Source organism: Hirundo rustica, chromosome 13 (assembly GCF_015227805.2).
Source record: "Hirundo rustica isolate bHirRus1 chromosome 13, bHirRus1.pri.v3, whole genome shotgun sequence".
Taxonomy (NCBI): domain Eukaryota; kingdom Metazoa; phylum Chordata; class Aves; order Passeriformes; family Hirundinidae; genus Hirundo; species Hirundo rustica.
The window spans coordinates 15,650,742-15,721,566 of NC_053462.1; the positions used below are offsets into that span (position 1 = coordinate 15,650,742).

General features: G+C 44.6%; 1 protein-coding gene and 1 long non-coding RNA gene across 10 annotated transcripts; one reads left to right on the top strand and one right to left on the bottom strand.

Moving 5' to 3' along the window:
• Window positions 1–4,853: 4,853 nt before the first annotated feature.
• On the bottom strand, window positions 4,854–41,444 carry LOC120758987 (uncharacterized). 6 transcript variants are annotated; one of them, XR_005703090.2, is made up of 9 exons: window positions 38,723–40,906; window positions 38,490–38,606; window positions 30,358–30,405; window positions 21,591–21,773; window positions 18,556–18,834; window positions 14,451–14,515; window positions 14,263–14,338; window positions 8,991–9,033; window positions 4,854–8,203 (listed from the first exon to the last, which is right to left on the bottom strand). It is a non-coding gene; the product is annotated as an uncharacterized LOC120758987 (long non-coding RNA). The 6 variants fall into 6 exon arrangements; XR_009208311.1 differs by adding an exon at window positions 41,359–41,444 and having other exon boundaries at window positions 14,263–18,834; window positions 38,723–40,771; XR_009208312.1 differs by having other exon boundaries at window positions 14,263–17,335.
• On the top strand, window positions 36,962–52,772 carry NR2F2 (nuclear receptor subfamily 2 group F member 2). 4 transcript variants are annotated; one of them, XM_040077814.2, is made up of 4 exons: window positions 36,962–36,970; window positions 37,780–37,841; window positions 45,662–46,189; window positions 49,459–52,772. In XM_040077814.2, the coding sequence occupies exons 2-4, from the start codon at window positions 37,799–37,801 to the stop codon at window positions 49,731–49,733; spliced, it is 846 nt and encodes a 281-aa protein (XP_039933748.1). In that variant the 5' UTR covers window positions 36,962–36,970; window positions 37,780–37,798; the 3' UTR covers window positions 49,734–52,772. The 4 variants fall into 4 exon arrangements, with proteins under 4 accessions (XP_039933748.1, XP_039933747.1, XP_039933745.1 ...); XM_040077813.2 differs by lacking the exon at window positions 36,962–36,970 and adding an exon at window positions 37,333–37,348; XM_040077811.2 differs by lacking the exons at window positions 36,962–36,970; window positions 37,780–37,841 and adding an exon at window positions 42,391–42,841.
• The last annotated feature ends 18,053 nt before the right edge of the window (window positions 52,773–70,825 follow it).

Consider the following 70,825-nt stretch of genomic DNA (forward strand, 5'->3'; position numbering starts at 1 on the left):
GTACTTGAGAAATCCTACCTCCTTGAAAGTTTTTTCAGGCAATCAGAAGCTCCTTTTCCTCACTCTTGTAAAGTTATTAATGCTGTCCTGGATGGGTCAGGGAGTGGCTCTGACCTCAGTCTTCCTCAAAGGCGTTACAGCTCCGCGGTGTCACGGTTGCCTTCATTCCCACGTGACGCACATGGCCGAAGCTCTTTCACCTGAATCCAAGGTGGATATGGTCATGCTCATTCTCAATATCGTGTGTTGGATGTTGGCTTTCCCGAGGCTCAATTTGAGCTGTCAGTCTGAGACAATGAGTGATGTTGCGCAACAGTGTTATAACATGGGGATGGTGTTCGTGCAGTTGAGCTCCAGATAAATATCTGGGAAGAAAACTGCCATGTGATGATAGCTCTGGGCATATCTGCCTGGTGAGGAAAGGTGCTCCTGCATTAGCCTTTCACTTTGGCCCAGGAGTGCACTTCTGAAGAGAACCCTCCAAATAACCCTGCTTATCCTGTCCCACCAGGCCAGACAGCCTCAGAGCACGCAAACGGAATTCTTCTGTGTGGAATTAAGGCAGGTGATGTGGTCTGGGAGCTGCAGCAGCTAACGGGAATTCAGTCCACAGGAACATGCTAGGGCCAGTCTGAGTAGCCATGCAGAGACCTGGGGCCAGTCTCTGCTCCTCAGAGCACGATGCAGACAGACCTTTCTTTGCCTATTTGCCAGGTGGAGCAGAGTTCCTATCCAAGGAGTTATGACAAACTTGGATAGTATGGCAGGGAGGATGTGTGAAATGGCCTGAAAATCCTGCCTGAGGAAATGTACTGCTTTATGTACAACCCCATCAGTTTGCCTGCAATAGAAATGTCTCAATTTAGTTTAAATTCTGTGTGAGAGGGGTTCTGTAGGGGGATATAACAGAGCTTTGAAACATTTCACTGAGAAGCACTACCAGTGCAAACCTTCAAAGGGTAACTCTGTACATGGCTACAAAACCATATTCTGTTTAAACTTGTTCATCATTGTCTTCTTGCATGACAGCCCTGGCATTTAAAATATGTTAGGGGTGACACAATACTTTCACCTGGTGCAGACATATATCACTGGAAGGATGTTCTCATAAACAAAGTGCTGCAGGCTATGATCTTATCATTCTCCTCTTCCTTCTTCTCAGCTCAGTTCAATGACAAACACGTATTTCTCTTCTTTGCTCCAGTTTCTGCTTTACAGGAGCCTGGTGTTGGAGCAACAGGTGATGTTGCAAATCAGGAATGACAAGCGTTGGTGGTGGCCTGGTGGGGGGAAGCATCGGAGGGGGCAGAAAACAAATGCAACAGATTTTATCCAGGTTCAGCTGGTGCAGTTTCATGGCACGAGCAGGAGAGCACTCGCGTGCGTGCCTGCACTCGCGTGAGTTTTTTGAGAAAGACAAAGCAAATTAGGGTGTTCATGTGTAATTAGCTGACTATTAGTGTGGTTCAGCCAAGGCAATAGGCAGACAGTTAACCTGAAGATAGCTCGCAGATAAAAGGGCTGGGGAGGGTGTTCTGGGGAAAGCTGGAGATAATAGTTCAGAAGATAAAATCCTGACAAATTGAGCAAGCATCTCAGAAGTTCTTTCCCCACACCATTAGCACAGTGAAGCTACACAGGCCTTCCCTCTCTGCCCTACAAAGCTTAACCCTTCACCCTATCTGGGACTCTTTGTCCTTGGATAGCTCACTTCTAAGTTATTTAGCAATTATTATTTTCTGTTTAAATGCATTAGTTTGAAATAAAACTGTGAAATTTCCTGCTCCTACTTCCTGCCCTCCTTCTTGTGCTGGCATATGAAACAGAGATTATCACCCCTGTAGAGGCTGGAATAGCTCCAGCTCTTTATCTGAGAGTGTGGGTGACCAGGTCTAGTAAAATCATTATCATTAAGCATCACACCTGGTGAGAAACCAAAAGTGTGTCCGAGTTCAAGTCTTTGCAATTTCTGTGAAAATGTGGGTGTTTTAGTAAATCCCTGCGCTAAATGAAAATGTCATTATAATTTTCACTCACTTTATAACTGACAGGGAAGTGCTTTTTTCTGTCCTCTGGGAGTTTTCAAGATTACATTTTTTTTCAGCTAATTCTGTGGCTAACCAATAAGCTGTTAAAATGTGAAAAATCTAACTGAGTCATTTGCTTCAGTAGTTTCAAAATATTTCAGTTTTTTACTTCCACATATAAATTAAAAATTAAAATATATTTCAAGGCAAATACATGTTCATTTAGAACAATATGTATTGGGACACTTGCAATGATTTTGAAAAGTCTTTCATATTTTTTTTCAGCGGATAAGCTTCATGAAGGCTGCATTATTCAATCCAAACCTTTTTGTTTGGCATTTTTCAAGACAAAGTTCTCATGGTAAAACCTAGACATCATCCACTTTTATCATTAATTCAGTATATCAGGATGTTCTTGTTTGGGATGACTTTTGGGAAAGAATAATTGAGAACTTCATGCTGAGTTGATCCAGCAGTGAAATTCTCAAATACTGCTGTAGTTATCTGTACTTCTGAGTATCCATTCATGGAAAACTCACATTTCTCAAAGGTCTGTATGCCTATGACCCCTTCCATTCCTCTCAAACAGGTTTGATTAAAAGTGCTTCTGTTGAAGTGAAAGTTTATCACAACTTGTGCACTATTTCTTTGTCAGTGTGTAAACTCTGTAGCAAGACTGTTACAACCTTTTCCTGTGAGGAAAATGCACTCAGGGTATTTCAGATGAGATGTTCTTTTCTGTCATGCCAGGCACAGAATTCAACAAACAGACAGGAAAACCTTCACCATTGGGGTGGGTAAAGCCACACTCACTGAAGAGTGCTATTTTTTGAGGCAATAAATCACCTCTCAGGGTTCAGGCAGCAACTTTTGTTTCATAGTGATTCTTTAACCCCCAAATGAAAATTCCCACTGCTGCTTTTGAGGTTTGCTTGTCCAAGCTTTTTGTAAGCATTTGCCACAAGCAATATTTGGAGTAAATTCTCTACAGAGGAAATGTGGAATCAAGAGTGGGCAAGAGTGTGTTGGTGTTTCTGTTCACCTTGAAGGAGGGACCCTTCTGCTGCAGATCTCAAGTGATGCTCGAGGGGAAGAACAGCACGTACAAGGAGGAGAGCCAAGAGCCTGCCACTAGAGAGGAGCCCTGTGGACAGTGTCAAGGTAAGGGCCCTCACCAGCCACTCAGCAAATGCTTTCTTCGTGACTTTTGCTGCCCCACATACCTTCTTCCCATGTCCTGTCGTTCTCCTCAACCCATTTTGCACAGTGACAGGAAAGTCTGAGGTTTTACACAGGTTTCTGGAGAGAGGAGCAATCTTTCAAACAACTGCTTACCTTGCCTAAAAACAGCAGCCAGGTTACACAAGAGGTTCTGCAAGCCCCTCACCACATCCTCTGAGGAGCAGCTGAGGGAACTGGAGAAAAGAAGGCTCAGGGTGGACCTGTGACTCTCTACAACTCCCTGACAAGAGGTTGTAGCCAGGTATGGGCCAGTCTCTTCCCCCAGGTAACAACAACAGGACAAGAGGAAGAAGACTCAAGTTGCACCAGGGGAGGTTTATGCTGGATATTAGAGAAAATTTCATCACTGAGGGGGTGGTCAAGCATTGGAACAGGCTGTCCAGAGAAGAAGTGCAGTCACTATACCTGCAGGTGTTAAAAAAATGTGTGGGTATGGTGCTTAGAAACACAGTTTAGTGGTGGATCTGCCGGTGTTGGGTCAATGGTCAAACTGATGATCTTAGAGGTCTTTTCCAGCCTGAATGGTTCCATGATTCTATGGCCCCTGTGGCAGAAATTTCCAGCAGAAATACAGAAAAATGCCAGAAGTCAAACTAATTCTTCTCATGAAGTATTTTCCCTGTTGTTTTCACTCAGTGCATTAGAGACTGGCAATGGAAGTTCCATAAAGCAAGAATCTTTAATGGTATTCTAAGCTGATTGTATTTTTGCTATTTTTTTAGTAGAAAGTCCTGCAATTTAATTAACTAATTGTGCTGCATGACAAAATTATAATATTCACTTTAAACCTCTTTTTCTCCTTGTATTAACATAATATATAATTATTCCCCTCCTAAGAAGGTTGTCCATAACATTTGCCATAGTATAAACCTCAGCCACCTCCTTCCAAAGAGTTCTAAATTTATCTAGTTTATCCTGGCATGGAAGCAGATACATGCAATTACTGACAAGACAACCACTATCAAACCCAACTGTTGTTACTGAGACTGAAATGCTTCAAAAAATTAATTATTTAAAATAATTCAAACGGTGCAAATATCCAAAGATCAGGCAGATCTATAAAACTTGCCTGCAGCAAAATCATGCAATTAGAATCATGCTCATAAGTGTTGCAGTCTTAAAACATTAATGGAAGGAATTATTAAAATTGTATTTGATTTGCATTATTACAACACTGAATGCACTATGGAAAACTGAGTCCATGAGTGAGGTGCTGCACAAACCAGAGTCTTATTATCTGAGTTGGAACTTTAAAATAGACCATGCTTTACAGTTCTGCTTGAATTTTCTTTAGTTTTATTGCTCTTCTAAATTGATGACTCCTGTTTTCATATTAGAAATAGAAAATGAGGAGGAGGATAAGAAAATAGTTGTAGATAAAGACCCAGAAAAGCAATTTGAGAAAAAAACAATCCTTTCCAAAGTAAGTAATTTTTATCAGAAATGGGATGTGTTGTTGTGATCACAACTGCTGTCAAAAGCCCCAAGAGTTGCAGGGTTTCTGTAGACAAACCAGGAAAAAGTTGTCCCAAATATGGAAGCAATTATAAAGAAATTCATGACTCATAGTAAGAATTCCTGGTTTTATTTCAATTACAAATAGACTGTAATTTGTGGATCTCTATCTGACATCTTTTTATTGGGCACTTACCCTCCCTGACATATTTATAAAATTACCTGTTTCATTAGTGGGATATCACCAGCAAATCTGAGGCACAAATATCACCTTTAATCCAGTAGGAAACAGAGTTTATTAAAGTCAACGGAATAATTTCAATAATTTTCAACAGAATTAAGGATAAACCTGTGAGGGTTAAAAAAGATATATATATATAACCATTATTACGAAGTGTACGAAGGAATACAGGGAATTTTCCTTGCAACTGAGATATTTTTAGGTTTTTTATTCTTTAGAATCCCTGTACAGGCACGTCCCTCATGCACAGTTGTCAAAAATAGTGTTTAGGCATTTAGACGCAAGTTGATTTAATCCATTTAAACAGACAGAAGTGTGCTCTAAATTTTTAAGGGCAGTGAAAATGTGTAAAAATGGTGTCTTCATATTCAAAAGCTCCATTTCATTTAGAAGATCTGTGCCAATAAATTAAATAAATGAGAGTATTTCTATTAAAAATAGAAGTATTGTCTTGTATAAAAAATACTCTTTCTTCTGAACTTACAATATGTTTCAAAATTCAGTGTTCAGATCCTTAGCAGGTGTAAATCATCACAGAAATTATGCTGTTACACTTTACATGATATTACCAAATTGTCTTGCTGGTAATTAAGAATATCCTCTATGGAATAAGGACCAATGACAGGAGAAAGTATAAGTTGATATTGTCTCAGCACTCATAAGTGGTAGACAGAAATATTCATGTGCATAATCTTACACCTTCCCTACATGATACCCAGTGGGCTAAAGTAATAGTGTACAGAATTATCTTGGAAAAGGCAATTCTCAACAGAAACTAAAAAATCTTATGAGTTGTCTGTGTTTCTCATAATTATACATGGCAAAAAATGAAGATAAAACTAAAAGGCATGCTCTTGGAAAATGTTTCTTTAAAAACGTTTCTTTAAACTTTCAGCATATTATACTCAAATGTTTTCCAAGCCCAAATTTTCTATATTTCATTCCAAGAAAATCAGTACCCCTGTCTCCATTTCTTTTCATGGGTCTATCATGTCCATAATGTACAACCCAGGGAAACCAATGTCATTCCTATTACTCAGGAAGGCAGTGATGCTGTTCTGATCAAAGATAAAATTTCTGAATTTCTGGTGTAAATTTCAGGGGAAAGGCCACCTCTGAATTCAACAGAGGCTTCCATGAAGAGCCAAACAGCCACTGTCTTCTACAGCACAGCTCCTCCAACTTACTAACAGTCTTTTCCAGAATCAAACTTTTCTTTAAAATTCTCTCCTTCCTCAAAATTAAAAGTGAATCTCTTCTGATTCTCATGAAAATTATTTTTACAGCTTCTTTAAGGGGATGTCCATCGTGAGCAGCAGAGGCTCAGGGCTGGAATCTCAGGTGCTCATGAAACCTGCTCTGACCTATGTGTTCAGCTCATCGTTCTCCCCAGTATGCTTTGGGCTTTAGAAATCATTTTGCTTTAATTCTGTCTAAGTTACTGTGAGGATACTGATGCCTAAGTCTTAGCTTTCATATATTTCAGATTCTGTGCTGCCTAGGGATGTAGTTTTGAGCCTCGTGTTAAGTGTTAGTAAACTCTCTTCACAGAGTAGGGAGACAAAACAAATCCTTTTCCTGCTGAAGACCAAGGACAACGGTTACAAGTTTTCAGGACCAAAAGCATAAACAATGGTGGGCTGAAAAGAGAAAACAAGAAGGATGGAGCTGTAACTGAAGCTGTAACTGGACAATTAACAATATGCAAAAGGACCAAAGCTTATAAAAGTGTGAGATCTCGTGACTGGGCATCCATTTTGCAACCATTTTGGTGTAGCCCTGGCCAGGCTCTTGTCCTGCCTAAGGTGTACCCTTAAAGGTCTTTCAATAAATATCTACATTATTCTCTTAGCTCTGTCCGGTCCGTGCTCCAGGCCAGCCTTCCCAGTGCATCAATACAAGGTCCAAATTCCATGTAACATGATGTGACATCCATGCAACATCAGCATACAGCCAGTGACCAAGTCCCTATTTTCTCATTTTGGATAAAAAGGTCAATATTGGTTCCACTATCCCCCCAAAAATTTGGAAATAGTCAACTGAGAGAGGAAAAATACAGTTCATAGTGGTGAATGATGCTTGGATGCATATGTTTAAAATGTCCTATTAGTGCAGAGTAACCAGAATCATGATGTCATAAACACATGACATTAAAAGGCCAAATATATTAAGACCAAAAATATTCTGTATAGGTTACTTGTGGACATCCTTATGGCAGATACTGAGGGATAGTCTAGATTCTAGCAGGAATCAAGAAAGAATTAGGCAAATTTGTACATGTAGGATGCGTCTTTGATCTCACATAAAATGTAGAAAGCATAAAATATTGTGTATTAGAGGTCCCCTGAGCAAGAACTATTATCTAGGCATCATCTGCAAACACATTACCATCGGAAGACTTATTCCAAGGTATGAAAAAAATCCACTAAAAGCAGGAAATAGAAATGTTTGAAAGCTCCTCTGGAAGCCCTCAGAACCAAACCAGGATGCCACTGTGTAAGGCAGGCTCCAGCAGCACGGCCCCTCCAGGAGCTCTGATCAGGCACTTTCCTGATCTTCGTGTCTGCACACTCCAAGTAGGGACATGCTGAATATTAGCATCTTTCTGAAGCTGCTTAATGTGTGAGGGCCTTTTTTTTAACTCTTGGAATCCTGTCTCTCATGGAATGCAAAGTGTAATTTTTCTCCTTATTAACATAGAGCTTCCAAGTAATATGTCACCTGTGGTAATCCAGGAAGAATTTTGTACAGAGGGGAAATTTTGTGTCCTGACTACTAAATAACAGGCACAAGCAGTTCCTTCTGTATGGCCCCCAGTGATCACATCCCATTTTGTGCACATTGGAGCTTTTCAAACCCCCAGAGTTTTGTGTTTAGCAAAGCAGATGTGCAAGGGGAGATCCAGGTGACCTCCCCTCTGAGAACCAGGCCTTTGACACACATTACTTTCCTGCTGACAGCATGAGAAGTGTGGATCAGTTGGCATTTCACACCTGCAACTAATGCAGAAGTTGTAACAATATGAGTGAGCATTAGGGAGAGAAGGGATCCTTTGGACATAAACCAGCTATATTTAACAGGAAAGGCGCAAATCCACATTATGACTCAGGATATGTATTAGCTTCAGCCCTTCTTTAACCTAGAAAGAAAGAATTATATCCAGGGGAACTTACCTCAAAGAGTTTCTCTTTTCTCAGGCAGAAGTGATGATTAGGCTAAAACTGGCCATTTGTTTTATCTGTAGGTAGGGAATAGGCAATTTAGTCCTTGCAGCTTCAGCTGTCTTGGCTCAGGATCCTGATCTACAATAAATACCTCTTCCAATCAATAGAGCACTGAACTTGGAGTAGAGCCCAGGACCTTTCCCGGCAACTTTGGCCTGGACTGAGCTGACCTGGTAAATCTGGAGGGTTTGGGGAGAGTTCTCATTGCAGATCCTGAGTTCTCCAAGCCCTCTCTGCCTTGGGAAGTCTCCAGTTAGGGACAGGAATTACAACAGCTTCCCACGTGCTATTTTCTTGCTGGTGACAGATGCTCTGCAGCGCTCCTTGGGCTTTTTGGACTTTCCTAATGCTGCAGCACACATCCTACAACACTCATCACTGCTCAGGGCTCTCTTCACTGAAGCAGGTCTATCAGATGCTGAGAATTTGGGGTTGGGTGTATTTGCTCCCCCACTTAGGAGTAGCAAATCTTGTTGGGTGGATGGAAAGGTACCACCACCCTTTGTACCAGCATGGTCTGGCCCTGGGAGCTTGTCTCCTCTGGGTGAGTTCTGGGGGTTTCTTTGCCAATTTCTAAGTGTGGCTGCTCTGATCCCTCCCCACAGCCTGATGCCTTCTGCCCTTCTTCCTGCCTGAGAAATGTCACAGCTGTAAGCCAGAAGTTTCAGCTCCTCCTGCCAGAGCAGGAAGGGGCCACAGCAGCACAACTCTCCACAAAAAGTCAGGGTGCAACTGCCACCAAAACGTGCCCCCAGGGCAGTTACGTGACATTCAGCCTGAGAAAGGAAACCGGTTTGTTACCTCTTGCTTAACGGTGTCACCTCAAGGCAGAGCTGAGGAGCACCTATGGGCACAAGAGATAAGATTGCATTAGTAGCACCATATCCATCTTGTTCTGAAGATCACAGAAAAGCTTGGGTTGAAGAAGACTTGAAGGATCAACTCGTTCCAAGATATTCTGTTCTCCAGCCTCAAAATGCGATACAACATGAAAAATGTGGTGAGAGTGTCACTTACAGAAATGTTCATTTATAGATTCTCCTACCAAAGAAGGCAAAGCATCTCTCCCGTCTATCTCCTGATTTCTCTTAGTCGATACAACAGCTCCAAAGTAGATGAGAGCTGTCATCATCCACAACCCCTTGACCTGGGGACTGTATGAAAATATAGAAAAGGAGTTCTTAATCCAGAACAACATAAACTACAGATGAAGTATGTGTGAATACTTTTGTGTAAGGTGATTATACATATGTACTCTGCAAAATACATTTTAGATGTAGTTGAGAATAGTAGTGCATGCAATTTAAAGTTACCAGGAATATTAAAACAGGTGGGAAGGGCACAGAAGAGACAAGGAAACTGTAGATAGAGGCAGGAAAAAAGGAAAGTTGATAGATGTGGAGAGAGCTAAGAGGATGACAGCTGTGACAGGCAGGATCAGGTCGGACAAATCCAAATGGTTCATAAGATGGAAAAATGCCTCTCTGGCACTGTACCTTTAATTTGTTTTTCCACGGTGACGTTACAGCTCTTCTTCTACTGCTACTGCAAATGCAGCACTGAAGTTCTCATGATTAGTTTTTCCCCCCTGTGTAAGATGTCCTTTATGCTGTGATGAGATCATTTGTATATTAGTTCATTTTAATCTTTTCAGAAGGAATCCAGGAACTGCAGTGAGGTCATGACTGCAGTAATGTCTAAAATGATGGTTTTATAGAGGAGGGGAGAAGTATTCCTCTCATTTAGCAGGACTGTAACAGAATTTGTGGCTCTCAAGTATGTTGGATAAGTTAAGGTTTGGGGCTTTTTTCTGTTGCATGTGTTCGCAAAAGACAGCCTGCTTCGTACTCTTGGTTTTTTTCCCTAAGTATTGCATAAATCTCATAAACGTTGCAGACAAAGCACCCTGTTAGAGCTCCACCTGAACAATCCCCTAGCATCATCCCAACCATGGCACCTCCCAGTCTTACAGCGAAGAGCAGGGGGGAAAAACCAGACTCCTCTGATGGCCTGAGTGTCCTCGCATTAGAGCTCTGTACCATTGAGAAGGCAGATGCCTCACAGAGGACATCCTTGTTCCCATCTCTTTCAAGGAGAAAAATCCTTGGGGCATCCCCCAGGGCCATGGCATCACTCTTTAATATGACCTATTCGTGCCTCACAAATCAGTGGAGCAATGTCAGGCATGAATTTGGACTGTGACATTTCAGGCAATGACCCAAAAATAAAAGTACCAAAATTTCACTGTTACTCTGATTTTCACCTTCAGTCTTTTCCACTCTCTGTGGAAGTGATAAGACTTAATGATATAATTCTGAAAGGTCTCTCAATGGCCTTAGTACTGGAAAGAGCCGTGTAGACAGATGGAATCACATGCCTTGCTTTGCCATGGCCGATGTATTATATTTTAATGTGTTCTAAGGAACTTTAAAATCACTCCCCAGTGTGCATTGGTCAGAGGGGTTCTTCTGGGTGTGCCACCTTCCTTCATCCTTGAGATCATTCCTTCTGGATCTGTTGGATCAACAACAGGGGGGTGATAACAAATACTTGAACCCAGTGTGCTTTCCCCCTCTTTGCTAGGTGGATTTGTGCATACTAAGTTACAACTGCTCCTCTTTGAGCAACTTGAGGGCATTAGCGATGTGCTCAAAACCAGTTCCCCTTTCATATCTAGAGACCAAACATCTTGGATGATGCATGGGACACAGAAGACGCCACAGGCTTAGTTTTGCTCCAGGGATTTAAGAGATTTAGTTACCCAGAGAGGAGTGGAAGATTAATGGTGCTCGTTGATGGTGACAGGGACCTGTGTGCTCCAAATCCCATCACAAGCAGAGAAGAACCCACCTCTACACACTACTAATATGCATAACTATGAAAAGTCTTTTAAATAAAAAAGACTAATTAATAATGCTTAACGGTCTAGGTGTCTAAGTATGAATTGTCAGGGATTTCTGCAGACTTAGGGAGGTGGGGAAATGGGTTAACATCGCATTGTTTCAAATTACAGGGTTTTAGATTGTTTCAAACGAGAAGCAGAGAGGTTTCCACACCAGATTTGAGACGTTTGTTCTCTTTTATTTGTACTAAAATTTCGGCTTCAGCTCACATTGTCATTCTACCCAGGCTGCTTCCCAGACCAGCTAATTTGTCTACCTGTGTTCCATTTTAGGCCTTGGTTTTAATTTGAGGATGATTCCTGCTAATACTGAAGACTGGATAGGACATCCATTAAAAGTCTACACAGCAATTGAAATGGAAAATTCCAAAAGAAACCCTATTAGAGTTTTTCTCCATCAAATCAACATTACAGACTTCTTATGCATTTCTTAATTAGACATTGATATTAACTGGACTGTTGCATGATTTAAATCTAGCTCTTAATCTCAGCTATTCTATGCTGCTGTAGTTTTTATGACATCCAACTAGCGACTGCTTTATGCATTAATCTATCTGGAAAACCACCTTCACTCTTTTTTTGTCTTTTTTTAGAAGAATAAAGGCCCCAAGAAGGAAATGAAAGCTTTTGGGTTCAGCCATTAGTAATTTTCTGCTTAGTATTTGAAAAATTGCTTATTTTAATTGCTTCATAGAAGAAAAAGATATCAAAGCTAACGTTCTTTCTCTCCAAACTTTGTAATTATTTCTCTCAGTCTCTTATTTGAAATGCCTTGAAAGGATTTTCATTGAAATGTAGATTTCTTCTCTTTCAAAAGTACTTTTATTCCCCCGTGCTTCTTTCCCTTTTTTTTCCTAGTGACTTCCTCTCTAGATTTAGAGCAAAATCACAGTCTCCAATGTCTGGACACTGCAGCATGTGTCACGCAGATGTCCCTAAAGTGACATCTTCTTTAAACCTAACCTTCCCATGGCCTATAGACTATGCTGACAATTTGCCTCAGGTCTTAATCTGGTACCCTTGGGCTTCCTCTGGGGACAGCAAAGAAAAGTCAGAGGTGTTATAGGGGGTTGCTCTTTCAGACTCTACTCATTCTGAAAAGCATTGTGTGATTTGCTAATTAATATCACCACCAAAATTAGGAATGTAATGGAACAATTCTACAAATATGAGTGAGTGTGTCAGCAAGCTGAAGCCAAGGCACAGGTTAGCTTTGTACAGTTTTGGGTTCTGTTTCCAGCAGTGTAAATCCTGACTATCCTAAACCAGAAGGGAATTTGCTAACTAAACCAAACTGCAGTTCATTCTGCATTGTATTTAAATGTCAGTAGCACAAAGCCTCAGGATCATGTTGGCCCCCACAGTAATCCTCGATACCAATACAGCAATAGTAGCAAGAAGTTCTTTATTTAACCTATACATTTTCAGAGAGCATTATTTACTAATAGATTATGATCTGGTCAAAATGATCTATACATTCATTACATCGGGAGTGGGCTTTCATAACTCACAGGACCTAAGAATGAGGCAAAACTCACATTTGTTTATAGGGCTGCAATTCTGCTCAGCAAAAAAAGGTGCAGAGAAAACACTGTCCTAAGCACTTGTGGTCTGCTCTGAGTCCCAGGTGATTTCTCATGCCAGCTCACAAATATCTTTAAGAGCCTCAGAAGAGCGGGGACCTGGCTGCCTCAGAGCCACCTCAAAAATACAGCTGTTCCTCTGCAAATCAGTCACCCCACGAGCTTCTTGCAACCATGGGTGAGGTAATCTCCCAGGGGGAATCTTCCCAGTGGAATGAAACACTTTGAGAATAGAAGACTGAAATGAAGCTAAAGGATTCTCAATATGAGATTTTGCAAACTTTTTTTGCAATAAGACAAAAGGAAGAAAGAGAATAAGAAAATGAGTTAGAGGGAGATGGAAAGAGAGATGGTCTATTAAGCAAAGCTACTTTTTTACTCTCTGAATTTACAGTCCTGATAGACATCTTTTTTCAAAATTACTCATTTTTTATATTCAGATACTACGGCTTTCAGTACTAGGTCCTAGATTTGTCTGGACAGATTACCCTCTTATTTCCACAATGAAACTTAATTATCCTTTTTATGTCTTCAGATACTTCCAGTTATTTCCTGAACTGTTTCAGGACAGCACACAGCTGATGGGTCAGCCAGTAAAGTAAATACTGTGCATCCCTACTGTTTTTGAGGTAAAAACCCTTTGGCCTCAGGTCTTTTTAGAATATTTTGAGGGCTACTACATGTAATTTGCTCAGATCTACTTTTTCAGAGCTTTTTTTTGTTTTGTGACTAGGCAGAGACTCATCATTTTCTCAGCACCTCTCTGTGTATTACTTGGAAGCATCTAAATGTGACTAACTCACCTGGAATCCGTAGAGGGATATTTGAATGCGTCATCTCTGAGACAAGAATAACTCCTCATGAAATCCAGGGTGGAAATGACTGCGTGGTTTCAAACACCCCTTCCTGTACCCCTGCTGTTGCAGCAAGAAGGAATGCATCCGAGTACTTAAAGCCCAAATGAACAAATAAATTGGTTCAAAGCAATGGCAGGAGCACAGAGGGATGTGGGAGCTGCTGGTATTGAGTAGTTATGGGACTTTAGGACATGCTGTAGGTTCCATCTGTAAAGAAACCTATAACACTTGATCCACTGTCACTACCTTCTGTCTGAGCAGAACTAACATAGAGCAGTCAACATGAAAATGTCACTTAAGATAACCCAGGATCTGCAGGTACTGAAGGGAAAAGTATAATGGGTATCCAATCAGACTTTGAGAGTTATATTTTAGCGCTTTTTTTTTTTTTAAGTCTCAGTTGTTCAAATTAGAAAGTAAAGAAGTGTCACAACTAATTAAAATACAAATTATCTAGAGAAAACTGCCCAAATCATCAGGAAGTAGAGAGAGAGCACAACTGGGCATGTGTTATAGAATCCTTTATGAATGAAATGCTAAATCCTAAAGGGCTGACCTGGCAAAATAATCTTAATATATAAATAGAGCAGGTGTTGCTGTGGTAGCCAGGTACTCTTCACTGGGATGAACAAGTAGTGGTCAAATGCACTTTAACTAGACTGGGATGAACAACAGATTTTGATGGACTTTATATATCGTATAAACCCCAAACAAAACAAAATTTCTCTTACCTTGGCATATTATTCACACTGCAGTCACATCTCTGCATGGAAGTTTCTTCCTCCAAATCCAGCTTGTGACCCCAGCCTGAAAGCAGGAACCAGGATTGTTCAGTATCACTGAGTCTGTCATACCAAAACCAAAAATTAAGATGTCACTGCCATATAAAACACGAGTTTCTCTGTCACACCCAACCTACATTTTCTCCAGATGAGTTCATCATACTCAGTTTCCACTATCCTGAGAGAAGAGATAATCTGTTTCCTGTAAATACAATGAAGAATACTTCAAATGACATGGCATTTTTTCAATTCATCGTTTCGGTGATTCAAAAAAGTGTGAAAAAAAAAGATGCTGAAAGCATCAAGCAGCAGGAGCTCAGAACTGAAGGCCTCAGGAGGCTGAGTCCCCATTTTTGCTGCTGATGGATTCTCCCATCTCAGACCTATCACCTGAACCCTCAGCCTGGATGCATTTACCTGCCTCCACAGGGTCCTGGAGCCTCGTGCTCTGCACAGCCTGCACAGCAAAAAACTGAGTCCTGATCTCATCTCTGCCCTCACTCCCTGCAACTGGAAAAGGAGTGATAAAAAATAATAATAAGCCCAGAATAATTATGCATTTTCTTTATAGTGAAGCAGGCCTTGAGCATTGTGAGCTCTCCACTGGGAGAAGTCCCATTTAAAAAATCTCCCTGGCATAAAAATGAATTGGATCCTGTTACATGAATGGCCTGCATTTACTATTCTTTTCACTTACCTTCTAGTCGTTTATTTTCTGAGCTCACTTGTGCCTCTTCCTCTGTTGTCAGCGGGAACTGGGTAACAAGAACTTGCTGGAAATGGAGCGGTAAATAAATAAACAAACACGGGGGGGGGGGGGGGAACCAACCAAAAAACTGCTGGCTTGGCAGATGCACTATTGCAACCATGATGTAAAACTATTAAACAACAAATGCAACTTCTGAATGTCTCATGACTCACATCACAAACAGTAAGGGAGGGAACTGAAAGAGGATTTTAATCAGTGATAATGAATTTGGAACAACATTGGATTTTCAGATCATAGGAAATTCAGGACAAGTCTGGGTCAAATTCTTGGTCTGTATTCTTCTTACTGTAGCCATAATTCACTGCATCCATAATCTGTAAAAAGAAAGCACTTGGACTACCCCAATAGCAATGACCACCCTACCATAACAAAGAAAATCAGTCAGCATCTTTGCTCTAGGGGAAGGAAAATATTTGGATACTTCAGGAGTACTCATTTCTCCTCCAAAGAGTCCAGCACCTCTAAGTGTGATACCAGGCTACTTGCTTCATCTGTTTCAATTTTGAAGCTCTTGGAAAAGGTAACGTTTCACAACGGCTGCAATGGTCTTGCCCCAAGGGGACGAACAAAACAGAGGGGCAGAGGCAGAAACACCACGAGTGACCTAGTGGATGCTTTCTTGGGAAAAAGGGGAGATTAATTAAAGGGGAAAATCTGCTGTCCCTTAAGTGTCCTGGAGCAACTACTGTGACACTGAAGCAGCGAGTTTCTGTGTGGCTTTAAGACATCTGCCCTAAGGAAAGATTTGCAATTGAAACTGTGTCCTCTTTTTCCCAAGTCTCCAATTCCCATGGGCCAGCAGTTGCCTTGCTAAATGAAATGCTTCTTTAGGGAGACTGGCTGGCCCCAGGGATTGGTAATGCAATATAGAGCCTTTCATCTCTCACCCATGAACCCAAGTCAAACAGAGTTTGGTAAATGGCCAATAACCCCTACCATTCCGGGGCTGTTTGGTGACCTGTGCGAAATGAGGAGGGTCATCTCTGTGTCTGTTTACTAGAAGGCAAGTGTCAACTTCACCATAAAAAAAGGACACAGTTACTACTCATTATCACCCAATTTAACATTCTGAAGACAAGAGAATGAGCCTCGAAAACTCAGCCATCTTCTGACCCAACCATGGCGGTCCTGGTACAGCAGAGCTTGAAGAACATTAATGAGGACAGTTGCATTGTAGCAAACCAGGCTGTGCCTCTCCTGCCAACAAGAAATCCCAGTCTGAACTACTCTCAGCCGCATATGACAGCAGTCCTTCCCAGATCCACACGGATATCCACAGGACTCAGTCCAGTTTTCAGATGCATCAGGCACTAAAGCACAACCATGAAGTTACAGAATGCTGCAGACTTCTATAAACTTGCATTTATGGTCTTAAACAGACATGGGCAACTTGCATAGGGACCCAGAATCCAGCACTGATAGAGTTAATGTGCTGAGAAGCCCTGCACTGGAAGGCTCTGTTCCCTCACCCATCATGAATATACCAAAATAGCTGTATTTGGAAGGGTTGAAGGCCAGAAGCTCACTGCAGTACCCACTCTTGCCCTATGCACTGCTCATTTTAAGGTCAGACCTTTAGCATCAGGAATCTGTTAGAAGAAAGAGGAATCACTTTAAAAGTTGTTGCCACTCTGGGGATTACCCTGGAAGGTCTGAGAGGGTAAAGGAAAGGGCAGGGGCAGATAAACACTTGGCCACATGAAAAATCAGCTGCCCTTCAATTTCAGTACATCTGCATAAACCTCCCAAAACTGCAGCCAGCTTGTTCACCCTCACAGTGTTCCAGTCACCACTCTCATTTTGCAGCCCTTCTTATGCCACAGCAAAGCTAACACTGTCGTTGTCAGCTGAGTTACTGTTTAATCCCTCCTATCTTGATTAATTGCATTAAATTGGTATACCTATGTTAATTAAACAGAAGATGGCCGAGGCAGCTTTTACTCCTCGTTCCTTTGTGTAGATCGTTTCCCAAGGTTTCACAGGTTGTGGAAAAATAACAATACAGACACATCACACATCATATTTCAGCACAGCTGATAAATCTATTTTACTCATACAGTGGTCCATGATTCTTTTTTGCATATCACAGTATAGGTTTAATTACCACGCTGCTACTGCATGGCAGCTCCTCTTGTTTTCTTTTTTCTTTTTCTTTTTTTTTTTTTTTTTAATTTGTATTATTTGCAAGTTGTAATCATGTTTTCTTGTCATCCCCGAGCAATGTGCATGCGTGCGTACAGGCAAATGCCAAGCCTGGAAAGGAAATTTGATGCGTGTCCATGAATTAGAGTTTTCAAACTTTGGCTGAAGATTAGTACATGTAAACATAGCTCTGCCCCCTTCATCTTGGATAATTGGTCACAAATGCTACTTGACACTTCTCAAATCAGACACTTTACATACTTCTGAGCATAGCTGAACTTTTTTGGCAGGAATTAATTTGCTTTGCAACTTAGCTGCTCATTCCTGGCCCGATCCCTGCTCCAGTGATTTCAGGGCAATGTTCTGCCAGTGTGAGGAGCACAGAGGCAGGACCAGATCTGTTTGCTAGTGCAGACGAGCCCGGCTTTCTTGACTCCCTCAGAAAAACAATTACTGCAGCTAATGTTCTGCCCTTTGCCAGCCTTGATTAACATCGGGATTTTTACCTTCGGGTCCCTCTTTCTATTCCAATTACTGAGCAAGTTACAATGCACCAGGGGACATCTCAAAAGAATGGAGAAGGTGATGTAGCATCACCAGAAAATGCAAATTCTGACACATCAAGACCCTTCCCCAGCATTACCAACTTTATGGGAGATGGTTACAGACCATCAGAGGAGACTCTCTCTCTTTTTTTCCTGCCCCTCCTGCAAACAGTGCACGCTCCAGCAGAGAAGGAAAATCCATTTCTGGAGCAGTGATGGAGTTTGAAGCAGGCACAGAATTTCGTGCTATTAAAGAGCCCCCTGTTTTCTCTGACAGTACAGCGTGTTTACTCACCGTGCACCAGTACTGCGAGAGCTGAGCAGACCATATGCTCACTCAGAAGGGCTGCCAGGTCTCAGGGAGCATTACTGTGCCTGTTCCAGGAGGGGTCTGGGGCAAGAACACATTCCACAAAAGATTTCTCTAGGAATATTGTATTTTATCTGGTGATTTATTTCTGCCCCGTGTCTGCACTAAATGGCAGTTTGTCAGCATCTCCGTGTGGATCTATGAATAACCAGTGGAAAATCTCATTTGCCCTTTATTCACTGGGATGTTGATAAGCTGTAGCATATTAAAAATATTTGTCAGTTTGTTCTCTTCAGCTATCAAGTGGAGTATGTGCCAACATGCCCTTCTCGCGCTGGCTGCTTCATCCAGAAAATGGAGAGAAAATGATGAAACAACATCAGTTCTAGAAGAGGTGACCATTTGCATGAGTTATTTTAGGACTAATGCCTCGTCTCTAACTAAAACTAAATATGTAAATTAGATTGAGCTCCTACCTGCAGAAGAAAAGGATGGAACTTTGTGCTGTGCTTCAGGTGTAGACCATGAAAGGAGCAAATCCCTGGTGGTGTGCTCGTGTTGCCTCGGTTCTCGAAGCACTGATGAGGAGTAGCCAAGACAGAAACAGTCCCCACAATGTTTCTCTGGCCTCTGGGGGCCTGTGTCATGTCCAAGAGCTGACCCACAGCCCGGGGCCAGGGAATCAGCTTCATCAGCCACCTCCCTGAGTGCTTGGTCCCCACGCTTTTCAATCACGGTCTTGTGATGGTTCATCCCTAGAAAAGAAGGGGAGCTCGTGTTATAAGAAATATGGCAGATTCACTGTGGAGAAGCAATAATTGCTCCAGAATTTGCCATGGAATAATTCATAAAAAGACATTGCATGTTAGTACACCTTGGGTTTTCATAGATCTGTACCTTAAAATAAACAAATTGAGATGTATTTTGTTTCCTTCTGCTTACCTCTGCTATTTGAATCACTGTGGGAGTGATGCATGTGATATTTCTAGGTGAACAAGGCAGCAATTGGTCAAGAGATACAGCACAGCTCTAAAGTCTGAACTAAGGAGGATGCTTGGCTTCCATTACTATTATCTATCACTATAAATTTGGCTTTCAGGTCCTAGACATTTTAAAATAACATGTCTAGTGTTAGAATAGGAGACTATCAGAAAAAGTGAATTACAGGTTACAGGCTTCCAGTATTTGCAGTAAAAGAACTATTACCATAATTACACCTGTAGAGTACTCATTTATGTTGTTATTAGGGGAAAGGGATGGTAGAATTAGGATGTATGGCAAGAAAACATTGCAGAAGGGGAGCTGAATAGTTGAGCTGGGACAAAGAACTACGATGGCTCCTGCTCACACTCCTGTTTTCAGCATGTAAAGTCACTACGTGCACGTGAACCTGCAATGTCCAGGGATTGAGGTGAAACCACTACAGATCACCAATATCTGGTACAAATGGAAACAAACCTCAGCCCACAGAAAGGCCCAGCCTCACACTCGGACTGGGAGCTGATAGCTTTTCATGCCATGGAACATCTCCATGGTCTTTGCTGGGTGCAAATGGGAATTGACCAAGTGACTCCATGAACTCGATTCTTCAGAGACAAAAGTCCTTCCCCATCCTCAAAGAAGACCAAACCCAGATCCTTAAACATTTGAAATGAGACTAGAATAAGGGAAAGCAAAATCTTTCTTTTCAGGGAGAGGCGAATACCCATTTTGATCATTATGTTGTGGTCAGGGCCATTATTAGTCCATAGGTACTTGCTGGTGTAAATCCACTGCATCACTTCCTGGATGTCATCACTTTAGGTCAGCAAACTCATGCTTCAGTGGCTGAAGATTTACTTGCTTAATGTCTGGTGTCATCAAAAAAATTCAGTCTGGCAATGACATCCTACTCATCTAAGCTAATATACAGCTTTGCACTGTCCTTATTTCCCTTTCCTTACCAACTTATGGCTCAGTGGTAGTGTCTACCAAAAACCAACATTACAGCTGAAGAGGATGAAGTGATAAGTGAACATGAGGTTTGTGTGGAGATAATTAGAAGTCCGGCTGGGTAGATCACGTTATTTAATGTATCATCATTATGTTTGTATTTAAAAAGCATTAAAAATATATTAGTTCTTCTATTACTCCATCTCTTCAGTGCTCTGACTCCAGGGATGAATCGTGCTGTGTGTTTTGGGAGAGATTTGTTTCCTAAAATATGATGGAATCATGTGGATCTTAAATCATTGCTGTAACAATTTAGTAAGTTGTCCCTACTTGAGGAAACTCTTGTGTCAGGAGTAAAAGTCCTTGTCTGGCTGTGCTGCAAGAAGCAGGATGTTATTTAATTATGACAGTTGAAACCCATCTCCAAGTGCAGACAATATTGATTTGTTCTAATATAGAAAAGGTGGAATTAAAAAGCTGGTTTATTTAGAAATTTACTTATTCCTGAAAATGTCTGTTCAGCTCATTTTTAAATTTGATTTCTTATCCCAGGTGAATTACACTGCATTTCTGAATCTCAAGAACTGCCTGTGCCTGATAACAGCTGATCGAAGTACCAGCATAATTCAGTTGTTTTGATTGTAAGATTTTTGCTTGCTGCTTTTTGGACAATGGGGTTTGCAAAGGAGAGGTTAAGAGCACCAGAGACAGAATTACAGCCCATACTTGGTGCATGAGACTTAATATTAGGATAGGACCACTGTCTATAAGGTCAGTGGCAAATTTTATCAGCTATCAGGCAAAATCAAAGTCTGGTTCTGGAAAAAAAAAAAAAAAAAAAAATAGCAAGGAGAATCTGTGCCAGTGTCCCAGCATGACAAATGGGCAAATTGAAGATAATCATGATTATTTAATATTCCACAGCTTTACAACTTGATACTCTGTAGACAAAAGATCAGAAGTCTGCTGAATCCAGAGTTTTGAATCTTTGGGTCAATATGCTTCTCATGTCTTCAACATTTAGTTTAATTTAGGAGGAAACAGTTCTGAGCTAAGATAAGATCTCAGACAAGATTGACGTGGACTCACAACATGGCCTAACATAACAATTTAATCTATCCTGTGCTTCCCCTGAAAGAAAGCTTAATAACTGTGGTATGATTTCACCTGCTGCTTCTAACATTTGCTCATTCTTTTTTCCTGAGCAAATTTGGATTATCAGATGGCGAGCAGCTTTGTTCATGGTAGACAAACTTGAATTCATTTAGGATTAATAACAATAGTTTCAATCTTAGATTCAACAGCAATTCTTAATGAATGGAGTTTTTGGAAGACAAATGTTTGTTGGTGTTAAAAGAGAAATAATTAATTCTCCATTTTTCTGGGTATGAGGTGATTATAGTACATATCGCAAAATGTGTTCCTTGTGTGTCCAGCCCTGGATATAAGAACTGCAGGAATGTTCCCCAAGCCCCAGCATTGCAGATACGAGCCATTGTGACCTTGTCATTTCCAAATCTCAATTTTTGCAATGAATTGTTTGGTGTGAGAAAAAAAAAAAAATGTATCTCTTACTCACAGTACTCTCAGGTCCTCCTGGTGATCTGATGCAGGGCAGCAAGGAGAGAGGAGGTTCCACATCCCTGCGATCCATCAGCAGTCGTGGGTCAACACAGGCTTACTTGGATGAAGGAATCAAGGCTGGATCTGGATTTTGGCCCAATTCTCACCATTGTCTTAGACATGGGCATCTTCCAAATTCCTGTGGGAAATCCCACGTCCTTCATTACTGTCCCTGTCTCTTGGGAAGCAGCCGGAGCAGACGCGACCACCGTGCCCGGCTCGGAGAGGCTGCGCTGCCCAACACCCGGTACCCGCTGACCTCAGGAGGGATTAACAGGCTTCAGCAAATGTACCCTGCAGGCAATTTTGCCCTGGAAAAACATCGCCCACATTGCCAGGGTTTAGGACAACAAATTAGAGCTTTTAATATGCACTGGCCACTTTCCCGCCCCCCCCCCCCCAACCCCCCCATCCCCACACCACCACCATCCCCCCTCCCGGCCCAGTGACATCCAGTTGCTTAATTCCATTTGAAATCACCCGGGTTAGGCACCTAAATAATCTTGTCCTTCATGCCTGTCAACATCTTGAGGCACCTAACCACCTTTAGAGATGTGGTGTGAAAGCTTGTGAACGATGCAATCGAGGAGGGAAACAAAAGACAAGTATCCCCATTTGCTGCCCAAGAATCCACAAAGAATGCTGCTTCAGCTCTGCTCTGATTTCTAATTAGATTATGAGTGATGTAGGACTCTGAAGCCAAGCTGGAGTTTGTGCTAGCACTTTGCATGTATGAATGACAAAGGGACACCACTTTCATATTGATTTAAGCAAGCCAGTGGAAGAATGTTTAAACATCAAGTGCTTGATGTCCCAGTTTGCCAGAGCACCTGGAAATATCAAATTAATTCCAGGTGTTCTGCCATTAAGACAGGCTTGCTGCTTTTACAGCCACACATACAAAATGTGGCTCCCAGTTCCACAAATAAAAACGGAAGGGTTTCTGCTCCTAATGCTTCGATAACTCCGACATATTGCAAGTTCTGGAAAGAATTTTAATCTACATAGGTTTTTTTTTTTTTTTTTTAAATGGGGAAGGGAGCGAGGGGGGAAAGATTTTAAATATGCTGCATACAATTTGTGATGGTCATCTCTAAAATGCAGCTCCATTATCCTTTTCCATTTGGAATGAATGAGGCTAATTAATTTCAGGCCATACTTGATGAGGTCAGCACCATACGAAGGGTGCGTGCTAGACATTGCTAATCTCTTTCAGCTGAGAGTGATGAATTAAAGATGAAGCATTCCTTTGCAGGCCTAATTTAGAATGTATATCAAAAACCTACAGCAAATAATACTATACCCTACAACAAAGGAAAACTTGTTCTCTCAGGCTCCCATGTAGGGTTGATTTTAAAGGCATTTTCATTTTGCTTTGGAATTCCAGCTGTGGATGGGTGAAACAGTTCAGAAAATTCAAGCTTTCTCTCTTTCTATTGCTTTTATGGACAAAAGTAGGCAAGGGGGGGCTCAGGGGAGAGAGAAGCTGGTCCGTGTTTGATCCTGTATATCCCGTGATTCTGACTGTACACTCAGCGTTTAGGAAACCAAGTACCTGTGACGCGACACCCCCCACAGCTCACGCTCACATTTTACTGTTGGGGGTTTTTAAGTCTGAGGGGAAAGCAGTCAAGGGTCCTCTCGGGTTCAGCATCATCCCAAGAATGTTTTACTGGACGTTGCAAGTGGGAAGCAGGACGGGTCTAGCAGTCCTGTTGGGTCACCCAACAGAGACAGGAGCTTCCAAGCACTCACAGAGCTGTAATTCTCCCTAGGGATAAACACCTCCCTACACAAAAAGATCCCATCACATCTAGAAGTGCAGACGGCAAAACTGAATGGAACAAGTCACTGCGAACGCAGCCAGGTCTGGGAGCAGGACAAATTTCCGCACAGCTCCCAAACTGGCTGGAGTTGAGGTTCAGCCAAGCTTTGCCACCTTTCCCTCGAGGCAAAGCCACCCACAAAGTCTGTGGGGGTTTTCCCCGAGCGAGAGACTGCAGGATTTGGCCCTGTGGGCAGCAAGAAGCTGAATTGTCATTTTGGTAAAATAGGGACTTATGAAATCTTAACCCAGCCTCAGAAGGAGGCTGCAAACAATAGACCGCCGTCCTCCCCACCACCTCTCTGTGCAATACCGAGCAGTTTCTTGGAATTCTTGACAGGTTGTTGCAGCGAGTCGAAGTTCCCAACTGGTGGCCATAAGCGGCTGCCGTCTTTGTATCCCAGTAGTCCTCATTAGAACAAAGCTGCTTCGAATTAAATCCAATCTACATGCCGAATCAATCTTTCAACCCTTTGATTGCTTCTGAAAATATTTATACTTCTTAATAATGCACATTTTGTCCCAAAGCCTGTGATTAAACCCAGACAAGGTCCGGAGAAGCCTGAAGTATATGTGGAAGGGGTTATTTTGGACAGGAAAAGAAAGATAAAGACACAGGTTTTTCTTATTGTGAAACCATTAGAGTGTATAAATCTAGCAATTGCAGTTGTATAAGCATCAGAGTGGGGTTGTAATAAATACAGATTGGAGTATTATAGTAACCAAATGGAGTTTATGGATTATGTTCACTAGTTCATATTTCTCAGCTACTACAACCCAACTAGCTTCATGCTGCACTCACCTCTGTTAATATTCCCTATTAATATTCTCTTTACATGTTTGGGAGGGGTGGGGAGGGGGGAGTTAGGATTCAACTGCTGCTCTGTGTAAAACAAATATGTTTAAAGAATCATGCCCTCCAAAGAAAAAAAATAAACACGGGGATGCTGCAAAGCGCCTGTGTTCGAAGGGCACGGGCTGTGGCTGGCTGAAATCGGCCCCGTTCTGCCGAAAGTTAATAACTTCCATCTGACTGGAATCTGGTCCGAAAGCAGGGCGTTTGCTGCGTGAAAATTGGGGTGTAAAAATGAAGACAATGACTTCTGCTATCCTTTATTCCTGGTGAATTTTTAGGGTGGTAAATAATAAGCTTTGGCTGGAGATGAGAAACACACAAAGGCTTTGAAACTGTGCTGCGCGGTAAACAGCACACGATTCCCTTCTCAGAAAGCAGCATGCATCACAGGTGAGATAAGTGGAGACGGAGGGAAGGATACATTCCTTGGCTAAGAAGTAACCCAGATAGGGCCAGATCCTCCAGAGCGGGAATCTGCTGTCTATTAAGAAGGCAGTGGTGGTCGGGGACACAGATCAGATAAAGGCTCTGTACCTGTCTCCCTCCCTAAACACAAACTGGCCTGGTCTCTAATAAAAGGGAAAAATTGACTTTGGAGAACAAGCCATGATAAACCTCCTTGGATAAAGCATGCAGTGTCTAGGTGAGAGGGAAAGAAATCCTAGAAAGTAAAAGTATGTGTAATGCTTATTTAATATCATTGTCATCAGGAGCATCAGATGGCAAATGCAGGTAACATTCTTCAGGAGCGGGCTGGTAAATACTTGTGGTAGTTTTGCTTGAGACAGTTTCCCCTTTCATAAAGGAGAGACAGAAACACTCTCATTTAAAATCCTCATTGGCTCTTTCATCACATAGTTCATTATATTAAGCTGTAATTTCCTAAATATGTTGGGGGGGGGACATTATTATTATACATATATCCTGAGTCATGATGGCTATTTTGCATTAATGTATGATTTGGATGCCCTAGCCTTAAGGTAGAGAGAAGTGGGGGGTTATTGTCACTGTAAATAAGGAGAGAGAAGAGATCGAAAAAAAACCTCTCACAGACAGGGATGGATCCAAAATCTAATGACACACATGAAAATCCATTTTGGGTCAGGCCCCCATCAGAACTCTGTATTATATAACCAGCATTTTCTGAGTATCTTCTATTGTTTGACAATGCTGATTTCACACTGAACTTGGAGTTCGTTTCTGATCAGAAGGTTTTTGTATAGGAACTTTAAATCATATCCCTTTGTGAACACACACACACACCATTGAGGATATTGTCTTATTAAAGAGTTTAAGCCTAAAGGTGTATGCCTACTTTTAAAAGAAATTTTCTGATTGTAGATAACTGCTCAATTTGATTTAGTGTCCAATGATAGTGATGGGGTTGATAACTGAGCATTCATCGGTAATTCATCTTGTGCTAGTAGAAATTTACAGCAAAGCAGTGCTTTCCCAACACTGACAAGTCCTATTAATCTTCTTCAGACACATTTCAATAGGTGTCTCCATCTGTGCCCAACATCTAAACACTCTGGCATCACTGGGGACTTGGAGACACCTTCATTTCAGGTTACACTAGTGAAAATGTGATACTAGATTGTACTCTATTTTTAACCTAATTCTCTCTTTTCATTCAATTAGCCTTTCTTGCCTGCATTTTTCTACTCATGTGTAACATCCTTTTCCCAGGAACAGCTTAAAAATGAGATTTAGTTACTTAAAGAGACAGAATCTGCCAGGGCAAGAGCAACCAAGAGCTTAGTACAGAAAAGCAGAATAACAAAGCTCAGGGACACAGCGTGGAGGCCGAATTGCCAGTCACCAAACACGCCCTGAGCAGCATTCCCACAATATTGCCCTCCTGATGCACCTCTTGCAGGCACCACTGGGTTAGGGCAGGTCTGAAACCTAAGACACCAAAACTGAAAACAATTGCAGGATGTTTGGGTGTTGAAATCCCGAGCGACTCTGTTTGTTCGCGCTGCTCGGGAGTCGCCACCATCCATCCCCACTTCGCTTTACATATACAACTAATGCATGAACAAACACAGAGCAGTCAAATTACAGCAATAACATTTATGGGTGGATGATGTTCCAGCTTCCTCACTTATTATTAAAAGAGGGTAAATTGCAAAGCACATGGAAGAGGTAGGGCGCAAATGCAGGCGAATTTCCACTCTGAACCAAATGTTGTTTTTTCACTTTCAAAGCTGCGATGAGTTTGCGAGCAGACGCAGCACAGCTTTAAAGCTTACTCATTCAAAAATGTGTGTTTGGGTTCCTTTTTTTTTTTTTTTTTTTTTTTTTTTTTTTCCCTCCCCTCCTTGCTCCATTTACGTTTGCCTTTCAAAGAGGAGCAGATGCACACCATTTGGGTTTGGGTGGCTCCTACTTGCTCTGAACTTTCTTCTGAAAAGAGCAAACCGTGAGCCATGCGTCTGCTCCGCGCCTCAGAGGCAGTTTCAAACTTTGTTTCTGGCTTTATGAAGTTCTCTCATGAGTCGTATTATAGATCTAAATGACCTTATTGTAGGTGGCAAGTTTAAATGTGCCATATTAATAACTTGTTATCCAAGACAAATTAAGTCCTTATGTGTCAAAAGCACTCTGTTCTGGATTACCTACAAGACAAGTATTTATTGAATAAACGTTGGATCCAATTTCATTTTAATGTGACTGACTGTATGCTGCAGCCCCTCAGAACGAGATAAAAACACTCAAACCTACAACTGTGTTGCAACATTACACCTAACTTGTCTATTTCTATTATTGTCTTTTTAACATGGGATCTCAAAAGTGTTTGGGGGGTTGTTAAGGATTTATTATTATTATTATTGTTATTATTTTTTTCTGAAGAGCAAGGAGAGAGATAGAAAAAAAGACTGGCTTTCAGCCTAAAGAGAAATCATTGAAACAAATTAATCCTATGCCGTTTAAATTGACATGGTAATCCATCATCAGCAAAGGGAAACTCTGAAAGCAATCTAGAATCTGCAGTGTTCTTTCACTGGCCCTCAGGCACAAAGACAGATAGTAAAAGAGGAAGGAGGGAAAAATTCATAAAAGTTAGCAGCACCTTAGCATAGGGAAGAGCTAGAGAAAGCAGCTTTCACTTTTTCCTGCTTTCAAGCACCCAGCTCAGAAAGCAGCGCTGATTAACCTTCAGTCACTGCCTGCTAAGGTTTACTTGTGTGTCAGATCATCTTCAGCTGCTGGGGTAGGAGTTATTTCAAATAGTGCAGAGCCCCCGTCCTCTATAAACTCCACCACTGAAAACTCTGCCAAACATCAACTTGGGCATTTCTGCTTACAGAGGGCCTTTTATTAGCCTAAACTTGATCATTCCAAATGGACAATAAATTCTATCTGCACAGCCCTGGAGGAAAGAGCTGTACTATCCTTGGGAGTTTAATAGCCAGGATTTTCATAGAGCTAGCACGAAAAAAACTGGGGGGGTTTATTTGGGTTTGGACTCTGGGTATTTTTTTTGTCTATCCCCTGCTTTCTCAGTGGGGCTATCCACCATAATGTATGCTTCTCAAGAGATTTTTCAAACTAGTTTTAAATATCTAAAGTGATGAGACTTTGTGCACCTTTAAAATTTTATTAGGCTTATGGTCAGAAGAAGACATAAACCTCTTGGGCCTTGAAAGCCCATTGCAATACGGCCATTATCCCTATAATGTCAACAGAGTTACAAAAATCTCTAGAAATAAACCTTTTAAGAACAGCTTTCCCTGCTTCATGTTTTCTTTTAAGGTCAGTGGTGCATCACTTTTTTGGAAAACGTTTCCCCTCTCTGGCCAGGTTTAGCAATGTGAAATAGAATGTATATTACTAAATGAATAGGTTTAATTTTAGACACTGAAAAAATAAATAGAAGAAGAGAGCCAGGGCAGGAATAATACCTTTCAGTTAGAAACAGACATAGTAGAAAGAAAAAGTCAGAACTTTAGTGCCAGGGGCAAAGGGGTGAAAGGCTGGCTAATATGAACCATATCCAACATCTGCCCTATTTTAATTTAGCAGGGATAAAGTTTCTTCTTTTTTATTATTAAGAAAACTTTATGTGGCAGAGAAACCCACGAGCTATGTTATCAAAACTGTTTTATTGTCACACTGAAACTTAGAACTATTAAGAATTGGCGGGGCAAAGAGCTAAAAACTCCCCTTCTCTCTCCTTTTATACTCTGTGACAAGCCTGGGCTCGGGTCCTGCTGACTGGGATGTCCTTTTCATGTCTTTATGAAGTACTGCACTTGGGGCTGTAATATAAACGGGAGGTTAATTGTTCAGGATGGGTCCAAATGATTGATTCCCCAGGTTAAAAAAGGAAAAAAAAAAAAATTAAAAAATCTGAATATTTAAAACAAAATCTTGATGCAGCGGTCGCCCTCAGAGGTGAGCGATGGTGGTGGTGCACAACAAGTGTAAAGAAGGGCTGGACTGGGGTGGACTGGGGACCTGTATGAGAAACAGCCCAAATTGCCAGGCTGGAACATGATCTCATTCCATCTAAAAGTTTTCCACCTCGATAGTGCAAATTCCACTATAAAATAACAAAGTATACCAAACCACATGTGAGTAGCTGTAGGAGTAAGAGAGCAAATTGGTTTCTGACAAAAGAAGGATGAATACCTTCGGATAATCTAAAGTTAAAATTTGATTGAAAGCATAACATTCCTCTAAGCATCAATATGCTTAGGATCCAAAATATGGTTATTTTATTACCAGTTAATACTTAGATCAAAGCAAAACACTGTAGCTGGAAGGGACATTCTCTCTGGAAATAAAGTTCCATGTAATTATTTCCTATTAAAAACTAAAACTGGTCTTAGATTCAAAAATTTGGGCTTCCTTACATGTGATATAATGCAAGCTTGTCAAGAGAGAGCAGATGTACCATTTTTCACTGTTTGCTGGTATCTCTATGCTTTAAAGTTTTAGGTTTAGCTTTAACCCTTTGAATGTGAAATATTCTCATCCAATTTACCTCGATTAGACCAGGGGGACTGGTTTGGATTACACTGACTCATTTCTTATGATAAGAAATTAGGATTTGGTATAGGCTAACATCATTTTAAATAAAGCCTGCAAATGTAAGGAGGTAAAATCTAAAGAAAACGATATGGCAGTGGGTAGGCAGCTGAAAGTTAAATATTAAATTGTAAACAAAGGTTTTACTCTTGGGCAAAACAGCTCATCTTAATTCAGTTCGAGACATGGAGTTTAAAATATGCACTCAAAATACTTCCAAGAAAGCTGCAACCTTTCAGAGGAGAGAGATAAGAATGTATTTTAATTATGAGGTTATAAATATGCGATAGATTTAATTTCTTTTTACCAACTCCTAACATGCTATGTAACATCGTTCAGATGCAGTTATACATTTATCTGTCTGTCTCTATTCCTGTCCAGGGTTTCGCTTTTATTTTATTCTTTCTCTCTTTTTGTTTTTTTTTTTTTTCCCTTTTTTTTTTCCTTTCTTTTTTTTTTTTTTTTTTCCCTCCTGATAGCTCAATCTCTATTTATGGCATCGCTGAGACAGGCCCTGGGAAAATTAAAAAAAAAAAAAATCTATCCTTCTGTATTTATAAACCACCACAGAATAAATAGGGAATGGTTCCTTTTTACAACCGAAGGGCTGGTATTATAAGTAGCAATATGAAATATTTAGACACATTATTTCAAGCTTCCCGGCTGCTTCTGATTCTGCTAATTATTTTTGATCTGTCACTCAGAAATAAAAATAAATAAATAAATAAAACTTTAAAGAGTTCATTAGGACTGCAGAAAGGAAGAAGAGTCAGATATAAGGCAGCAATTATAATTTGGTTTTAACATGTTTTTTTCATTTTTTGCTGACTCCTCAGCTACATTGTTTAGTAGAAGGATGGCTACAATATACTTCTACATTAAAGCCTGTTAAATAGGGAAGAAGCTGAGACATTCAGCTGGGATATTGTTTGCCAGCTCAATTAGTATCCCAAGAATTTGAAAGTACAATAAATGTATCTGAAGATCATATCTAAACATACTTACCAAAAAGTACCCGCCTCTCTCCGCAGTTCACATATTTCTGCCTTCTAACTGGGAGAGGAAAAAAATAAAAAAAATAAAATAATAATTTAAAAAAAAAAAAAAAAAAGGCAGTTCGATGTGTAGGTTAAGATTGGTGCGTGGCAAGGTTTGTGTGAGATACAAAGAAATCTGTATTTCACTCAACAATTTCATTGCTTAAACATATAGTTTAGGAGCATCTTTTCCTTAAACATGTGGTTCAATAACATTTTCTTCAAAGGAACAACTCAGTGTGTTAAAAGATTTAAGAACAAAGAATGTGCTGCAAAATGCAAATTCCTCCAGTCTTATACTGTGTATGCAATTATGTATGTAGGCAGATAGATATAATTTGAGAGTTATTAACTTTCAACATCAATGATGTACCCTGAATCAATACAATGTAACTACCTATTAAAATATAAACCAGGTGTGTTCCCAGGCAAATACAGTCTGAGAAGCTTTTCTAGGTGGTGGTCTTTTTTGGTTGGTTTGTTTGTTTGTTTGTTTGTTTTTCCTTTAAAGATTACAGCTCTACTGTGGACAAGAATCTCAAGAGATTGGTGCTGGTCCTGAAGATGGAGATGGCTCTGGTTTTTGCTGATGGTTCTAGAATGTTTCATTTCCTCCACGTTCGAGGGGAAAAAAAATAATCAAAAATAATAAACAATAATGAAATGGTGTAAAGGGGATGAATTGCCTCACAAACATCCGTACATTTATGCACCTCCGGATGCATGGGAAAGAGAAAAGTTCCCTATTTCCATATTTCCTTTGGCTGAAGGGAGAGAATGGAGGGAGCAGAAATCATTTTAAGCTTTGCCCTCCCGTCGGATCGACCCCTCTCGCAAATCCCTTTCTCCTGGCCGCCCTCCCTCGCTCCCCCGAGCACACAGCCCGGCGCAGTTAACCTTGGAGCGGCGCCGGGGAGGGAAGGGTTAATGAAACCCAGCTCTTTACGACCTCCAGGGTCAGACTCTTCCTATCTGCAATCTAAGGAATTAGGTAAGGAGGTTATAAGATTATAGTGAAAGGAGTTATAGGCCCTCGTAGCCTCACACCTGAACATATTGGGCTAATCCACTGGGATTCTTAAAAATCGCTTCAGCTATGGAAAACTGTTAATTAGGCTGAGTCTGTCCCGAGGTTTCCTGTTGCATTAGTGATCCAGCCGAGCTGCCTGCACTCCACAGGCTCACACGAAATGCTCTCAGTACGCCCATACTTTTTGTCCCTTCTCCACAGCATCAGCCCCTGATTTCGGGGTAAAAAATAAAAAAGCAAAGCTGGGGGGAAATTCAACCCGAGAGATGAACAAAAGTCAACCCCCTCCGGTCCCTGAGCCCTGGGTGCCCGGCAGGCTATTTGCAGCTGTTTCTAACTTCAGTGTTTGTTTACAGTAGCAAAATTAGCACTCGGAGGAGAAGTGAAAAGCTGTTTTCACATCAGTTTTACTCCTCGGTTCCTAGCTTGAGATGCCTTTCCTCCCTCCCAGCAATCAGCATCATTTAAAGTGCAGTTCAAACTTTCTCTCGCTGTTTTGACTTAGTTTTCTGCAGTCGCATCCTATTTTCTGCTAAAGAAAAATCCGCGGAGAGAAGGTAGCATGTGAACACGGGCCAAACATCACGGATTCGAGGCAAAAACAATAATAATAATAATAATAATCCCCAGCATCCCCACAGAATGTATTTTACCGTGGCATGGCAGAGCCCTGCCCTACTCCCATCTTTGTGCCCTTTGGCACTCAGATATTTGCTTGTCTCCAGCAAAGTTTTCTTTAATCCGCCGAGACACCCCAGGGCAGTACCTGAGCCACGGCTGAATTGCTCCCTATGACCGATAAAATCCTGCAGCAGCAACTCCCCAGCTGCAATACTTCAAACAAGGGCTGGTTTTAGCCGTTTTGTCATTTGCAGAAATGCTGAATTTTTAATTTTTTTTTTAAATTTTTTTTTATGCCACTTGTGGTCACCCTCGGATGGCAGTAATCTGTAGATTACATATTACGAGCCTTGTCATTACGTGGATAAAATGAGGTGGTTAAACGCTAAAATCCATTTTACTCACCACATTAGCTTGTGGGGAGGGAGGGGGGCGGGAAGGAGAGGGGAGAACAAACTTGCAGGAGAAGGATTTAAACCCCTCGGGTGGGAGCTGGATGTGCCCTCGCTTCTGCTGTCAGAGCCCTCTCTGCTTGGTGGGAACACGGGCTGGGCACCCCTCAACTTCACCTCCAAGGCAGGCGCCCGATTACTCCAGCCCTCTCCCTCGCTCCTGAGCCTTTTGTCCCCATTTTCGTGGTATCTCAGCTTTGCTCCACAGAGGCGACTTTTCCCTGCTTCTCCTGGATTTGCTCTGTAGCATTTCTAGGCTCCTACTCTCCAGCTCTCCCCCCGTTTGCCTCTTTCATCTGTGTCCCTGATCCCTCTCCAGCTGATGTGATTCTTTAGAAATGTGGGTCTTATCCCGTCCCTACCTTTGCCGGGTCTGATTAGATATTATTTTTTCATTGGCTCTGCTACAATGGGTTCCTCCCTTTAATCTCTCGGTATATTTTCCCCCTCCCGGTATAACCAAATCCATGAAATTCACAGCCTCTCTCTTTGACACGACTGGTTCGTCTAATCACTCCATATCGATTTCCCTAACTCTTTTCATCCAGCTGAAGACACATTTTAAAACACTCCAAGCCAGAGTGTGCTCTTTGCTTTATACACACTAATAAAATGATTTACCCTTCTCTCTCTGCTCTCCTCACAGGAGAAAATCGTTCAAGTCGCGGCTATTTGTGTGTGATCAGTAAATATTTAGTGTGGCGACATCCTCAGCTCCTCTCCTGATCAATACGCAACCCAACAGGAGGTGGACTATTGTCCGGGTAGTGACTTGCTGAGATCTCCTTTAGATGAATTCTTTGCCCCCCATACCGTCTGTTATGATTTATCTTCGAAGGTGACCAATAAAGAAAAACCGAGTCTTTAAAAACCCTCCGTTTCTAACCTGTTTACCGTGCCATTAAAGCACCTAAGCAAGGGATGGCTTATTCAGCCCCGTCTCCCACATCCCTGCGATGGGCTGACACACGCAGAGCGCTGCTGGAAAATGGGGATCAAAGCGGGCAGCCCCCGCAGCGCTGCTCTGCATCCCTGAACCCCTCAGTCCCCTCTCCCCCGACCCCTCCAGTAAAAGCGCTCTCTGCGCCGCAGTGGCACGGAGAAAGGGCGATTCCCCGGTCGCACCCTGCAGCATCTCCGGGCACAGGGCTCGCTCCCACAGCTCAGCCTCAGCGGGTGGGAACGATGTGCCCAGGGATGCAGGGTGCCCCAGCAACTTCCAGCCCACCTCCCCCCTCCTCCCCATCGCATCCCGCGGCTCTGCCTGCCCCAGGACCATGCTGAGGCAGAGCTGGGGGCTCGGCGGTTTTTTGTTTGTTTGTTTGTCTGGGTTTTTTTGTTTGAGGTGGTTTGGGGTTTTTTTGTTGTTGCTGGTTTTTTGGTGTGGCGGTGGTTTTTTTGTTGTTGTTTTGGGGCTTTTTTTTTTTTTTTAACGATATGGAAAATCTACAGTGAAGGAAAAATAATGATAATAATAATGGTAATGGAGAAGAGCTTAAAGCCTGTTTCCTGTGGTTAACCATAACGAGAGCTTTCCCAGAGTGATAAAATGGGCAGCAAGAGAAGTTCGCGTGTGTATGTGTATGTTTTACCCTGATCTGCTATTTCTCTCCTGGGAAAGCCAATGCCTCCCCTTGCAGTCACCCCAGGAGTGTGCTGTGTCCGGTGAGGTGTCCGAGACAGCAGTGCCTGGGGTGTGGGTGCCCGTCTGATGCAGGCTGGGTGCCTCCACACAATGGCTACACGGCTACATCTGCATCGTCGGTGTGTGCTCACTCACACCATGTTCTGCAGCCCACAGAGGTGCCCAGATATTTATTTTATCCCCGTGCGTGTGCGTGTGCACCTCAGCCCTAGGTCGAAGGCGTTTACCTCTGCGAATGGACACTGCCTGCACAGGCGCTGCAGAAATCCAGGGCTGTGTATTACAGATGTGCGACTGTTATTCAAATGTAAAACCAGCTACATCCACCTGTTAACTTTGTTTAGAAACCACTTTCACTAATGGCTTTTCGCTAACTTATTCAGCCCGTTACTCGAGTATAGGAGGCAATGGAGGGGAAAAATCCATATGAAACCCTGCTCACAGCCTCTCTTCGAGAGGACACTTTCCACACCTTGCCTAGACAGGGCTCCTATAGAGCGCTTATCTCTCGAATATATCTTTATACTAATGCATACTTAATTGGTCTGTCTTGACTGTCCATATAAAACAATTTAATTAGGGTGCTTTCTGCTTTGGAAAGAAAGAAAGAAAGAAAGGGGGAAAAAAATCTGCCCAGCATTTATTGTATTTAGCACCAATACAGGCAGAAAATGTTGCACAAGTTTTTGGTTGAAAGAGCACCTATGTGTCCATTGAAGGGCGTTGATCCGAAAAGACAGAGAGGACAAGTAAAATCGATTTGAAGCAACCCTCTCTGTCCCTTTCACACCATTCAGACACTCCATTCCTTCTAAGACAAAGACCCAGCGCCTTGGGAATGCTGGCAAGGAGGGGGGGGGGAGGGGGGGGGGAAAGGAGGAAAAAAAGAAAAAAGAGGGGGGGAAAAAGAAAAAAAGAAAAAAAAGCTTCAATCCCCCCAAGCAAAAGGGAGAGCTCTGAAATTCCTTCATATTGCTGTTATTTACCCCCGAAGATATGTTCAACTCCAGGATTTTCTTCAATTCAGGGTCTAACGCTGCTGCTGCGAGGAATGTCCCTGGAAGGGGAGGAGGTAATTATGGCTATTAGTGCTGCGAGCCCAGCCGCAACCTTGGTCACTCGCAGGCTTTTAGGGTTAAAATAGCCCTCACCTCTGACCCCTGCGGAGCAAAGCTGTAGCTATTGCCACAAGTTGGGCCAAAGTTTTCAAATCCAGGGCTGGGCAACACCGGAGGGGGCAAACTTCTCCCTGGAATTATTTTTGGTTGGGATTTAAATCATCTTTAGTCTATTTAATTGCCTTTCCCTCCTCCTTTGGCCAAACAATCCCTTTCGGAGAGGTGGTGGGGATTTCAAAACGCCCTGCTCTCACTACCTTTCCCACTGCTCTTTCCATTTAGGTTTAATTTGGCAGATTGTTTTCAAGCATGAAAATGGTTATCATCAAACCGAATTACTGGGTCAGCCTTTCATCCAGAGATCCCAAGAATAAAGGTGGGGGGGGGTCGGGGAGCGGGCTCCCCCCTTTAGGCTTTCCCCGCCATGACCCGTTCAGCTTTACCAAAAAAAAAAAAAAAAAAAAAAAAAAAAAAATATATATATATATATATATATATATATATTAAAAATGAGTATTTGGAAAAAGGAAGAAAGGACAAAAAGCTTGGATTTGTCTCCTGTGCTTTCTGCACACCTTCACGATCTTCCTCTGCGAGGGGGGATTTTGGAAGGGGGGGTGGGGGAGCTGCTCAAATCGAGGAGGGGAAGGAGCCCACAGATGCAAGTACCCCTCTGGCAATAATAAAAATCCATTCAAGTGGGCTATGTCTCCATCTTCCATGTACTGATTAGACTTAACAAGAGTGGAAACTTGTGTAGACCATATTTATGGTATTAACAAGCAGTTAAAAGATTTATCCTTCTTCTGATCAATACTGTTGGTGCCCGGTCCTTCCCCCCCCACCCCCCGGGCCCTCCCCGAAGGCTGCAATGACAATCGCCTTCATACTTTTTCATCACCGATCGAGGTGGCAAAACCCTTTTGTAATTTTCATTAGCCCAGTAAACATGCAATTAACATGCAGCACTGTGGTTAACTTAATTCCTGTTTTAAGGCAAGGACAAGCAAGAAATGGAAGAGCGTTTGTTCCATTTGTCAAGTATGACACACTCCCTACCCTAACAGTTTCTTAAAATAAAAGCTCAGCTCCCCACCACCACGACCACCACCCCTCTTTCCAGAAACCCCCCACACTGATACACACACACACACAAAAAGGAGCAGGAATCCATTAGTTGGAGAGTATTCTCCTGCCAAATGCGGTATAATGTATTCCAAATTTTCCCAAGCCCTCACTGTACCGGGGTCCCGTTCCCCCCACTCCCCCCCTCCCATCCTGGGGAAGGGGGCTGACTCGCTGATATTTCTCGTGGGTGAAAGATTCAGCCTAACCGTAATTTTTTTTTTTTTTTTTTTTAAATAAAATAAAACTAAACGTGCTTCCCATGACTAAAAGTTGCCATGTTTGTGAAGGGGGTGGGGAAAAATGTCTCCAAGGGTTTCAATTAGCAACAAATGATTATTGCAACGGATTTTTGGTAATGAAAAAATGTGGAGTACCTCTTTCGAGCTGGGATCTCAGGGGCAGTGAGAGAGAGAGGGGGGGGAGAGGGAGAGAAGGAGAGAGAGAGAGAAAGAGATTGCTGATTAGCTCGGATTCTTTCCCAACTTGCTTTAGCGTGTGCTTGCGTTCCCTGCCGACCCTACACAGGACACTATATATTTTTTCCCCTTCGGTGCATGTGTTGATAGTCCAGCCTGTAGTTGTTTGCGGTTGGCTTTTTTTTTCTCCTTTTCGGTTTTTTTTTTTTTTGTTGGTTTTGTTGTTTTGGGTTTTTTTCTGCCGGGGAGGGGGGAGGTGGGAAAGGGGGGGAGGGGGGGCTGAAATCAGTCGCATCCATCCTACCCCCACAGTCATTAACTTAGGAGATTTCCCTCTCTTTTTCTTTTTTTTTTTTTTTTTTCCCTCCCCAATTGGAAGGGTGGGTTGTGAATATTTTTCCCTTTTTTTTTTTTTTTTTTTTTTTTAAAGTCTCGCCTTTCCAGCTCCAAACAAGGTGTAGCGAGACGCTCTTCCTTCTAAGGAATGAAATGAGACAAGGATCACTCAAAGACATCTCCTACCTTGGGCTTGGGGATTTTTTCTTAAAGGCAAGGCGCACATTCCTAAGCAGCTGTGTACAAAGCCCCCCCTGAAATCTTGTCTGTGTAAAGTTAGAGTGTGTTCAGGGTGTGTGTTTTTTTTTTTTTTTTCTCTCTCTCCCAAGGCTGATCGCTAATAATACATCGAAAGCACTTCCCTTTAGGTTGTGGGAAATCTATTCCCTTCACCTTGCTTCCTTTTTTTCCCCCCTGAAGGCTGTAACTTTACTTTTTTTTTTTTTTTTTTTTTTTTCGCTCTCTCTCTCTTTTTTTTTTTTTTTTTTTTTTTTTTTTTTAATCAGTTTGCACAATCGCTTAGATAAACACCAAGAAGGAGACTTCTCTTTAATTACCCAACGCACATCTTTCTGGGGGGCAAACAGCGGTCTGATTTTTTTACTTTTTTTTTAAATTTGTTTGTTTCACCTGCCAAACTAAAGGAGAGGTAGAAAAAGGAAGATGCAAGCGATTTGGGACCTTGAACAAGGCAAATATGGTTTTGGTATGTTTACTTATAGTTTTTTTTCTTCTTCTTTGACACTTTTTTCGGGCAATGTGTTGTGATTCTTGTGTTTCTCTTTTAAGGAAAACAAAAAATCCAAAAAAGCAAATGTTAGCTAACGTGCGTCTTAAACGATCGTTTCTAAGGTTACGTGGGTTGCTCTAAGGAGGGGAAGAGGGGAGGGGGGCAGACCCAAGTATGTGTAATTGCAGCACCATCAGTTAGCACGTCCTTTAGCTAAATAAAGCAAAGCAGCAAACAAACAAACAAGCGAACAGACCCAACGAGCGGACCCGGCTTCCAGGTCCGAGGCAAAGCGCCTCCAAGTCATTTCCCCAGGAGCAGAGCCCGGGCGCTGCCGTCCCTGCCCGGCGCCGGGGCTGCTCGGGGGGAGAGCGGACCGACCTGCTCCGGAGGGTGGGAGGGCAGGACGAGGCTCTTAACTTAAGTGATAGGTATTAAACTGCCCGGGATCGCGTCGCCGTGTGCAGCTGGCAGCGTTTATTTGGGTGGGGGGAAAGGGGGGAAAAATAATAATAATAATAATAAAAGGTCGGTGGTGAAGGTAGAGCGCCGAGATCCCCTCTTCCCCTCCGGTCCCTTCCCTGGTTAAGCAAGTACAATGGAAAGAAGCTGGAATATACTCACCATCCGAAGGTGTGGTTGGCAGTTCCGCTGAGGCTTTAAGGCAATTATTTATCCTCTTTTTTTAAGTATTATTGTAAAGGACGTAGATCTGACTTTAAGTAGCAGAAGTGTTTTGCTCTGACAACAGCAAGCGAGGCACGGATCCTCATTAAAAAAAAAAATTCACAAAACAGGATCTCCCCCCCCCCCCCCCCCGCCCCCCCCAATCCCTTACCACTATCCCTTAAAAATACCTATTCGGCACAGCTCTCGCAGAAACCCTGCTGCAGAAATCTTATAGTCCGGTCTAGGAGTGCCCAAGCCAATTAATTTTAAATCCTTAGGAATTAATCAGATTAAAATGTACAGAAGTTTCATTCTCGTATGCATACGTGAGCCAAAAGTCGTTTCCCTTTAAGAGATCCTTTTCTTTTAAAGTTGAATTTTAGGCAGATAAGAGACTTACACTAGGGGGCAGCCAGATACTGTACTTGCTCCAATCTTAAGCAATTTTTTTTCCTCTCTCACAGCATATGCTCTGATTTAGCACTGTAAATTTTTCAGAGGACCCAACTCTGACAGCCCCTGGTGATTTTCAAAGTACCACAAGCCAGTGGTTAAAAATTGCATTGACTTGGAAGTTCAGAGGCACACAATAGGAGCCACTTTCCCTATTCATGGAACTTCAGTGTGGTGGAAGAGAAAAACACACACATACTACATTGAGGGAGAAGAGGAATTCATTGAATTCTGTTAGACGTAACTGCTTTCCACTGAGTTCAGAGCGAAACTCGGTATTTGTTCGATGCTGTATTCATATTGCGATTTAATCTAGAAAGAATTAGAGGACTGTTAGGCAGCTTTCTGCCAGGAAAGCAGCTTCCCCCTCCTTCCTCCTCTCTTTTTGAAACCTAAAGATTTACACCGGCTCTATCCTCAACTCAATTTTAGCAAAATAAATCCTTCCACTCCCTCTCATTAAAATAAATTTACATCTGCAGTAAAATGGCAGGAGGGATGCGTTTGTTTATTTGGAAAACCAACACGGTCTCACTTTTAAACCAGAGCATTTCTATTGTCATTAGCCTCGGAGAAGGACAGCGGAGAATCTCCCCCTTCCTTGCGAGGCGCTCAGGTTTCGAGGATTATTTAGCGAAATTAGCTGCAGTTCATTTTTACATTCATCTCTTCTGTCTCAACCCACTCGCAGGGGTGTTTTCAAATAAATAGCAAAGCATCTAATGGTGCTAATAGATAGTTATATCGCTGCATCCCTCGAAGAGCAAATAGTTAATCTCAGGCATTCTTCATTAATGCTTGAGCAATCAGCGTATACGGTGGCTTTTAAGCGTATATCAATGGTTTTTCATTTTTACGCTCATACATTCAAACTATTAATATGGTGCGTCCTGTTAAAACCGCTTTCTCTTCTGATTTCTGCATTTCTTAGGACGGCTCGCATGTTTTTTCATATGGTGAATTAATACTGTTTACTTTGTCAGATTCGAGACAGGAAAGGTTGGTGTTGGGTTGTGGTTTGGGTTTTGGTTTTTATTTTTTTCCTCAGGAAATTCAACATCAGCAACCATCTGTGACTATTCTGCATTTCGAACCCCCACCTTCCCCTACCCTCCCCGAAAGGTGACCTCCTCAGCTCTGGGTTGTTTGGAAATCATAAGGCAGTTCCCCACATTTTAACCAGGAAAGATTCCTTTCCCGCTTTCTGTCTTCCCAGTCCCTCCTGGTCACTGTTTCGGGTAAAGGTTATTTTTTTGCTCTGTGAGGATCAATGGGAACGCTGCAGCCTTGTCTTTGAAACTGAGTCGCAAAAACATCTTCGGCCGTGGGGTCTGAACACACCAGGTTTCCAGGCAGGACACTCCTCAAGTCGAGGTGCTTTTTACAACTTTCCAACCATCTCCGCACCTGCGGCTTTAGCCACATGTATTATTTCTGCGGCAGAAGTGTGCGGGCATGTGGCAACATGAAAAAGTGTGTGTGAGGAGGTGAGGGGCAATTAATGCCTTACAGAGTTGTGCCCAGGTCTGCGTCCCCGCGGCCGTGCTTTGTGACCGGCTGGGATGTGAGCGCTCACGGTCGCGTGTGTTCGCAGAGGAGGAATGGTCCGGCCGGGCATTTATCTGTCTTACGTTAACATATTTTCTATTTTATCTCTCCGTCCCTTCGCTTGTTCGAGCGTCTTTTGGCCATTTTCACCGGGAGACGGACTCGAGTCCCCGCTCCGCTGGCCGGTAGCTCCATTCAGCGGGAAATAAACAGGTCCCCGTGCTCGGCTCTGTTACCTGTTCGTGGCACAGCACGGAGGTCGTGTTACAGCGCCGGGGTACGTGTGGTCACGAAACCCCCGAACCCGCAAAAGCCCGAAATAAAGTTAAAGGGGCTGAGCCGAGGCACGCCGCGGCGATGCCGCGCGAAAGGCACGGCTGTCACGCTCTGCGGAGCGGCGCGCCGGGCTCCGGTGGCGCCTGGAGCGGAGCCGCGGTCCCCTCGCTTCGGGGCGAGCGGGAACGAGGAGCGGTCGGGCGGAGCGGCGGAGCCCCCGCGCCCCGCCGGGGCCGGGCACCGCGAGCGGCCGCTCCCGGAGCGCCGGGCGCGGGCACGCTCGGCTCGGCGCAGCCCGGCCGGGCTCGGCGCGGCTCCGCGGGCGGCCGGGGCACGGCTCGGGCGGGCGGCGGGACACGGAGCGGCCGCGGCGAGCGCAGGTGCCCGGAGCGGGGCTGGGGGAAGGCTCCGCCGCGGGACCTTCTCCCGGCGGGCGCCGGCCCGCACCGCGCTTCCCCGATCGCTTTCGGCGGAACCTGCGGCCGCCCCTTCCCCGCGGCGGCGGCAGCGCCGGGGCTCGGCTTTACTTTATTCCGTGGAGTTTTACCTCGGTTTAGCGCCCGCTTTCCGCTTTGCGCCCGCCGCCCCCTCCGACCCCCGAGGCCGCGCCCCGGCGGGCAGCCCCAGGTGAGGCGGCGGCGGCGGCGCCGCGCTCCGCACACCGGGCTCGCCTTAACCCCTGGCCCCGGCGGGGCGGGAGGGCGCGGGGCGGCGGGCGGCGCTAGGACCGCGCGGGCGGCGGCGGCGGCCATGGCGGGCCGCGCAAGGGCGGCGCGGCCCAATGAGGGCCGGGGGGCGGGGCGCGCGCGCCTGGCCAGTCAGGCGCCGGCCCGGTTGCCTTATAAGGCGCGCGGTCGCCATGGCGACGCGCGCTGAGTTGCAGCAGCCGTGTCAAAGTTCACTCTCCCGCCAGCGGGGCGAGCGGCCGGCGGGGAGCGCGCTCGCCGCTCCTCGGCCCACACGCCGCCCGCACCGCCCGCCCGCCCCGCCCCGCGCCGCCCCTCCCCGTCGCCGCGAGGGGAGGGGAGCGGGGGGGGGGAGAGCCCCTGATTCTTTTTATTTTGGGGCGGGGGGGGGGGGGGGAGCGCTGGCGCGCTCTCCCCGTGGTGATTTTTTTTTTTTTTTTTCCCCTCCTCCCTCCCTCCCCGGCTGAGGAGCGATGCTGCGCGCTGGGTTATGATCCTTCCCTCTCTCTCTCTCTCTCTCTCTCTCCCTCCTCCTCCTCCTCCTCCTCCTCCTCTCCTCCTCCTCCTCCTCCTCCTCCTCCTCCCGCTCCCCTCTTTTATCATCCTGGCTGGCTGGGCGCTGCTGCGCTGGCGAGTTGACTCCTTCCCTCCCCCCCGCCCCGCGGCCCCCCTCCCCCTGCCCGCGCCGTGAGCACCGGCGGCGCGGAGGCGAGAGCCCACTTGCGAGGCGGCAGAAGCAGCATAAGGCAGCGCGGCGGCGGCGGCAGCGGCGGCGGGAGCGGCGGCGGCGGGAGCGGCGGCAGCGGCAGCACCCGAGCGGCGGCGGGAGCGGGAGCGGCGGCGGGGACGCGGCGCGGCGGGAGCGGCGAACCGGCGGAGCGGGGCAGAGCGGAGCAGAGCGGCGGCGCCCGAGAGGAGGAGGAGGAGGAGGAGGAACAAATAAACAATCATAATAATAATTCATAATAATCGTAATCGTAACGATAATAAGAATTTTTTTATAAAACAAAACCAAAAAAAAAAAAAAAAAAAGGAGAGAGAGCGAGGAGGAGGAGGAGAAAAGAAAAAAAAAAAGCCAACAGCCCCCCCACACCCCCGAGCCCAAAAGAGGGAGCGAGTGAGAGCAAGAGCGCAGCGGCCGGGCGGAGCGGCGGAGAGGAAGAATTAAAGCGAGCGAAGGAGGGAGGAGAGACAGAGCAGAGAGAGAGGAGGAAAGAGGAGGAGGAGGAAAAAAAAAGCCCACAAAAACAAAGCGATCGCAGTTGATGTTGCTGCTGCAAGCTGGACTTCCAAAAACTACGGCGAGACCGACCGCTCTCCGCGCCGAGAAGAGTCTCCTCCGCTGTGCGTGTTTTTTTCCGCTGTGTGTGTAATCTTTAACCTTTTATTCATTCTTATTTTGATGGCTTTCCTGAATGGCTGACTGCGAGCTTCCCTGGACCTGGCCCCCAGACACCCGCCTCTCCTCCTTCAACTACTCTGCTGCAGATCAGCTCTAAGAGAGAGAGAGGGAGATCTTTGAAGAGATTTTTTTTTTTTTTTTCTCCTCTCTCTCTCTCTCTCTCTCCCCCTCTCTCCCCCACCCCCACTACCCCTTTACTTTGCTCTCCTGGAGCCCAGACAATCGACTCGCACCTCGCCCCCCCGCACACACACCTCCATCGCCCCGTGCTTCTGCACCTTCGCCGGTACCGGGAGATCCCCCCCACCCCGACCCTCCTGAAAAAAAAAAAAAAAAAAAAAAAAAAAAGGCAAAACAACAAAAGAGAGAGAGGGAAACAGAGAGAGAGAGAGGGGAGGACAAAAAAATAAAAAGACTGCTGCAAAGCTGATCTGAAAAGCAAAGCAAACAAACTTTGAAAATAAAGGGGGAACAGGAAGTTTGGCAACGGTGTCCAATAGATATGGCAATGGTAGTCGGTGCGTGGCGAGACCCCCAGGACGATGTGCCCGGAGCTCAGGGAACGCAGCCTTCGCAAGCCCCGCCGGTGCAGGGACCCCCGGCCGGGGCCCCGCACACCCCACAGACCCCGGGGCCCGGGGGCCCTCCCAGTACGCCAGCCCAGACCAACCCGCCGAGCCAGCAGAACCAAGGAGACAAACAGCAGCAGCAGCAGCACATTGAATGTGTGGTTTGTGGGGACAAGTCTAGTGGCAAACATTATGGCCAGTTTACCTGCGAGGGTTGCAAGAGTTTCTTCAAGCGGAGTGTAAGGAGGAATCTCAGCTACACTTGTCGTGCCAACAGGAACTGTCCCATTGACCAGCACCACCGCAATCAGTGTCAGTACTGCCGCCTCAAAAAATGCCTCAAAGTTGGCATGAGACGGGAAGGTATTGGGATTTCATTTGTTTTGCAATTTTTTTTTCACTCGCTGCGTTTTGGGGTTTGTTTGGTTTTTCTCTTTTTTAAATTATTTTTAAATAATATATAGAATAACTCTTAGTATTTTTAACCTTCCTCTCCAAACCCCAAACCCAACCAGAACCTTTCCTCCCCCCTACCCACCCCCCTCGAATAAACCAGCCAGAAACTTTCTCGTAATGAAAGAAAGCGGTGTTGGGGAGGGTGGGCAGGGAGGCAGGGGCTCTCGCATGCTTTCTCCTGCACTCGTAATTGATTTGTGTTTGTTTTGATTTTGCTGATGGAGGTTTATTGAAAGTGGATTTTTAGTTTCACGCTGCTTAGGAGCGAGATGATGATTCTGACGTGTGGTTACTTTTCCTTCGTGTTTCCTCCTGCATGCTCAGCCTTAGCCCCCGTCCCCCGAGCAGCCCTGTGTGTGTGTGTGTCTGTGTGTGTCTGTGCGTGTGTGTACACACACACACGGAGCCTCCCGAGATGCACACACACACATACACACATACACACACACACACATATATATATATCCTCCAGCACCCTGCCTTAGATTGCAATTTTACACAGGCGGTTCAAATTACTATTACAATGGGACTCACCCTACCGAGGCTCTACAGCACTCCACTGTGGATTCCCAGCCGGATTTTTCCTCCTTTAAAAATATATATGCACACACACACACATCTCCACGCGTGTGTGTGTGTATGTACACACTGCCGTGTGCCTGCCTTTCCTGGTTGTTATTACCTCACTTTTCTTCCTCTTATTTTCTTGTTCCTCCGGGAGAGGCAGGAGGGGGTAGAAGGGATGGGGTGGGGGTGTAAGGAGCAGTCCAGAAGTAAGTGTGGGGTGCTCGGATCTCTGCAAGTGGAGTCTTTGTGATATAAAATTAGACGGGAAATGTGAGCCTGCAGTTTTCCAGTGCGTGCTCTGTGTCTGGACGCTGCTATGTAGGTTAAGGGTGAGGGGGCTTGGGACTCGCCGGGCTCCTCTCTTTGTGTTTCTGCAAGAGTAACTAACCTTGGAATACAGGCGATAACAAATATAAATCAAGCACATTTTTAGGCGTTCTCCCTTCTTGTTGTCTCTCTGCCTCTGAGTCCTTTTTCTCTCTCCTTTTTCTCTCGCTGTCACCGTGTAAATTTATTAACAAAATGAAAGGCCCACTTTCCATGGGCAGCGGGGGAAGGTGCCTTTGGATAATGCCTTTGGATAACCAGGGGACCTGCTGGGGATGTTGTGGGGTGATTTTACCTCCTTTGGTATTTTTTACGAGATGGGGGGGATATATAATACCAGCAGCAACAATGTATTCAGTGGGCGAGAAACGCGTGTGGGACCAGAGCCGGGGATTTCGAACTGAAGTGTTCCTTCCTTCTCCCCTCCTCCCTCCCCATCCCGCTCCCCCAGCCTCAAATCAATGAGCTGTTTTAGGTGTAACGGAGAAAAAACACACAAAGACGTATCCTGCATCTCTTGAAGGAGGGGGTGGCGGTGGAGGGGAGGGGGGGATAACTGGACTGTGGTGTGTTTTGGGAAGTGAGGAGCTGGGCTCCCGCAGCAGCTCTGGCCGAGCCCACGGCGTCCCTCAGCTTTTATTGTTGCTTTGACTTGACCCGAGAACCGCGGAGCCTCAGAGCGGGGCTGGGGCCGAACCGTGGCTGGGAAAATGCATGTTCCCCCTGAAGCTGGCCGGGTCCGGGGTCACACAGGCACGCACGAGCACACAAAGCAGGCTGTATTTGAACCGATGGTCTCAATTCAGATATTAATAGCTGTAGTTTCTTCTTTATTTACTGCAGCGGTCCAGAGGGGCAGAATGCCACCCACACAGCCAACTCATGGTCAGTTCGCCTTGACAAATGGGGACCCTCTCAACTGCCATTCCTACCTATCCGGATATATCTCCCTTCTTCTGAGAGCAGAGCCCTACCCCACCTCTCGCTTTGGCAGTCAGTGCATGCAACCCAACAACATCATGGGCATCGAGAACATTTGTGAACTGGCAGCTAGGATGCTCTTCAGCGCGGTGGAGTGGGCCAGGAATATCCCCTTCTTCCCAGACCTCCAGATCACAGACCAGGTGGCCCTCCTGAGGCTGACCTGGAGCGAGTTATTTGTCCTCAACGCTGCCCAGTGCTCCATGCCCCTCCACGTAGCTCCGCTCCTGGCAGCTGCTGGCCTCCACGCTTCGCCAATGTCTGCTGACCGAGTGGTCGCCTTTATGGACCACATACGAATCTTCCAAGAGCAAGTAGAAAAACTGAAAGCATTGCATGTCGACTCTGCAGAATATAGCTGTTTAAAGGCCATAGTCCTCTTCACCTCAGGTAGGCGGCATTTCTTTGCTCCTTTTTTTTTGTTTTTTTCCTTTTTTTTTTCTTTTTTTTTTTTTTCTTTTCTCCTTCCCCGGGCCCCCCTTGAGAACTGTTTGCTCTTGCAAAGTGTTACTGCCTGCACCCCCATCCCCACTCCCTGCCCCTCGAGAACCAGCGCGGTCTCTTTTCCTTTTAGGAAGCGCTGCCCTGTGCTCTCCCCTTCAGGGCCTTGGATCTGAGCATCCCATCTTCCGGGGAGTGCAAATCAGAAAAAAAATGAAATAAAAATAAAATACACGCACGCACACAAGCAATTTTTTTTTTTTTTTAAGTGAAAAACCAGACAGCCCCAAAATAACACCCCAACCCTAGCTGAATAATGCTGGGGAATGGGAAAGAAGGGGCCCGGGCAGAGACACCCATTCGCTACGAGACACTGCGCTCTTCCCATTGAAAATAATATTTTATTTAACAGTATAGCTCTGGGTTGTTGCATTTAATGACACGCATCCAAACAGCAGCAAAATCTGTTTGATGTTGTTAAATACAAGTCGTCTTATCAGTGGAATCACTTTAAAAAGAGGATCATTTTATAGGCAGCCAGGAAGGGAAAAAAGCCCTGCAGGATTAAAAATTGAATTAAAAAAAAAAAAAGTTAAATGCGCAAATCTGAGTTTAAAATATGTTCCCTGCCATCCCATAAAATAAAATAAATCAACTTTGCAAAGAGCTGTCTCTGATTTAAACAGAATGTGGCAGTGAGCAGTTCTGTGTCATTTAAGCTAAGGGGAAAAGTTTGCATTTGTACCCAGCAGGAACTGCATAGTCCAAAGCGAGTAGCGGGTGCGAAAAGATCATTACCATAAGTAGACAGGGATAGTATGGAAAAGTAAGAGGAGACTGAAGCTGCCGCTCTGCAGTGTAATTCCGGGGTGGCACAACCATGACTCTCCCGAGGAAAAGACCTCGAGGTGTTTCTTAGATAATCAAAGAGGGGAGGGGGGGTGGGGGGGAAATATGTGTCAACTTTTGCTGCCTAGAAATAGTGCATGAGTTATAAAGCAATAATTGAGTGCGTTGTGAAATCTAATTAGCTTGCACTAGAGTTTAACCTGGGTGAGTAATAATCCTGATATTAACTCTGGAGGCTAAATTTTTTTTTTTTTTTTTTTTTTTTTTTTCTTCTGAGGGGAAAAGAAAAAAAAAAAAATCTGCTCGCTAATTTGTGCAATACGTTATCTCAGATCACTAACTTTGAGGCTGCACCGGCAACCCAGTGTGCTGGAGCCCTCGAAGTTTGGGGATTAAATTTAAAAATACATCTATTTCGCCTGTAACTCATTTGGACGCTTGGGAAAGTGGCCACGCGATAAACATATGAATGGAAGCAGGACCTGCAAAATAATTACTCATCAGAGTTTTTTAAAGCCTGATATCAGGAAACAGGAAAAAAATGTAGTTTATGTGGGAAAAGAAGGGCTCACAATCCGTTCCTTGTTGTGTTAAAGGGGGTCTGGGGAACGAAGTCATTTTCTGGACTTTGTCCAGGTTCTGGGTCGTGACCTAAACTTCCTTTTATATATTATTGCTTTACACATAAAAAACTTCTCCTTTTTTTTTTTCCCCTCCCCCCCCCCCCCCAAATTACTCGTGCTAAATCCTAAGGTGATCAATGAGCAGGGTGCATCTAGCCACAGGGAGACAGGGATCCCGAGTGGGAAGGGGTGTCCGTGGGGTGCTTATTTTATTTTTCCATCATTTTTCTAGGATGCATTTTCCTCTCCCTCGCTCAGCGAGGATCCCACACACGCTCACATCCCTCCCCAGCCCCTGCCCAGCTCACACCCACACCAAGGAGTTTATTTCCAATCCTGCCTTTTCTCCCAAATCACTTTTTTTTTTTCCTTTTTTTTTCCTTTTTTTTTTTTTTTTTTTTTTTTTTTTTAGCCTTCTGAGAAAACAATCGTCCGATCCTGTCGTAACTGTTTAATTTATGACTATTTTCAAAATGGGAGGCCTGGCGTGTAAATTGCCTCCCAACTAGATAAACGTTTCTTGTTATCTGATTCTGGGGAAGACAGCCGCATGCGAAAAAATATAGGGTGATGCTCGCAGCTTCTGCAGCACCCCAATAACCCTCCCTGATGTAAAGCAGACGCACATAGATGCATATAATGTTTGCTGCAGCCTCTTTTAAGAGGGAGGGGGGAAAATTCTGGGTTCTAATGACTCGCAGAATATGCATGTGTTAGCCCTGTGCCTAGGAAAGCCACAGGGAGGTCAGGTCACAACCTGTGCTCTTTCAGCACAGACGTCTCTGATTTAAAGGGAACTTATTGTATTTTAGCGTATCAGGAAAAAAAAAAAAAAAAAAAAAAAAAAGAGAGAGAGAAAAAAATGTCCAGACCCTATCAGGGAGTTTTCTTCTTGTAAGGGCCTTTAGGTTTAAAAAGAAGAAGAAGAGGGGGAAAAAAAAAAAAAAAAAGAGGGGGGAGTGGAGGGGGGGAAGAAAGAAAGAGAAAAGAAAAGAGGGGGGAAAAGAAACAGCTCAAATGAACAGAGAGATCACAGTTTGCATGGCTGCCTCTGAATAGGCTAAACTGACAAGATCAGTTTTAAAGGGCCACTTAAATCAGTTTCAAAGACTGAAGAAAAACGCGTTGTCTTCTTTGGGGGAGAATCTGTTGCTGGATCCGGGGCGCCATTATCTTTGGCTGGGCCAGTTTTTTATTATTATTATGATTTCTATCACTATGAGTAGTATTCCTTCTCATCCCCAGGGTTAGGCTCTCCTCAATTATTTTCCAAGGAGGGGGGGGTGTGGAGAAATAGTGGCTCCCTTTTCCCCCCCTTTCGACTCCAGCCTTCCCCGCCCCCCCAGCCTTTCCCCCAAAAAATATAGATATGTGAAATTAGGCTTGGCCAGCACCTCCTTGCCAACCCCTCAGGTCTGTCGTGCCATTAGAAATCTCGACTCTATGCTCAGTCCTAAAGGAGACCCTCTAGAAGAGAGAGAGAAATACAAACACACACACATGCACAGAGAGATTGTCCCTTTTGGTAGAACCCACTTAAACTCTGGGGGGCAAGGTGATGGCGCACGATCGATTCTTAAACCCAGACATTAAAAAAAAAAAAAAAAAAATTAAAAATTTAAAAAAAAAAATACACAAACCACCAAAACCTTTTTAATCTGATGATTGCTTTCTTTTTTTTTTTTTTCTTTTCTTTCTTTTTTTTTTTTTTTTTTTTTTTTTTTTTTTTAATACACTTTCTTCTAGATGCCTGTGGTCTCTCTGATGTAGCCCATGTTGAAAGTTTACAGGAGAAGTCACAGTGTGCTTTGGAAGAGTATGTTAGGAGCCAGTATCCCAACCAGCCAACACGATTCGGGAAGCTATTACTACGTCTCCCCTCCCTTCGCACTGTCTCCTCTTCTGTCATAGAGCAATTGTTTTTCGTCCGTTTGGTAGGTAAAACCCCCATAGAAACCCTAATCAGGGATATGTTACTGTCTGGCAGCAGTTTTAACTGGCCTTACATGTCCATTCAATAAAACATGAGAGAGAGAGAGAGAAAAAAAAAATCAAGACAAAAATTAAAAAAAAAAAAAAAAAATTCAAAAATTGAGAAGGGAGATGAGAGTGAAAGGAAAGCAAATGACATTTGGGTTCTGGTTGTTTCTTAAATTTCCTTCTGCTAAGAAAGGATGTAAAAGGATGTTACAAGTTTGCTAAGAGAAGAGAGGAAAAAAATTAATGGACTGTGAATTAAAAAAAGAGACTGTCAAATGAACTTTTACAGAATGCATTAAAAACTCCCGTGTTGTTCAGAAAAAAAAACTTGCTACTTATCTTTTTTTTTTTTTTTTTTTTTTTTTTTTGTAAAAACTAAAAAAAGAGGGAAAGAAAAAAAGAAAGAAGAAGAAAAGAAACGATGGTGGGCTTTTTCTTTTTTTCTTTTTTCTTCTATTTTTTTTCTTCTTTTTGGGGTAAACTTTTTTTAAAATCTCGCTTAAAGTGCATTTAAAGGAAATTTGGAGAAAATTAGCAGAACGGAAGAAAGTAAGTCTTTTTTTTCCAAATTATTAATTGTCCTATGTGTCTATGTACCTATAGCTGTTCTTTTTTGTATTTTTCTGGTTTCAAACCAGTTTATTCTGTGGTTCTATAATAATTTTTGATATAACCTTGGCTTCTTTAAAAAAAAAAAAAATAAACTGTGTATCCTTAAAATATATGTTCTGAAAGAATTAAAACTGAGTCCACGAAAGTATCATAGGAAGAAAGGAAAAGAGGAAAAAAAAAACAAAAACAAAAAACCCTCAACAACACAATGATGGAAGCGCACTTAAGGTGGTGACCCAAAATCTAGCTTGAAGCTGAGAGAGCTATAATTATATAGACCCGAATGAACCACACGTGTCATACAACTCCCCCCAAATCTAGGTTTTTTTGATATTTCGGACAGAAAAAATGAACTGTGGGGATTTATTATAGGTAGAAGGATTTTGTGTCCAAGACACACTGCGGTTTTGATTTAAAAAAAAAAAAAAAAAAAAGAAAAAAAAAACACAAAAAAACCAAGCAAACGAGCAAAGTGAACTTTTGTAATTTGAATTGGGTTCCACATAGTTCATCATGAATTGTTATTAAACTCCTCTATCTGTTTGTATATTTGCAAGCCCTTTGTATTATAATAATTGTTGATATTTTCCCTTTTTAAAAAATACCATTGAAATCAGCATGACAAAATAACACTGTTGGCACTTATAGATAACGTGATTGATTCAGTATCTTAGAGTTTACAGTTTTGTGTTTAAAAAAACTGAAGGTTTTTTTTTTTTTTTTAAGTGCAACATTTCTGTATACTGTAAAAGTTATAATAACTGAACTGTTTGGTCGAGTCTTTGTGTGTTATATTCCAAGGAAAATTGAAAGTATTCAGAAATTAAAATATTATTTGATATCTGAAACTTGTTTGGCTGTCATAAATGTCTTTCAGAAACCACATTACTTCTCTATAGTTTGCAGTCATTTAAGTCCATAGGCGATTGATTTGTTTACTTGTCACAGTAAGTTTGTAGCAGATGTATTGTAGCGTATTTACCTGTTTAATTCCGGGATGGGGGTGGAGGACTTAAGTTCGTGGTTTATCTCTGGTTTTAGGAAGTACTATGCTGAAATGGTAAACCATCAACCCCCATTCATCTAATCCTCCTGTTAATTAAAAATGGATTTTCTGGGGGGAAAAAAAAAAAAAAAAAAAAAAAAAAAAAAGGCCCTTATTTTTGTCACACTTAAGTGCCTGCGTAGGAAAGGTATTGTTGTGAAAAAGTATTAGAAATCTGGAGATCAGTATCTATTTTATGATCAGAATGGGGCGAAAAACCTTTTGTAAATGTCTGACATACGCGCACAAGATCATTCAAGCAAGGTAATAGCAGTATTGTAAATATAGGTCAGTTGTTTGCAATGAGTTTTCTTTAAGTATGTGTGATTTTTTATAATACTCCGTAGTTGCCATCTATCGTTGTCATTGAGAGGTCTTCAAATGGAGTGGCTTTAGCTTCTAGCACTGAGGAGTCGGTTTTTAATGTATATATACTCTCAAGTGGATCTCTTTTCTTCTTTTTTTTCCTTTTTTTTTTTTTTTTTCTTTTTTCTTTTTTCTTTACCTTAGACTGTGAAAGCATGACCACAGGTCATCTCTCTCTTTTACATATGGGCTATATGTCTGTGTGTATGCTGGCACACAGACACGCGTGGGCGTCCATGGATGTCCCCTGTGGAGGCACAGGGCCCTCTCCTGCAGCCCCGGCACGGGCACAGCTCCCACCGGGAGTGGGACCTGCCTGGGCGGGTGGCACAGGACTGGACACACCACTGGGGAATTGAGTGATATCCCAAGCAGGCAAAAAAAAAAAAAAAAAAAACACCCAAAAAATAACCCAACCCAAACCTCAAGGAAGGCAAGATGATGTGGTTTTTGCAAGGGGTTGATATTTGATTTCGTGTGTGTGCGTGTCATTTATATATATATTTTTTTTCTTTTCTTTTCTTTCTCTCTCCCCCCGCCCGCCCTCCCCTTGGTCTATAGCAGATGCTTTGTATGTGAAAGCTTGCAATTTTGTTCTTGTCTGAGGCTTCCCCCTCTCCCTTTTTACCACACGTAACTACACCATGTTGTGGTTTCACAAAAAGAGAGAGAGGGAGGGAGAGAGATCATTCTGTAAAGTCGATTAAACCCTGATCTTTAGTGTGTTCCAGTTAGATACATCTGTACTGGGGGCTGAGGGGCGTATGACTGTGAATTTGAGCAGAGTTTTACATCTGAATCATGGCTCCTTTTCTATAAATATATAAATATATATAAATATATAAATATACTATTATTGCAGGGGAATTGCTGACCTCTAGATTTAGCTTTTTCTATTGCAAGTGCTATCCATGTGAGTGTGTGTGTGTGAAGTTTTTATGCTTACTAAGAACACAGGATCTTGACTTGTTTGTTTTGTGTTAGTTTATTGTAAACAACCATTTGTTGTAAATTGTTATTGGCATTAAATTATAATTTATGATTTTCAAATCCAAAACATTCTCTGCTTTTTATGTTTTAAAGCCTGTAAGCTATCTCTGTATTTATAAGTTTCTTGCAGCGAGCTTTGGTTCACAGAGAATAATAGTAAACAGAAAATGCACCAGGGTTAAATAAAAACACACACACACGCACGCACACACACAAGCCCCGTGTATATATGTTTGGAATGCTCAGAGGAGGATTTGTTTAGGGACTTCAGTTAGTTTTAAGTTTATAGCATTTAAAGAAAGTTTTTCTTTTCATGCTGAGTTAGAACAAAAGATCTATCCAAAGATTGAATTGGACAAAAGAGGAGGGTTGGGATCGAGAAGCTTGTTCTATGTTGAATTGAGGAGATCCTTTTTTTTTTTTTTTTTTTTTTTTTTAAGAAAAGAAAAAAAAAAAAAAAGAAAAAAAAAAAAAAGCTGTTAAACATGGCGACTCTTTCCCTCTAAGTCTCTAATTTATTTTTCTTTCCTTGAGGTTTCACCCCCCCCTTCCCAACCCTCCCTTTTATTATATTTTCTGCTTTAATCTGATCTTAGCTCGCTCTATTCCTTTCCCCCCACCCCCCCCCCCCCCCCCACCGCCACCCCAATCCCTGCCACCGGCACTGGCGGGGAAAGACCCAAAGGCGACCCGGAACGACAGCCAGAGCTGCGGAGCCGCCCGCGGTGCAACCCACAGCTCGGGAAAGGTCTTCTTCACCCCCCCTTCCCCTTCCTCCTCCTCCCGTGCTCGCTCTCCCCTCCCCGCCGCCGCTCTCCCAAACCTCCCGCGGCCCCTCCGGGGGGGCGGCGGCCCCGCGGGGCGCGGAGGGGGCGCGGGAGGAGGCGGCTCCCCAAGTTCAGACAAAAGCGGGGGCTGGGGCCGGAGGAGGCGCCGGGCGGGCGGTGCCAGCCCGCGCGTGTGAGCGCGTCCGTGTGCTCGAGTGCGCGGTTGTGTGCGCCACCGGGAGCGTGTCCGTGTGTCTGTCTGTCTGTCTGTCCGTCCGTGCGTGCGCGCCCCTGCCTTCCGCGGCCGCGGTGCCGCGCGCGGGAGCTCCGCCGTGAGGGCCGCGCCGCCGGCTGCCGGGCCGGGCCGGTGGGAGGTTTCTTTGGAGGTTTTCTTTTTTTTTGGAGGGGTTTTTTTGGGGGTTTGTTTTTCTTTTGTGGTGGTTTTTTGTTTTGGTTTTTTTGGGTTTTTTGGGTTTTTTTTTTTTTTTTTGGAGGTTTGGAGAAGGAGCGGGGGGCGCGCGGCTCTGCGCGGCCGCGGAGGCGACGCGTGGGAAAGTGCGGGGCGGCGGAGCGCAGCCAACATGGCGGCCCCGGCCCCGCCGCTCGCCCCGCGCAGCCGGGGGGGCTCCGCGGCCCCGCTCCGCGCCCGGCGCAGCGCTCGGGGCCGGCCCGAGCGGCCGGGCCGCAGCCGGGAGCGGGGCCGGGGCCGCGGCCGCGGGCGGCGCTTCCCCCGGAGCCCGTATCCCATCCGCATGTCAATGACCTGTGGAAGCATCTCCCCCGTGCGAGCGCGGAGCGGAGCGGCGGGGTCACACCGACCCCGGCTGGGATAGCGGGGTCTGCGCCCGCAGGGAGCGCGGCATCCTCGGGATGGGCAGAAAAAAAGGAAAGGGGAGGGGGGGAGAAGGGGAAAAAAAACCCCAAAATGACAGGAAAGGGGGATAAAGAAAGAGGGATAGCGAGGGAAAGGCAAGGAGAAGATGGGATGTTTCGAAGCGCTCTCCGTAACCGCCGCTGATAAACGAGCGGGATATGGGGAATGGAGATGGGTTTTATTTTTATTTCTTTCTCCTCTTTTTTTTTTTTTTTTTTTTTTTTTCTTTTTTTTTCTTTTTTTTTTTTTTAATTAAAACTTTAGTGGGTCCTGGGGATCGCGCTCGCTTCGCTTTGCTTTGTAGAATGGAAAGAGATACACGGAGAAATGCAGGCCTTGTCAGGATTTATTGAAGTTGGGTTTAAAAAACGTGCTTCAGATGATTTTTCCCATTTTCTCAGATTTCAAAGGCTCCCCGCAGTGCGGCTGCCTAATTAATGGTGAAATTCAACTAAATCTAATTATGCAGTAATTTTAAAGCAGTTAGTCCTGGGCGCTGCTTTGTAATAGGAACCCAGTTTTTAAAGTTTGCTTAATGTGTTGGTTTAGGGAGCTGGGGAGGAGAAGGGTGTAAGGGACAGAGCTGTGGGGTTGGGGTTTTTTTCCTTTCCCTCTTCTCCCCTCTTTTTCTCCCCTCCCTTTTGTAAAGCAAAGAAATGCAAAATATAAACCCAAAACAGCCGGCGAAAGGCAAGGAGAGAGGCTGTGTTATCCCCTCGTATGTGATACGGGTATTGAGTGAGAAGCACCAGCGAAAGTGTAAATAACACAGTAGTTAATAGGGACCATAAAGGTATTCCTGGCCTGTGGATTTCCAAGTGCCGAGCTGTTTTAGAGAGGATCTTGAATCCTGCGATAATAAAGGGGCAACGGAGACACACAGCGTCTCTTCTTGGGAAATAGAAACCAGATTTCTGCTATTGAACATCTATTGTCATTAAGAGGAGAGGCTTGTGCTGGCGAAGTTATAAATCTTATCACCCTTTTGATAACACAGTTGTAATCAGTTAGCATCGCATTCAAACCCAATTGTAAAACTGCCTAATTTAATATGTCATACATGTCATTAAAACTTTATTTTTCCCACTTCTCTTCCCCTCCCCCCCCCCTCTACCCATCCCCCCCCAAGTAAAATGTCAACAGATCTAGCTGGTAACGTGCAGCAGGGAGAGCCCGAGGTGGCTGCGCTGCTCCCGGGGCGAGCCCGGTGTTATGATGAAGAGGGTTTGCTTTCTTCCCATCTAGGTAATCGGAAGCGTTTCTATCACATTAGAAGTATAGGGGGAGAAAAAAATAATAATAATAAAAATAGAGAGGGGTGGGAGGGAAGGGAGAGAGGAAAATGAAATCCTTCTCCTTCTTTCAGAATTGCCATCGCTCAATGAAGTTCTTTGAAAGAAACTTGTCTTATGATTAGCTAAGCAAACACATCTGCTTTCCTAGTTTGGGCTTAGCTAATTATCAAAACAAAGAGGCCGTTTCTTCTTCTACCTTGCTGGAAAGAAGATGTTATTTCAGGAGTCCTGTCCCTCCTCCTCCCCCCCTCATCCACACACACACACGCAGCCCCCGTCCCAGCCCTTCCCAGCGAAGCACCACGCTCCTTTTTATTGGGATTACCGATGGGGAAATGAGTTTGCGCTCTCCTCTTCCTAATGTTAAGCTTTATCACTACCTTCCTTGGAACAATATTTTTCCGACCAAATGTCCCTGCGGCAGGGCGGAGGGTGGAGGTGGGAAGGGGAAGGGAGGACGGGGAAGATGGTTTTGAATTGCGGACCAACTTCGCAGCTATTTGAATCAAGGCTGCACTCGGTTGATTTTAGTTGACAGAGCGTGTGTTGAAGCTGAACTCTATAATTTGCACTTCTGTTCTTTTATTAGACTTGGACAACGAACTAATGAGCTTTCCCCCACCACTGTGTCACTTGTATTTATTTTCTTTCGGGAAGTTTTAGATAGAAGAAGTGTTCTCGCAGAAGGGCGGAGGTGGAGGGGAGCTTTCGCGTGGTGGCTCTTTATTTATTTATTTTCCTGGAGGTGCAGGGATCAAGCCTGTGATTGTGCGGATGTGTCTGTGTGTGTGTGTCCCTGTCCCCGGTGAAAGGTGACCCACGGGGTGTTAGAGGAGGAGAAGCTCCGAGCTACATGTGTTCTTCGGGCGATGCTGCCCTTGGAATGACTCGGGTGGTGGGAAGGTAACGCGGAGGCGATCCTTGCAAGACGATCGGAAAAAAAGAAAAAAAAAAAAGAAAAAAAAAAAGAAAAGAAAAGAAATTGAATATACGTGTATGTGTATAAATCATCGGTCCTGAAGCAGAGGCTCCGCGGTGCGGGCGCGCTGCGGAGCTCTGCGGAGCGGAGGGCAGCGAGCGGCGTGAACCCGAATTTGATCAGACCTCTGCAGGAGCGGGTTAACTTTCCGAAAGCGAGAGGTGGCTTGAAACATGTACCTGAGAGACGGTGGGAGAGAGGAGTTTGAAAGAAAATAGAAGGGTTTGAAATATACGTATATATTTAAGAAAGGGAGAAAAAGCCCAAAGGAAGGGTTTCCACGCACACCAAAAGGAGGGTGAAATGTTTGTCACTACATGCCCACCAACGCATGAAGCCGTATCCATCGCTCCGAGCCTGCTCCATCCGTGCGAGTCGTGAGATATTTTGAATTTTGATTCCAGCGTGTTTTCTTTGAACTGGGCCTTTCGGTTTATTAAGGCAGGAAGAGGAACTCAGCGATCCTCTTTGAAACACGCTTGGTTTAACTATTTTACACAAGTTTGCCCAGGTCCCTGGAGATTCTCCAGTTGAAGAAGATTGAAATTAGAGTTAAAAGCTGGCGGGGGAGGGGTGTGGGGGGCGTAAGAGGGGTAAGGGGGTGGAGGGCGATTGTGGAAGAGGGTGATGAATCTATTGTAAAAGCTCTCCTGTATTCTTGTGTGTTGGGGAATGGAACAGAAATCTGCGTCGCCTTGTTTGATCCATACGCGCGCATCTGCGGGTGCGAGTGCATGGCTCGTACTCTGTACGGAGACATGCACACACAGCTATAGGCCACGATTAATATTCCCAGAAATGCAGGAGAAAAAAAGCTGGTATTTAGGGGCCATACGGAGAGGAGCACGCTGCCTGGTTCCCAGCAGCTTCACTCCCAAACTTTGCCTTTTCTTTTGTTTTCTTTTCTTTATTCTTTTTTCCCCCCCTCCTTCTTGTAAATTGCTGTTAACGTGTGTCTTTATGTTCTGTCTATAACTAGGATGTAATCAGGCGCCCCATGTCTCTCTCTGAAAGCATTTAATAAATGTCTATTAAAGCGCTACAAATGTAAGATAAATTTAGTGGCGCTGCTGTCTCCCTGTATCCAAACGGTAATGATGGATTTATCAACAGGGATTCGCCTTCAGCGCGGTGAGAGAGATTTACTCAACAAATAAGTCGGAAAAGCACCCACCCAAATACAATCATTTATACGGAAACTGATTTCTTTACAGCACCACAGATTCGAGGGAACATACAGCTTATTGCCTTTTTTTTCCCCTTCGCTTTTTCTTTTCTTTTTTTCTTCTTTTTCACCCCTCCTCCTTTTTTTCCCCTCCTTTTTAACATAATCAGTGGAGCTGGAAGCGTGTGTCTGTCTCTGTTTTGGGAGTGTTTGCCTGCTTATTGCTGGTGGAAGCTCCCAGACTCGATCAAACCCGGATCAATGCCTAATTTCTCGGCATCACCCTCTGCCTTCTCCCCCCTACTCTCACGTATATATTTTTTTCCCCTTCAGTCCCAAAATATCGAACATACGTGTATTCGGTATCAAAACCCGTCGAGTTGCGAAGTCCAAGATGAATAATGAAAAGTGGGGGGGGTGGGGGGCGGAATTGTCCCTGAATTATCTGCCTGTCGCTTCATAAATGCTTGCGAGCGGCTCTCAGGAGCCACACCACCTCGCAGAGATGCTGCCTACCTCTGCTGAAATTTCTCTCTCCTTTTCCTTAGCCTTTGCTTTGAACCCTACCCAATAGCCTGCACGCGAATAAAAGGAATGAACTCAGAAAGAAGCACCATTCATTGTTGGATTCGAGCACAGAGAAAAAAAAAAAAAAAAAATTACTGAAATGCAGCCACATAGCGGCCTTAAGATTATTTCCCTTTCCTAGAAAGTAGCTCCTAACCTCAGATTTCTCCCCCCTCCCCCTTCTTCCCTGGTTTTATTCCCCCACACACACGCACACACCCTTGACCACATCTTTCTCCGATTCGCCTTGGGAAAAAAAAAAAAATAATAAAAAAAATTTGCATGTGCTGATGTGATGGAGTCCTTTAAACAACGGGCATGTGAGAGCTGTATTCACTCTGAAACATTACCCTCTATTTTCTGAATTTCCTTCCTTTCAAATAGCTGCTCGTATCTTACTATCCTGGATCCCTGATTTAAGCATCCTCAGTTCTAGGAGCTTGTTAGATGCATCTACAGTTTAATTTAATTTAATTTCCGCATTGTACTTAAAACAACAATAAATAAACCCGAGAACTTGTGTTTTCCTTTGCAGAGAGTTTTTTATTCTTCTCTAGAAATTTCATTGAGATGTCTCTGTACTTTGTTTGTCAGTTATCTTTGTTCCTTTTAAATAAAGGGCTTTTAAATGGACTTATTGCTCCCAGCGTGGGTTCTTCTCTCTAAATGTTAGAAAATTGTGCCATCTACCCGCTATTCTAAGTACTGTCACACTCGGAGACCTCCAAGGACCTTCCAGCCCCAACTTCAATACAACTGTGTCAAAGGGTGCCTAGTAGCGAGAGGAGAAAGGTTTGCGTGGATTTTACAGATTTCCAGCCTGAATCGCTCTCTGAAGCGCCAAAATGATCTGCAAAGATGCAGTTGGCTCCTTTTGATGGCTGGCGCTCCGGCCCCAGCTCCAACGCGAGCCTTTGCAGGAACTAATGAAGCCTCCCTGCCTTTAGCTACATCGCACTTTCTCTCCAGTGCATAGTTTTCCTGCTAATTTTAGACACGAAAAGTGTGGGTGTGCAGGCATAGGGGGGAGGGGGCAGTCAGTCTTCTGTCGTAATTTTTTTTTTTTTTTTAAGAGAAATAGTCAGATATTTATAGCCCTGGCCTCTAATGCTGAAAATATCATGTTGTTAATTGAAAAAAAAAATATTCGCTTGCTGAGGTTGGTTCTGGCTGATTAGCTGGGGATGCTGCTGGCTGTGTTTCCAAGGGCGGGATGAGCAAAACAGAAATGCATATAAACTTTACAGGCCTTTTTATCACCTCCCCAATACTTTGCACAGTAACCCAGTTCTACCTCATTAGCCCAACTGGAACATTAGTGCTCGGGTTTAAAATTAGATTTCAAAACCTTTCTTGCTCGTGGGTAAGTAGAAATAGCTGGGAAGGTGTCTTAATTTTATTTTCTTTTTCTTTTCCCACTGAAACCTAAAATCAGAAGCACCTTCTAAATCAGTTAAAATGGATTACAAATTTTCTAGGTTTCTGTAATGGTGTAGTTACATGTCTTCGAAATTATTTTTGCCCCTCCTAGGAGTATCAGGAGAGAGTTGAGGGCGTTGGACGAGTATTTATGTGCGGGGGGAAAAAACAGTGATACGCTTTATGACTTTTATGACTTGTTTCACACTGTTAGAGAAACGGAATTTTAAGAAACGTACAATTAAAACTATGTATTGCTCTTTGGCCAAATTCCAAGAAACTTCAGAATCAATTAGTTTAGATCCCTGAATACTTGTTGCTAATACACATACACACACACACACACATATATATATATATGAGATATCAAAGAGCAAGAACGACTTGCCAAGGACAGCTCTGCTCCAGATGTAAATTTTAAGTCCCTGCTATATAGACCAGAGAAGCTGCGCAGAATCGCTTCTCCGATTTCTCATTTTTCATTTATTCCTGTCGGAATATCCAGGCATCACAGAATCATTTTTCTCTCCCTTTTATCCACCCCCTCCATCCCCCCACCCAATCCCCTCTTACGTGCCCTTTCGAGCTTTCCGGGCAGTTTCGCGATTTGTTTTTTTTTGGTTTATTTGTTTGTTTGTTCCGTTTGATACTTCCCAGCGTCTTTTTAACCACCCCCGCGATTATTTCTATTTGTCAGGTGCTAGGGTTAAAACTTTATCCTTCACTACCCACAAACTACCGCCCCGCAGGCGAAGCCACGTTCAGCCGCTCTTAATTCCCAGGTTTAAAGATAATCCTAATTTTGAAAGCGGCTTCAGCAGCAGCTCTCTTCCCTTGATCACAAACTGTTTAGTCATCTTAAGTGCGATTTTCCATCCTTCTCTATTTTTTTTTTTTTTCCCCCTTGCCCCAGAGCCTTTTCCAGACCACATTTCTGATGGCTGAGGGTGGGAGCGGGGCTGTTCCCCACCCTCTGCAGGGCTCTGGGGCCGCAGCGGCTGGGGCTCAACTCCGGGCATCCCAAATCATCCCAGCGCCTTCCGTTTCTTCCTTGGAGATCATTGTCCCTCCCTATTCTTTGCAACGTTTATTTTTCTGGACAAGAAAGTCGTCCCCCGCTGCAGTTGTAATGGATTCCACTCGCAGGTTTTCCTTCCTGCAGAATCTAATTTCAGCCAACAAGTTTCTGCCTTAACTCCTGCATCGTTATTATGAACGACCCCTGGATATTAACTGTGCGGTGACCTCAAGTTTCATCCTCTCTGGAGACAGTTTCGCTTAGCCTTAAAAAGAAGCTAAAAAAAAAAAAAAAAAAAAAAAAAAAAAAAAAGCTCACTAAAAGTAAATATTAACAACAATAACAACAGTAGTAATAATAATAATAGTAATAAACTGTGACAGAAGCATATGCAAAATATCTTGAGGATAAAGCCTTAAATGAGACATTTGACATCCAGACTAGTTTTTGCATCGACACTACGTGAGGCTCAAAGGAGGAGTGAGAGGAAGGGCTGACATCCAGCAAAGTTTGCTGGACTTTGCTCAGATAAAACTCGATCTTTCCCTCGCTGAAGCCAATGGCGAGCTTGTACAATAAGAGGCAGGTCAGAGCACGTCACACTGCCCATACTGTCTTCTGAAACATGGGAAGAACCCTGCCACCTTCCTCAGCTGCCTTGAAAAAAAAAAAAAATTTATTCTGTTCCACTCCTGATAGACACCCCCTCCCCGCTCGTGTTTTGTATTTCCTAGTCCTTTTATAGGAGGATGATTCATTTCGCACTGTCACTATTTTCAGTTTTGTGGGTTTACTGATGTCTTACTGAAAAAGAAAAAAAAAAAAAAAAGTTTTAAAAAAAAAAAAAAGTACACTTTTCCTACCCCAAAGGTCTCATTAGCCTCCGCTGGCTGCTTTTTAGACAGCAGCTCAGTCTCTCTCCTCCAGCTGAATTTGTCCAACCCCTTCATCTTCTCATGTTTTATTTCGAGGTCTCACTGAAAAAAAAAACCCCACATCAAATCCCCGGAAGCTCAGCCGCTCCCCGCTCCTGTATCCCCGCCAAGCGTCCCGCAGCCCCGAGGTTCGGTCCCTGCTCCCGTTCCGATCCCGTTGCGGGGCTCCGGGCGGGTCGGGCTGCGGGGTCCGCACCCTCCCCCGGGACAGCCCCGGCCGCAGCCCCAGCGCTGCTCTCAGCACCTTCCTCTCTCCAGCTCCTCACACGCTCCGGAGAGACATTATTATTATTATTATTATTATTATTATTATTATTATTATTATTATTACCACCACTGATATTCAAACGGGTGCCTGTTTGTCCCCGCCACCAGCGTGTTTCAGAGCGATTATCTCATATCTTTCCTGCAGCAGTAAGCTATCCTTCAGCCCCGGGTCAGGCATTGATCTCCCTGCAATGTAACAAACGGCCGGGTTAATTTTCCCTCATTACCATTTCCATAGCTCAGGCTCCACACGCAGGACGGAGCCCTCCAGCCCGCAGCCGCTGTGTGCGGCTCGGGGCGCGCACTGGAACGCACACCCGGACAGACGGACACGGGGACATGTGTCGTGACAGCGCCCCAACCCCTGACAGCCCGCTCCGGGCACCCCCGGCAGCGTGGGGCGCGCTCGCTGTGTCTCTCCCGTGTCACCTTGCCTGATCCCCCCCCCCCCTTTGTACGGATTTGGGGTTTTATTATTTTTTAAACGTTGCTCTGCTCGCTAGAAATTAGAAGGATTTTTTTTTTTTTTTCCTCACCCCGTTTACTTCTTAATTTTTTTTTTTTTTTTTTTTTTTTTTTTTTTTTTTTTTTTTTTTTTTTTTTTTTTTTTTTTTGCCATCGAGCCTTTTCATTCACTGGTTGCAAAAGAAAAGGGGGTTGGTCAACACCAAAATGGCAAAGTTCAGCTTGAAGAAAAAAAAAAAAAACAAAAAACCAAAAAAAACCTCCAGCTACCTACAAAGGGGCTCAGGGCTTTGTAATGGCAGAAAGAAACAAAAATGAAAAGAAAATTGCAGTTGAGGCTAAAGTGTGAGAGTGTGTTTGTGTGTATGTATATCTGTGTGTATTTTTAAAGGTTTCTTTGAACTGCCTTTGTGCTGACTAGGCAAAGCTCCTTGCCAATGCTAGTCACGGTTTAAGGAACTTTGAGTTAACCTCTTATATCGAATGAATCTTTTCATTTGGAAACCAATAAATCTCAATCTCTAGCCACCTTTTGTAGAACAGGCTGGGGCTTACCAAGGCGAGGCTGAAGCTTATAATAAAGAAGAGATAAAGTTTGCCAAAGTTTGGGTTGCCTTTTTTTTTCTTTTTTTCCTTTTTCTTTTTCTTTTTTTTTTTTTTTTTTTAATCCTTCCCCTCCTTCTTCTTCCTCTTCTTCTCTTGTAAATAAAAGTTTTGGAGATGGCAGCATTTGGAAGCAATCCGGAGAAGGACTTGGATCTATGCATTGTTTCACAGTAAGCCTATTTACTTAAATAGAGTCTTCAGGGATTGAAACACGAAAATGATTTATAGTTTTCCAACAAGTCATTATTTTGGTCAGTTGTTGAGGGTGGGGTTGTGGAAAAGGAGGGGGGTCCATACAGTCTAATAATCAATGTGTGTCTATGGAAAGTGAAAAGGGAGGGGTGGGGAGGGGAGGGTTCTGTAGATAAGTAGGGTTAACACTATAAACATTGCAGACAATTGAGTTTTCCCATCTGAGCGGGAGTTGGGGAGAAAAGGGGTCTTCACATTTATCAGGCATTGAAGAGGAGGAGTGTGGGTGAACAAGAGAGGGTGAAAAAAAAATACATTTCTCAAAACACGCCGGACTCACTCCTTTGGTTTCTGCCGTGCACTTTTGCGTTTTGGGGATCATTTCTTTGAAGTACTTTGAAACCAAGGGTTTCGTCTAATCTCTGAATGGGAGACGTGATCACGAGAATCGATGTTTTGATTTATTTTTTCGGTATTTATCTCCTGTCCAGTCTCCCTCTCTCGCTCGCCTGATTATACCATATTTATACTTGTGTATACATTATGTACATATTATATATATAATGCCCCTGTAGACGTCTTTTAAAAAATCATTTGCAATTTCTCTTCCACGGAGGCGCAGTTCACTTCTCAACCCCTCTCTTTATCCTGTTTTATTTCAAGACGCTGTCTTCTCGCCGTCTCCAAATTGTTCCCATCCAGGAGTTATTAATTACTCTTACAAGGCGGGAGATTCTTAACTAATAACAAAGTTGTAAATTACCACCTTCCCTCAAATATTTCTCATTTGTCAACCCTGATTGATTTGATTAATATTCCACCGGCTGAGATCATTTCAAGTTGCACTATATAATCAGCAGCACCAGGCTGCTCAGCAGAGCTTCTGCTTGCGGAGAAGGTTTTTCTCCAGCCCTTTAGCTGAAGTGCATTTTGCATTTGCTCCAGAGAAGGTATAAACGTGGACCTATTGCTCAAAGGACTTTAAGGCGCAGAGGCTGAATACGGTGTTGGGAAATAAAAAAAACAAAGCGTATCTGTTTGGAAAAAAAATTAAACTATATATGTATGTGTGTGTATATATATATATATAAACTCTTTAAAAAATAAAAATAAAAAAAAAAAAAAGAGGGAGAGAGAGAGAGAAATCAGTAAAGAAAAAGAAACTAATGATAAACCCTCATGTAAGCCGGGAAGAAAAAGACACGGGTTTCAGTCCTGCTTGCGGGGCTGGTTCAGCCCTCGCCTGAACTCTCCCACACTCCCTCTTTGCCTTGCATCCAGACTGTCACATCGCCTGGAATAAACACCCAGCGCCTGGGTTTATGCTTTGCTTGTGGCCTCTGACGCAGAGAAATAATAATAATAATAGCTCTTAAATGAACCCCCCCGTCCCTTGAATTGATAGACGATAAACTTGGCTTCAGCCCCTCGCTCCGCCGCGAGTGGGACCGGGATTCTGGTTCGAAACCATCACATTGATTTAATTACGTGGCTGTAAATAACGGCGCAGAGATCGTCTTTCTCTGCTTTTATGGAGGGGGGAAAAAAAAGGAAAAAGGTCATCTGGGTGAGCTTTCTGCCCAGTGGCAGAGAGGAACCCACGCGCACCGCCGCGCATACGCGCAGCCCGCACCTACAGACCAGGATATGGGAAATAAGGTGGAAATCACTAAATGGAAGTGACCCCTGCGTGCCTGAGCCGGGGCAGCAGATCCCGCTGCTGTCCTTGCGACCCGGCGACACCCGCTCCCTCAGCCAGCACTTCAGTTTTAATCTTAATTATATTAAGTGAAGTAGCGGGCTGGCCGAGAGGTTGGAACGCCATGCGTGGCGGCTGCCTGGTAAAGCATCGATCGCGACTATCGCATTTCTGTCGCTGTTCACCTTATCCGCGGCCGGGGAGGTGACGCTTTTTGCTTTTCCCCCCCTTTTTTTCCTCCTCTTTTTGTTGTTGTTGTGGTGGTGGTGGTTTTCGTGCGAGTGTAAATGTAAAAATGAGAGACACGAGTGAAATAACATTCCGCCCAGTCACCTGCAATTCAATATGCACACGAGAGACGCCGATGTATATGAGACGATTTTAATTATGATTAGAAGACACACTCTGAGCAAGAAAATAGATTTGGAGGGAGGCGAGGGCGGGGGGGGGGGGGGGGGGGGGGGAAGGGGGAGCTGGAGGAGCATTAATGAAATCTTTCCCCGCGATACTAAAAGAAACAAGTGGTTGATACAACGGAGGTGATTTGTCACCCAACTGCAAAGGGGGGTGGGCGATGGGATCTGAGCACCATTCCTTTCCTCCCCCCCCCCCCCATCTTTTGAAGCACATGATATATGCCATGATGCCTCGCAGGCAGAGCCCGCACCACGCCTTTGCCGGGCTCTCCCACCCCGGCGCTGCCGGAGCTCCCCCTCCCCGCCGCCCCCCGGCGCCCCCCGGCCCACGGGCACGGAGCGGCCGCCAGCCCCGGCTCCGAGCAGCGCCGTGCTCAGGCCTGAAGGAGATCGTGTTTGTGCACATGAAACCTTTTGTCTGGGCCCGCGGATCGCCGGCCTTTTCACAGAGAGCCGGGAACAGTTCAGGGTCACGGGCAATTTCCAGCCCCGGTGGCGGCGGGGTGGGGGGGGACACAGGCAGAAGGTGACCCTGGCCGGTCGCCACCCGGACAGTTGTCGCCTTGGGAGCCAGAGAGGAGGCGGTGGAGGTGCGGGGCTGCCCGGGGAGTGGACAGGACCTCTTCTCCCCCCGGCTGTGCCCTGCCAGCCCCGCCGCCCCGGCGCGCCCCCCGGCGCAGCCCCCGCCCGCCCAGCGCCGCTGCTGTGCGAGAGCCGGCTATTTTTCTCAGGATGTGACTTCCAAGTGGCATAATCTGTGGGAGTGTGAATCTGTTCTCGTTATGTTTGTCCCCTTCGGTATTTCTACAGGCTCTTTTAATTTTTTCCTTTCTTTCCTTTTTTTTTTTTAAAAAAAAAAAAAAAAAAAAAAATTCCCTCCCATCTCTCTCTCTCTTTTTTTTTTTTTTTTTTTTTTTTTTTTTTTTTGGTATAAATTAACTCCGACTGAAACCACCAGATTGTTCCGAGGAGACTACCTCCCTAATGACTTCATCTCCAAAAGTTGACTGACACTCTAGCGAACTGCCAACACCTGTTTCCCAGCACCCAGACTCCAGAACCCACCAGACCTCGTAAATTTAGCTTCTCCCTTCTCCCCCCCCCCCCCCCCCGAACCCCCCTTAATAGATGACGTGAATATCTGAAGGGAAGGGGGAGGGGGAGATGGAAGTAGGTCACATTTGAAACTTTTTATTTTTCATCTCTTCTGAGCGAAATCCGGAGATAAAAGTGCCGGACAGCTCCTGCCGCTGCCCGTCCCGGCGGGGTGCCCGGGGCTGGTGGCAGCCCTGGGGTCGGGGTCGGGCTCCAGGGCTGGGAGCTGCCCGCGGGTCCTGCTTAGGCGGGATTTAAGGGCAAAGCTCACGCCTGCCCGGCAGATCTCAGGGGCTGGAACCACGACCCGAGCCTTTTCTTCTCCTCTGCCTTTTCCCGAGGATGCTACAGGTCTCGGGCTCTTTGGTCCCACCTGGCCCCGCAGGTCCCTCCCCAGCGCCCGCCGGGCCTGATCCGGCCTCGCTGCAGGGGTGACGCCAAGCTGGGCCGAGGGGACAGGGATGGGACCGGACAACGAGTCACTCCGACCAGAGGGACAGAGCCGGAGGGGCTGCCCCTGGGGGGAGGAGGAGCAGCACCGCGGCCAGCATCGCACCAGGAGCCTGCGGAAAGGATGGAGATGGCTCCAGCCCACGGTGGCCGAGTCAGGGGAGGTGGCAGTGGTCCCTCCGCCAGGCTCCAGGGCTGTCTGGGCACTGCCCGGCTCCCCGGGACGCCCGTCGTTCCCTGCACGCGTTTCAGAGGCTAATTCTCAGGAGAAAAATAATTTAAAAAAACCAAAACAAACAAAATAAAAAACAACAAACAACAACAACAAAAAAAAACCCCTAAAAACTATCTTGTCAAACGGGAGAAGTCTTTTCCAGCTGCAGCCTTGCTGGAGAGTCTGCGGGGAGCAGGGACCATGAGGCCACCCGGGAACGGGCACCCCGAGCCCGGCGGTTTCGCGGCCCTTGCTCCGGCCGGCCGAACCTCCCCTCTCCCTCCTCACCGTGCAGGAGGGCTCTGCGCCCTGCTGCGGTCACAGCCCTTCTCTCAAACCTCCCACCCTGCCCGGGAGAGCCTTTGCCACCGGGCCTAGAGCCCAGCACAGGAGGAGGACGAGGAAAGCCCCGCAGCGCCGGGTGGCATCTCCGCAGGGTGCTCCTTAATCCCGATTCTCTCCTTCCCACCCCTCTCCTCATCTCCCCGGGGTGCCTGAGAGGAGCCGGTCCGCACCCCGAGCAGCCGGGACAGAGGTTTTGCATATCCTGGGCAGAGGGGAGAGGTTTTGGGGGGCAGGGGTAGGATAACTTTGAAGCGGTCTTCACCCCGAGCGGAAATACCTAGCGCTGGGAGCATCCAGCCCCCCACACGGATACAAAGTTGGAAGTTGTCTTCTCTTGAAAAGAGCCTCCTGAAATTAATAGGCTGCGAACATAATTAATAGGTGGAATATGCAAAACGTTTGCGGTGTTTAAAAGGTTCATGCCAGGTCCGCGTGTCTGTGCAAGGTACCGAGGTGTCGCAAGGGCTGGTTTTGAACGGGCAGGTTTTACACAGTTTAAGAAGAATGAAAAAAAAAAAAAAAAAAAAAAAAAAAGAAAAAAAAAAAGAAACCAGGTTTTCTTTTTCTCACTTCTCGCTCTCCCTCTCTCTAATCCAGGAATCATTAGCAACCCCCTCTGGCTACATGTTTTGCATCAGTGAAACATTATGACATAGTTGTAATACAAACTCCGCTGACTTGCTCCGCATCTTGTGGTAGGAAGTGCAATAGCAATAAACGCATTTTTTTTAGAAAAGACTCCGGGCATTAAGTTGTCTACCTGAAAAAAAAAAAAAAAAAAAAAAAAAAAAAAAGTGTCAGAACGGGCAGCTTCTCAGCCTGGAGAATCCGCTCTCCGCACTGGACAGGGGGAATTTCTTCCCAATCTTTTCACCCTACTGTTTTGTTGGGTTCCCCACGCCCCCCCACCCCCCTTTTCCATAATTCGAAATGTTTTTCATGATTTCTAGATGTTGCTGCATTCCTCGCACTGCCCCTTCTCATCCCTGGGCTCTTAACAAACCCCGACCGGGGACATTATCTCCCCGCAATATTAATTGTCAAAAGCCGCCTTTGCTCAATTATCTCTCTTCCACCTGTCGCAGCTGTTGGGTTATATTGTTCCCGGTTGAAATTCTCTCCGGAATTAAAAAAATAGAGCGATTTTTTTTCCCTCTTCTTTTCTGCTTTCTTTGAAAGAATCCAATTGTGCTGGGGCCGGCCGGGGGCCCGCCGCCCCGCACCTCTCTATTTTCTCCATTACTCATTAACTAATATTCGCTACTTTCTGGTAAAGTCAAATGGCTCTTAATAGCTCTTTACATTCTCGGAATAACATGTGGATGCTCTTAATCAATACTTAATAGCACGTTTCGTGCAGAACAACTGCCATGTGCGCTGGCGGGCAGGAGTTCTCTGTGAACGGGAGGGCGAGGAGGATCCGGGGGATGTCTGCCCTCCGCTGTCACCCAAAGCCACCAAAAGCTTGGGAGACAGGGACTTTCCCTTCCTTCCTGCCTGTGCGGCTTCTCCCTCCTCAGCAGGACCGAGAAGGGATCCCCCCAAATCTGCTTCCCCACGCACCACCTGCCTGCGAGCCGGCCCGCGGAGAGATCCGCGGAGCGCTTTGAAAGGCGCGTGTGACACTGTCCCTTTTGTGAGCCTGCAGGGGCCTGCTTCTCTTTTTTTTTTTTTCTTTCTTTCTTTCTTTATTTTCTTTTTAATAATTTCCCAAATGAGTCCTCCAAGTGCTGGAACTGTTTGGAGACTTTACGTTTTCATCATCTTCTTTACATTGCATTATTCACTGCTTCTTATTCCATTATTATTATGATTATTCCCTTAAGCGACGTGGGAATTTCGAACTATATCAGCTAATGCTGGTGTTTGGGGGTTTTACCAATTAATACATTATTTTTTTTCCTGGGGAAAACAAACAGATTAAAAAATTTTAAATTATCTTGAGATATAGCGGTTGTACGTGCTCCATAAGGAAATGATTCTGCCTTCTAAGAACCATTTTGATCCAAACAAAGTAGTTAATAGCAGTTAATGCGCTTTTTTTTTTTTTTTTTTTTTTTTCCCCAGGAATTGCTGCCCGAGCTCCTTGGCCATAGCGGGCGGAGAGAGCTCCTTCAATTTTGCTCTTTTAAACAGAACGCCCAATCCTGTCGCAGTAGTTTGAGCTTAGGGACGCTTCCGAGCTCAATCTCTCTGCAAGGTCAGGCAGCATCGGGAGGGGAAAAAAAAAAAAAAAAAAAAAAAAAAAAAAAAAAAAAAAAAAAAGCAGAGAAAATGAGAAAACCAGAAAAAAAACAGAAACCCCTTCCCGTTCTTTTCGCGGCCGGGCCGAGGCCTGGCTGCGGGAGTTCCGCGGGGCTGCGCCCTGGCCGCTGTCCCCCCGCTCCGCCTCCGCAGGTGCGCGGGCTCCGCGCGGTTGCAGTAGCGCCCAGCGCAGCGAGGTGGCGCTCGGGAGCGCGGCGGGCGGCGGCGCGGGGGGACGCGGGCGCTCCGCGGGCGCGCAGAGGGGTCACCCCGCAAAATAAAACCTCCACCGTCCTAAAGCTGTAAAAACGTATTTTTATTAAAACGCGGCCCTCCTCGTGGCGCGCTCTGACCTCTCCCCCCGATCCCCTTTACGGGGCTCTGGAGCGCGCAGCTTCCGCGCCCTCCGCACGCCCCTGAGCGTCCCGCCTCCTGCGCGGCTGCGGAGCGGAGTCCGGCTCTCCCGGCGCCCCTGCTGCGTTTTTAGGGTGCTCACTCTTATTTTAGCGCTCACGCACCCGGCGTTAAGAGAGAGCAAAGGTAGGGAGCAACCTGTCTGCTTTGTTTAAAATAATTCCCCCTCTCCCACAGCTCTGCCCCCTGGAAGCGGCTCTGGTGCGGATTTATTAATAAACACAGGTTATCGGCAATAGTTTTATAGAGCTAAACACGCTGCGGGAACCTGGACGCGCAGGGAGAAGAACTCCCACAAAGGTGAATTCCCAGCATGGGGAGCAAACACAGAGCCGCCGGTTTTCATGTGGCCAGGGAAACTCCGGAGAGCTTTGACGCCTGCTGTCATTGAGGAGAGCATTTCTCTGATTTGGATTTTTTTGTTTGCTGTTTTAAGCTCTCTTAAAAAAAAAAATCTTTTATGGGTCTATCCTTTCCCTCCAATACCTGCACCCTTCTCGGGGATGACCGCGTGTCGCTTTTAAAAGAATGCCCTAATAGAGTCTGAAAATTACCCAGTGAGCTAAAAGGATCCGAGACACCTTTCCTTTCATGGTTTTTAAAATATGATGATGATGATTATTATTATCATCCCCCCCTCATCCTCCCCCCAGCCATATTTTAAACAGCCGCGATAGGAGTGTGAGGAAGAAAC

Bases quoted from the DNA above. Each gene is read 5' to 3' on its own strand.
- NR2F2 (XM_040077810.2), top strand. From the start codon at position 43,402: ATGGCAATGGTAGTCGGTGCGTGGCGAGACCCCCAGGACGATGTGCCC. The intron at 43,832-45,661 runs GTATTGGGATTT...TATTTACTGCAG, and splicing joins AGTTGGCATGAGACGGGAAG to CGGTCCAGAGGGGCAGAATG. The intron at 46,190-49,458 runs GTAGGCGGCATT...ACTTTCTTCTAG, and splicing joins CATAGTCCTCTTCACCTCAG to ATGCCTGTGGTCTCTCTGAT.